General features: G+C 49.8%; 1 protein-coding gene and 1 long non-coding RNA gene across 2 annotated transcripts; both read left to right on the top strand.

Annotated features, from left to right (window-relative positions):
- Positions 1–18,089: 18,089 nt before the first annotated feature.
- Positions 18,090–67,661, top strand: LOC307111974 (uncharacterized protein; the record flags this gene model as incomplete). Its single annotated transcript, XM_079792241.1, has 16 exons — positions 18,090–18,233; positions 18,996–19,090; positions 30,329–30,434; positions 37,181–37,250; positions 41,995–42,053; positions 42,837–42,920; positions 46,160–46,300; positions 46,722–46,840; positions 50,629–50,772; positions 52,911–53,910; positions 56,673–56,812; positions 58,443–58,532; positions 60,184–60,380; positions 65,134–65,322; positions 66,284–66,426; positions 67,360–67,661. The coding sequence occupies 16 exons, from the start codon at positions 18,090–18,092 to the stop codon at positions 67,414–67,416; spliced, it is 2,778 nt and encodes a 925-aa protein (XP_079648367.1). The 3' UTR covers positions 67,417–67,661.
- A 652-nt stretch (positions 67,662–68,313) lies between these two features.
- Positions 68,314–69,702, top strand: LOC307111609. The gene is made up of 3 exons (XR_013814606.1): positions 68,314–68,407; positions 68,536–68,719; positions 69,077–69,702. It is a non-coding gene; the product is annotated as an uncharacterized lncRNA (long non-coding RNA).
- The last annotated feature ends 1,425 nt before the right edge of the window (positions 69,703–71,127 follow it).

The following is a 71,127-nucleotide window of genomic DNA, read 5'->3' as shown; positions in this document are numbered from 1 at the left end:
GGTAGCTAATCAATGATTCTCTCTCATCATTGAGGTTTCTCTCTCTCTCCCTCTCTCTGAAATCAATAAAGACATATTTTTAAAACTTGCATGTGGCTAATATTGACCATATTGCACGGAGTGGTTTAGGATACTAGAAAATTGATTTGAAACAGTCATGCCTGAATCTCGGGACACCTTTCCTCCACAATCCAAGAAGAAATATACGGGGCCATTAGTGTTCACAACAGAAACAGGAAGCTCACCCTCAGACACTTCCCAACTGCCCTTCCCCTCACCACCTTCTCCTCCTTCTCCGGGGCTGAGGCACCTCCTTCAGGAGCAGTTTGACAGTAAACTGCCCCATGTCCCTTGCAGTTGGGACAGTTCTGGCCAACGGCTCATGTAAGAGAGTCTCATAGTTGATTTCTGAGAAGCTGTTTTCCTCCATGATGAAAAGCACAAGAGTGAAGAGAGGACTGTTTTCCTCTCTTTGATGATGGGAGCTGTGGCCACCTTCTAGTCGGGGCAGCCATCATGTGGCCATGAGGGAACAGTGGGAAGAGTGACGATTACCATGACCTCTCTGAGCAGCTGAATTCAATCCTGAATCCACCTGCCTGTGGATTCATTATTTTGTGAGAAAAACAAATTTCTGTTGTTCAAGTCACATTTCATCAGTATTCTGTTGCTTACCATCCTCAGCTTCCACACTGAAGGAGACCTTTACAACTCCTGAGGGTGGACAAGGTTATATCATTTCATGGTATTGCAAAAAATGTGTAAGTGTGGGAGCAGAGAGGAGGACAGAGGAAAGATGGGAGATGCTTGAAAGTTCAAAAGTCTTCCAACTATTCCAGAGGAAATGTTGGGACACGAAGGCATGTGCACCAAGGATCCTATACAATAAAAGGCTAATATGCAATTCGACCAAACAGCAGAATGACTGGTCACTACAATGCGCACTGACCAACAGGGGACAGACGCTCAACAAAGTAGCTGACCCTGGTGGTCAGGGCGCTCCCACAGGGGGAGTGCAGCTCAGCCAGAATCTGGGCTCATGGCTGGCAAGTGCAGTGGCAGTGGCAGGAGCCTCTCCTGCCTCCATGGCAGGCAGACATCCCCCGAGGGGTCCTGGAATGCGAGAGGGTGCATGCTGGGCTGAGGGACCCCCCCAAGTGCACAAATCTCATGGACTGAGCCCCTAGTTAAATGCATAAAACAAAAACTTCAAACATCTGGAAGAGGATATAACATAATCTCATAATAATGTAAGAATTATTTAAACAAAACCAAAAACAACTGGTAAATCTCACCAAATTAAAATGGCAATTTTTTCACCCAGCCAGCATGGCTCAGTGGATGAGCATCAATCTCTGAACCAGGAGGTCACAGTTTTATTCCTGATCAGGGCACGTGCCAGGGTTGCAGGCTCATTCCCCAGTGTGGGGCATGCAGGAGGCAGCCCATCAATGATTCCCTCTCATCATTGATGTTTCTCTCTCTCTCTCTCTCTTCCTTGCTCTCTGAAATTAAAAAATATATATATTTTAAAATGAATGAATCTATATAAATAAAAATGTAAATGTTCGTTTGTTCAAAATCTTAAATCTCCGAAAGTTCTACACCGATTGCTTTAAAATTTTGACATAACGTTGCATTGGAATACGCGCGTTTTTTAATATACCTTATACCTACTATTATATAGATGTCACACCTGTGACAGGTAAAAACATGCTTTTCTTTTTGTAAAACAATGCCATCTGTTGGACATAAAAGCAACACAAGCTATACTAAATATTTTATGATTCCATTTCAATGGTTCCGATTTACGATCTATTTACGATTTCCAAATTACCAATTTTGCAATTCCATTTCAATGTTGATAATTAGAGAAGATTTGTGCTTAGAAATCATGAACAAAGTTATCAATCAATTGGGAATGCCATCACTTAATCGATCTGCTGCTGTTCATTCGATGTAGAATTGTGTCGTGAACAAAATTACAACATTGGTGATCTTTTGTCGTATGTGCAATCAAATATTCCTAAGCTAACGCTTGAGCAAAAAGGCATTTATGATCAAATAATGCACACTGTCATTAACGGGGTTGGAGAAATCTTCTTACATGTGCCAGGAGGAACTGGTAAAACGTTCCTAATTAGATTGATTCTGGCAGCAATTCGATCCCAAAATGACATAGCCTTAGCTCTTGCGTCATCCGGAATAGCTGCGACATTGCTACCAGGTGGAAGGACTGCTCATTCTGCTTTGAAATTGCCATTGAACATGCAATTCATTGAAACTCCCACGTGCAACATTTCCAAAGCATTCGGCATGGCAAAAGTATTGCAGAAATGCAAACTTATTGTTTGGGATGAATGCACAATGGCGCACCAAAAATCGCTCGAGGCTCTTGATCTATCATTGAAAGATTTGCTTGGAAACATCTGACCATTTGGGAACGCATTAATATTGCTTGCAGGAGATTTCAGGCAAACATTACCTGTAATTCCTCGATCGACACCAGCAGACGAAATAAATGCTTGCCTGAAATACTCTACTTTGTGGCGACATGTAAAGACGTTAAAATTAACTACAAATATGCGTGTCCAGCTGCAAGATGATCGATCAGCTGAGATATTCTATAGAAATTGCTGGAAATTGGGAACGGAAAGGTGCCAGTTGATCTGACCTCAGGATGAATCTCATTGCCTCATAACTTCTGCAATTTAGTGACTTCAAAAAAAGAATTTGTTGAAAAAGTATTTCCCAATATTCAAACCAATTATAAGAATCAAGATTGGCAGAGTGAACGAGCTATTCTTTCGGCCAAGAACAAAGGCATCTACGAACTTAACAATATTATTCAGTCTAACATTCAAAGCGAGGCAGTCACATACAAGTCTGTCGACACTGTTGTGGAAGCAGATGAAGCGGTTAATTATCCAACAGAATTTTGGAATTCACTCGATCTGCCAGGGATGCCACCGCATGTACTGCAATTGAAAATCAGCGTGCCAATTATCATTTTGTGAAATATCAACCAGCCAAAGCTTTGCAAGGGCATGCAGCTTGCAGTAAAAAAATTAATGAGCAATGTGGTAGAAGCAACAATCTTGACAGGACCTTTCAAAGGTGAAGATGTCCTCATTCCTGGCATTTCTGTGATTCCAACGGATATGCCATTTCAATTTAAGAGATTGCAATTCCCAATTCGATTGGTGTTTGAAATCACCATCAACAAAGCTCAGGGCCAATCTTTAGAATTGTGCGGTTTAGATCTAGACACGGATTGCTTCTCACATGGACAATTATATGTTGCGTGTTCTAGAGTCGGCAAACCAGAAAATCTCTATATCTGCACAGACAATGGAACAACAAAAAATATTGTATACCCACAATATTGTGAAATTAAACATATTAGAAACATGCTCTATCTCTTTTCTTTCTTTTCCATTTAACCAGACTGAGCCACAGCAACGCGTGGTCAGGAACAGCTAGTGAATAAATAAAATGCTGTTTCTTTGCTGATTTTTTGTCTAGAGGATTTATCCAGTGATGTCAGTGGGGTATTAAAGTCCCCTACTATGATTGTGTTGTTGTCGATCTCTCCCTTGATATCTTCCATGTGTTTTTTTTTAATGTATTTGGGTGCTCCTGCATTGAGTGCATATATGTTTATCAGGGTTATATACCCTTGTTGTATCGATCACTTTAGTATTATGAAGTAGCCTTCCTTATCTCTTGTTATAGCCCTCTCTTTGAGGTCTATTTTGTCAGATATAAGTATTGCTACCCTAGCTTTTTTTTTTTCCGTTTCCATTTGTGTGGACTATATTTTTCTATCCCTTCACTTTCAGTCTGTGTGAGTCCTTTGTTCTGAGGTGAGTCTCTTGTAGACAGCTTATATATATGGGTCATTTTTTTATCCGTTCAGCCACTCGATGTCTTTTGATTGGGCATTTAGTCCATTTACGTTTAAAGTTATTATTGATAGGTACTTGTTTGTAGCCATTTTTATTTTTGTGCTTATGTTCCTTCTTCCCTTTTTACTTCTTCTTTTTAAACCAGTCTCTTTAGCATTTCCTGCATTGCTGGCTTGGTAGTGATAAACTCCCTTAGCCTTTTTTTTTGTCTGTGAAGCTCCTTATTTCCCCTTCAATTTTTGAATGATAGCCTTACTGGATAGAGTATTCTTGGATTTAGTTCCTTGCTTTGCATCACTTTGTGAATTTCCTTCCTTTCTTTTCTGGCCTGATGTGTTTCTGTTGAGAAATAATTTGTTAATCAAATGGGAGATCCCTTGTACATAACTTTCTGTCTGTCTCTTGTAGCCTTTAAGATGCTCTCTTTGTCGTGAACATTTGCCATTGTAATTAGGATGTCTTGCTGTGAGTCTTTGAGATTCAGCTTGTTTGGAATTCTCTTTGCTTGTGTGACTTTTTTCATCCCACATCAGGGAAGTTTTCTGACATTATTTCTTCAAATAGGTTTTCTAACCCTGGTTCCTCTTCCTGTCATTCTGGCACCCCTATTATTCGTATGTTGCTTCATTTTGTGCTGTCCCAAAGCTCCCTTAGGCTCTCCTCCTGTCTTTTAATTTTTTTTCTTCAATTTCGAGTTCAGTTTGGGTGTGTTTTGATACCCTGTCTTCTAATTAACTAATTTGCCCCTCCACTTCTCCTAGTCTACTGTTGAAACTTTGCATGGTGTTTTTTATTTCAGCTATATCACTTTTTATTTCTTCTTGATTCTTACATAATTTGGTGATTTTTTTCTTCCATCCACTTCATGAACTGTATGACCCTTATTCTGAATTATTTTTCTGACATATTGCAAGCCTCTGTTTCACTTAGCTGCCTTTATGGTGATTCCTTTTCTTTCCTTTGGAGGTTTCTTTGTCTACCCAGTTTTGCTCTCACCAAAGGATCTAGGTGTTGTGTTGTGCAGGAGCTGCTCCTTGGGTTGAAGTGGCTTCTTGGGCAGTGGCTGCTCCTTGGGCAGTCATGGTAGTGGCTTCTCCTCAGTTAGCAGCGGCTCCTCTGGTGGGCACTGTTTACAGCCGTGGTGGCTCCTCTGGCTGGTGAAGGCAGGCTGCTCGTGCAGCTGCTGCTCTTCAGATGGTGCTGTGCTGCTCACTGGGCTGCTGCTCCTCAGACAGGGGCTGGCTGCACGTTGCTGCTGCTCCTTAATGGGGGTGAGCTGCTCATGGGGCTGCTGCTCCTAGGATGGGGACAGGTTGTGCACTACTGCTGGTCCTTTGACAAGAGCGGGCTGCTCACAGACTGCTGGTCCTCATACAAGGGTGGGCTGCTCACACAGCTACTGCTCCTCAGATAGGAGCGGGCTGCTCGCACATCTCCTGCTCCTCACATGCGGTGGGCTGCTCATGCGGCTGCTGCTCCTCGGGTAGGGGGCATTGCTCCTTGGACAGCGTCTGGCTGCTCCCACAGCTGCTGCTCCTCAGACAGGGGTGGGCTGCTCACGTGGATTCTGCTCCTCAGAAAGGGGTGGGCTGCTCTCATGGCTGCTGCTCCTCAGATGGGGGCAGGATGCTCATGCAGCTGCTGCCCCTTGGGCATGGGGGGGTTGCTCCTCAGATTGGGGTGGCTGCTCACGCACCGCAGCCACAGGTGAGTGTCTGTATTTTAAAGGTTCTATGAACTAGGTACAGTGAACAAAAGCAAAGACTAAATAAAGAGGGGAAAGAGCTGCACCACTGTGAGCCCCTTTCTTCCCAGCTTGGCATGACCTGGGTAGCCATCCAGAATGCCCCCTCTGGGCTCAGTCTCTCGTGATGGTGGACCCAGATCTAGAATACCTGTGACCAGCAGTCCTACAGACCTCCTTTCCACAGCCAGACATTATGCCTGACTCAAGGAACATGGCCTTGGTGCAGTAAGGTTTCCCTCTGACCCTCTGGGCTCGGAGGTCTTACAGTTCTTTCCAGCCCAGATCCCTGATTTTACCATTCTCCAGGTGTCCTCTACCCTTCCTAGCTGCAAATTGTCTCAACAACTGTGAGTATTTCACCAATTCAGGGTGGATGTTATTTGATTTAGTTGCTTGTTCTATCTGCTCTGAGACAAGGCTTGGGACAGGTCCGTCTATTCTGCTGCCAATTTGTCTCCCCCTATAATTTTTTAAAAGTGTTGTTTACTGGCCTTGGCCAGGTGGCTTAGTTGGTTGGAGTGTCGTCCCATACACCAAAAGGTTGTAGGTTTGATTCCTAATCAGGGCACATATCTAGGTTGCAGGTTTGATAACTGGTCAGGGAGTGTATGGGAAGCAACCAATCAATGCTTCTCTCTCATATCTATGTTTCTCTCTTCCCCTTCCTTTCTGTATAAAAATCAATAAACATATCCTCTTTAAAAATAATTAAATAATAAAAAATAAAGGCATTGTTTACTAGAAGAAACAACAAGCAACCTAGTGGCTACTTAAAGAGTAAAGGTTTTGGTATCATACAATGGAATACCATGCAACATAGAATAAGGAAACAACAGCCACCTGACACAGATCAATCTAAAAATAGCACAGTGTTGAGCAAAAACATCAAGTCAGAGAAGAGCATATGATATGGTGTCATTTATATAAAAATTCAAAATGAGAAAAACTAAGCAATTCAAATTTTAGTGACCCCTACATAATTGCAAAACAACGAGTAATGAAAATAAGGGACTGATTTATTGTAAGAGGCAGGACGGTATCTATCTGAGGGAGGCAGGGAGATGGGGATAGAGTCAGGAAAGACTCCCAGGAGACTAACTATACTGGCAGCCCCTATACTTTAACCTGGGTGGAGCTTATATGAATGTTCATGCATTATTCTTCAAACTATGTATACGTATTTAAACCTCATAATTGAAATTTGTAAAATTTACATGATTATGTGTGTAAATTTTACAACTGATAAAAACCCAGCCAACATAGTATACATTTAATATAATGAGTCCTTACAAAACCTTTGAGATTTAGCAAAGCTACACATATGTCAATTTCTAAACTACCTTTTTGTTGAACTTCAGCTTAACTCTTTTAAAACTATGTACCTATACTTGTGGCAGGTTCACCATCTGTGCCATGTTCCTAGTGCCAATCCATCCAAGGCGGTAAGTCTTACACCTCCAACTGAAGGCCAACCTACATTGGACACTTCATTGTCAACTCTTAGAGTCCCTTCTGCCAAATCCTACAGACAAGTAATGGATATTAAATATCATACTGAAGCAACATTACCAAGTCATAGCTGAGGAGGAAGCCACTGCCTCTGTGTGTGATAAACCACTCCTGTGTACAGCACCAGGTTTCCACTGCTTTCCTGGACCAGCATGGGATCTATCTTCTAAAAAAGGACACATATTTTATTTTAAAGTCTGCAAATTATGACACATAATGATTTTCAACTTCTCAAGAAAAGTGCCTGCGTTTACCTCCACTGGAGCAGTCATCCTTTGCCTGTATGTTGGTGATGGAGACAAAGATGATCTAGGTCTTATCATCACTCTCTTGAAACTTTACGCAGCTGAAGATAAAATTACAAAAACACAAAGTACTGACTCATGCAATAACCCATACTTATCTCAAGGGTATTATGCTGACTGCAAAAAGCCCACCTCAGTGGTTTCATACTATAGCATTCCCTTTATATAACACTAGAGGCTCATTGAAAGGAAATTAATTAGAAGAAATATTTTAGAGGCTGGGGAGGGGCGGTGGGAGATTGGCTGGCATGGAAAGGACCATGGGAGGGATCCAGGGCATGTCCAGCCCATCTCACCCGATCCTAGTGAGCCAGACCCAGCATCAAACTAACCTACGGGTTGAAGCGTCTGCACCCTGGTGGTCAGTGCACATCATAGCAACTGGTCAAACAGTTGACACTTACTAGCATATTAGGCTTTATATATATATATATATATATATATATATATATATATATATAGAGAGAGAGAGAGAGAGAGAGAGAGAGAGAGAGAGAGAGAGAGAAGAGGCCCAGTGCACAGATTCATGCACACTAAAAGGAAATTAATTAGAAGAAATATTTTAGAGCCTGGGGAGGGACCGTGGGAGATTAGCTGGCCAGAGAGGGACTGTGGGAGGGCTCCAGGGTGTGTACAGCCCATCTTGCCCAGTCCCTATCCAGCCGATTGGGACTGGCTGGTTGGGGAGGGACTGTAGGAGATTTGCCAGCTGGGGAGGGACCACAGGAGGGCTCCAGGGTGTGTCTGGCCCATCTCACCCAGTCCCAATTGGCCAGACCCCAGCAGCAAGCTAACCTATCAATAAGAGCATCTGCCCCCTGGCGGTCAGTGCACATCATAGTGACTATTTGAATGGTCAAATGGTCAGACACTTAGTATATTAGACTTTAATATATATATATATATATATATATATATATATATATATATATATATATATACTAGAAGCCCGGTGCACGAAATTCGTGCACGGCGGGGGGTTTTCCCTCAGCCCAGCCTGCACCCTCTCCAATCTGGGACTCCTGGAGGGATGTCCGACTGCCCGTTTAGGCCCGATTCCGGTGGGATCGGGCCTAAACGGGCAGTCGGACATCCCTCTCACAATCCAGGACTGCTGGCTCCCAACTGCTTGCCTGCCTGCCATCCTGATTGCCCCTAACCGCTTCTGCCTGCCAGCCTGATCACCCCCTAACCACTCCGCTGCCAGCCTGATTGATGCCTAACTGCCCCTCTGCCAGCCTGTTTGCCCCCAACTTCCCTCCTCTGCCAGCCTGGTCACCTCTAACTGCCCTCCCTTGCAAGCCTGGTCCCTCTCAACTGCCCTCCCTTGCAGGCCGGGTGCCTCCCAACTTCCCTCTCCTGCTGGCCATCTTGTAGTGGCCATCTTGTGTCCACATGTGGGCAGAATCTTTGACCACATGGGGGCAGCTATATTGTGTGTTGCAGTGATGATCAATCTGTATATTACTCTTTTATTAGATAGGATAGAGGCCTGGTGCACGGGTGGGGGCTAGCTGGTTTGCCCTGAAGGGTGTCCTGGATCAGGGTGGGGTTCCCTTGGGGCGTGGAGCAGCCTGAGCGAGGGGCCTGTGGTGGTTTGCAGGCCGGCCACGCCCCCTGGCAACCCAAGGGGAGGCCCTGGTATCTGGAATTTATTTTCCTTCTACAATTGAAACTTTGTAGCCTGGAGCGGAGCCAAGCCTGTTGCTCCCTCCGGGGTGGCAGCCATCTCTGTGGCAGTTAATTCACCTTCTACAATTGAAACTTTGTAGCCTTAAGCAGGTGAGCCCGGCCAGGGTGTGCGGAAAGCTTTGCTTCCCCTGTTGCCGCCGGCAACCCTGGCCTGCTCTCTCAAGCTCCATTCTGCCGCCCTTTGTTTGAATTTGTTTACCTTCTATAATTGAAACTTTGTAGCTTGAGTGGAGGCTTAGGCCTGCAACGGCTATGGAAAGCTTGGCTTGCTCTGTTACCTGGGAAACCTTGCTCACTGTGGCTGTAGCCATCTTGGATTGGGGTTAATTTGCATACTCGCCCTGATTGGCTGGTGGAGGTGGCTTGGCTGGCGGGCGTGGCTTATGTAGTGGAGTGATGGTTAATTTGCATATTACCATTTTATTAGAGAGGATATATATATATATATATATATATATATATATATATATATATGTGGTCCAGTGCACGACTTCATGCAAATTGAAAGGAAATTGATTAGAAGAAATATTTTAGAGGCCAGGGAGGGACCATGGGAGGTTGGCTTCAGGGCGTGTCTGGCCCATCTCACCCAGCCCTGATCAGCCAGACCCCAGCATCAAGCTAACTTCCTGGTCATAGCGTCTTCTCTGGTGGTCAGTGTGCATCATAGCAACTGGTCAAACAGTTGAATGGTTGGACACTTAGCATATTAGGCTTATATATATATAGATTTTTAAATGACAAAAATATAGAAATGGAGAACAGGTTAGTGATCATCAGATGTAGGGACAGGGGTGGGATGGTATATGTGACTATAAAGGAGAAGCATGAGGGAGAGCTTTAAGGTAATACAGGAGTTCTGTCCCTTGACTGTGTTGTTTGCACAAATTTACACACAGAGAACTTCCTGGAATGTGTGTGCGCGCGCACACACACACACACACACACACACATACACATCCATTTAAATTGATAAAACCTGAATAAGGTCTGAATATGATGTCAATTCCCTAGTTTTGATCATGTACTGAATTATGTACTAAAGTTATATAATATGTTACCTCTGGAGCAAAAAGAGTGCAGGACCCCTCTACTATTTTGCACCTTCCTGTGGTTTATAATTATTTCAAAATAAAGAGGTAAGAAAATAAGCAAAGACATGCATACACATCTCCCCTAAGAAGATAAATAAATGGCTAACAGGCATATGAGAAGATGCTCAACATCATAAGTCATTAATGAAATGCAAATTAAAAGCCCTTCACACTCACTGGCATGGCTACAATGAGAGACCAACAATACCGAATCTTGTCCAGGAGAAGGTAGCTGAACCCCTGAGATGTGGCTGGTGGGAATGGAAACAGTCTGGCAATTCCTTAAAAAGTTAAAAGTGCATTTACCATTTGACCCAATAATTCCACTCCTAACAATCTACCCAAGGAAAAAGAAATCACATATGTCCTCACAAAGACCTTAGCTCCAGTGTTCATAGCGCAGTAACTCACAGTGTCAAAAAGTGGGAACAGACCAAACGTCCATCAACTGCTGAGGGATAAACCACACGCGGTGCATGTGCACCATGGGCACGGGCACAGAGAGGACTACAGCATCACACGTGCTACACATGGGGCCTGGCAAACATTGTGCTGGTGAACGAAGCGGACCACAAAAACGGCCTTTCGTACGATTCTATAATCCGTCCAGGAAGGGCAAACCCACAAAGGCCGGAAGCCTGCAGAGCGGCTGCCCGAGGCTGGGAACAGGAATAAGAATGACGGCAAATCACGGATGAGGGACCGTCTTAAGATGAGAGGAATTGAACAAGCTGGATTGTGGTGATGGGTGCACAACTCTGTTCACTTACTAAAAACCATTTAATTGCACATTTAAATGTCAATTTTATGGCATGCAAATTATTAAAATAAAGCTACTTAAGCAGCAAGAAAGAATGAGAGAGAGAGAGAGAGAGAGAGAGAGAGAGAGAGAGAGAGAGAGAGAGAGAGAAGGAGCAGCTCTACCTTTATTTACACAGAATCTATGGAATATGCACTTACCGTGACTGCAGCTGGGATTCTACTAAAGAGCAGGAGAACTTCTGCCCACACTGGTCAGATGTAATGAACACTTTTGAGGACCTTGAATTTTTCTCTCTGCCATAGATACATTAAAGAAATAGCTGTCAGCTTTGGTTCAGATATCTACTATTAAAAGTCATAGAAAATATTCTGCAAGAAACCTAAAAACTCCATGGGCCAAGCAATACCTTAGAGACCCCCAAACACTTTTAGGATTTGAATTTCATGATCTCTGAGATTACTTCACTTTGACTCTGAGTCCACTCCACAGCTTTTTTGGGGTTGCGTGAAGGAGAATCAAAATAAATTGAATTAACATCAATGGACTTTTTCTTTTACTTCCATATTATGCTAGTCACCTACTGCTAAAGTAATGCAGACTTGAATTCCAACCCTTCAAGGGTCAAGGGGGTCAGGCATTTCATAACATCTCTCTCTCTCTCTCTCTCTCTCTCTCTCTCTCTCTCTCTCTCTCTCAAACTAGGTCCTACTTCATCACTCATTTTAACACCAAGCCACTAATGCCCAAAAATTTCTTCCTGGAGTTGTGGTGCAGAAGACCAGAAACCTGTAACAGGGATCTGCAATATATTCAACTTACCAACTAGGTCTTTAAAGACAGGGGTTTTATTTTATATGTGAGGACCAACACAGAGAAGCGCCATCAGCACTGTAACCCCATCTCTCCTCCCCTCCAACCACCCCTAAGAGCATGCATTTGCCTGCTGTGTCACAGCTCACCCCCTGCCTGTGTGTGTGATAAACACCACCTGTTTTCTCCTCGGGCTAATCTGTCCATTGTCAGTTCCTCTCCCCTGTATTTCCAATGCTTTCCCTGCTTTGGGTGTGCTCCTTAAAACCTCCTCTCTCAATTAAGATAAAGCTCTCAAAATATAAAGGTGGGCTGACTATTACTTTTAAATCTTTATTGTTGGAAGTATTACATATATCCCCTTCTTTCTCCCATTGACCCCTTATAGCCCACCCCTGCCCCCCACCCCAGGCCTTCACCATCCTATTGTCTGTGTCCATGGGTTATGCATATATGCATGCAAGTTCTTTGGCTGATCTGTTCCCACCCACCCATCCACTCCCGCCCCCTCTGACATTCCACAGTCTGTTCCATGTTTCTGTGTCTCTGGATCTATTTGGACGGACTATTAGATGACATGAAGGACTCATTGAAAATTGGCAGGTGTGACAATGATGTTGCGGTTAGGTGAGGAACTGCCCTCACTTTTGAGAGACACACTGAGGTATTCGGCCATTAAAACGCATTTTCTTTAAGTAGGTCAGCATACACAAACTCACCCTTGACCCAGACCTCTGTCCGGCTAGTTGTGTATCCTCACGGCCATTCAAAGGCAGACTCCTTAACACAGCCTCTATGTCCATGTTCACTTCCTCAGCCCCATTTACTTCCTCCACCACCTGCTCCCCATGTGTTCTAGCCAAGGTCCCTGTGCAACCCGTCAGAAGGGAGGGGATCCACTCTCCGTTCTCAGACCTCAAGACTCCAGAAGGAGGATGCCTCCCTGTAAGCTTCATCCACAAGGAAGCAGAGATTTGAAAACGGTTTTAGAAACTTAGACATCCATTCTTAGTTGAGACAGAGGAAAATGGACTCGGTCGCACATTGCTGATGGGGGTGTAAATTCCCTCCTAGAAAAGTCTGGCAGAATCTATTTAAAAATGCCCATGCTTTCCCCACATGTTTTGAGAATCTAGTGAATAAGCACAAATTATATAAGGAGATTTACTGTACAGTTATTTGTAATGGCAACACCTTGGAAACCACTTCCATTTCATCAATAGGAAATTAGATGAAGAACTATGGTATCTATGCTATGAAATATTATGTAGTTCGTAAAAATAAAGAGATGTGTCGGTATTGAACTGGAGGGATGGCCATGATATTTTATTAAGTAGAAAAAAGTAGTAAGTGGAAAAAGCAAGTTACCGAGTATGTGTAAAATAGCCTCCCATTTTTCTCTTACAGAAGAAAAACTGCTTATACAAGTATATAAATCTACACATACACAAACATGTATGAAAGAAGTAACACATATGTATTTATGTAAAATCTGGTTATAATACCTACACACAAAAACTATTAATATTTGTGAGTATGAAGGAGAGGGATTATAAAGAGGACAGTGAAAATTAACTGTATGTATACTAGTATCTTCTTGTTTAGTTTGATTTTTTTGCAGTGATTCTACATTATTTTTATAATGTAAAAATATAATAAAATATTTTAATTGAATGTAAAACATTCTAATCCTGTACTATCAATAACTTAAATGATATTATCAACACCTTCATACTTTTTTCCTTTTTTAACAATTGAGATGTAGTTGACATGAAACATTATATTAGTTTTGGGTATACAACTTAATGATTTGATATTGCATATATTGCAAAATGATCACCACAGTAAATCTAGTTAATATCCATTACCACACAGTTATAATTTTTTTCTTGTGGACACCATAATTCTTAAATCATCAGTTTATTCATTCATTAATTCAGCCCAAGGGCTCTGCATCCAGTTGATCCATATTCAGTGATGCCTGACATATGCTACATTGTAGGGCATAGCAGGGAACAAAACAGTCAGACACTACTTTCAAAGTCTACATGGTAGAACAGATATTAAACTAGTAGAGCATGTGAACAGAGTGTGACAAGGCCACATACACACAAAAATGGGATCCTATGAGGAAATCCTAGGGTGCCTATGAAGCTGCTTGGACCGTGTGACCAGGAAAGTCACTCTGAGAAGAACACGCATAAACTGAGACCCAAAGGTTGAGATGTAACCAAGAGGTCAAGAGCTGAGAGGAGCATCAACCCACTCCACAGGGGGAGGCTGGCTGTAAGAAGCCTCTTTTGATGTGCACAAGGAATCAGAGAAGGTCAGATTGTCTGGAGCCCCCTGAGATGAGGTCAGAGAGAGGGCTGGACACCGCGGAGCTATATGTGCCAGGGGGGAGTGTGGCTTGGTTGTGAAGTACACGGAAAATGGTGTAACTCCCAGAGGACTGCCAAGACGGAAGTTATGTTATGAGGCAGGTACCAGTGACACAGCCCCAATGCTGAGGGCCCCAGTCAAGTGGTGGGGACATCTGAGAAGTCACTCTGGTGTGGTGCTGACAGAGGTCTAGGGCACAACCCTTTGTCTCCTGAGGGACATCTCCATCGCTTTGAGCCACCACTTTGAGCCAGCACCATGGAAAAGATGTCCTTCCATTGCAAATTACTAGAAGATAAACCCTCCCTCAGTCCACTGTCCTGGCGTTTCTCACATGGTGCAATGACTTACAGTTTGAAACTATGAATACAAGGTTTTATTAAAGACTAGATCTTTCTTTCACTTTTATACCACAGTCAAACATTTCTCTAACCTTCTGAAATCCAGTCGTTGTTCTGGCCAAAGACCAAAGAGCCAGACGGTGGGACAAGTTGGTCACCCCACATGTGCACCTACTATGTGCTAAGCACCCTGAAAAAGTACAGGGAGAAAGTGAAATATAACCCTTTTCCTTGAAGACATTACCGGAATGGCAGTAGTATTGTTGATGCTCAGGTGCCTTTATCTTTTCATTTCTGTGTATATGATCGGCTCTCACCCACAGGCAGCCATCTGCATGGCAAGGAAGGGGGTGCTTTTCTTTCACCGGGGCAAGAGGAATGTGTGTGACGAGGACTCTTACAGCAGAAAAGAAGAAACATATTTGGAATTCAGCTTTGGACTACTAAACCAGAGTTTCCATGACAATATTTTGGAAGTCATACTATATTATTAAGATATAAAGTCGATATTTCCTAAGAGACAATTAACGTGTGAAAAGCCAGACCTGCCTGACTTGAAGTGCGAACATGTCTCTGCACTCACCGCCACGTCAGTGGACCAGGCTTTCTGAGAAGAGACACTGAGGCTGCAGGCTTCCGGGGCTGCCGCCCTTTGCCAACAGTGGACGCCAGCCTGTCCCTCACTGCTCCCTGCTCTCCACCAGGAAGTCCCGCCCCTGCCGGAAGTTAGAGTACGGACATCTGGAAGATGGTGGCTTTCCAGTGCTCATGGCCTCAGTAAGCACGAGGCAGGCATGGGCCTGTGGGCGGAGGGCTGCAGGCAGCAGGCAGGGCCCTGAAGCTGCTAAGCCCACGGTGAGGAGTCCGCGCTGGGACCTCTGCGGAGGAGAGCTCATTGCAGGTAGTCCCTTAACTTCCCCAGAAGGTGGCCAAGGCAAGGCAGGGCAGAGGGCAGGCCGGGCTCTGCGGGCACCTGCTGCTTAGGGAGCCGGCCTTCTGAAGTCAGGGTGTTATTTCATCCTCACCACGGCCAGTCCCGCTCCTCCCTGCACAGTATGACAGAGCCCGGGCGTCTTCCTCCTATGTCTCCCACCTCCTCCCCCTCCTGTGTGAGACCGGGATCCTCCACAACCTGATGGTTCTGGCTGGGACAGAATTTCAGGGAGATGTAGTCAGAGCCATAGACCTGACCACCTACAGCAGGCCAGGCATTCACTGGACGTGACCACAGGAAGTTAATGGTCCACTTCTCACTTAACCCTCACTTATGGCATGAAGAACACCAGATATGACTGGTTCCAGGGAAGCCATTGTGGTGCTTCAGCTAATGGCATCCCCTGAATCCTGTGCCCCAGCGATGAGCTCTCCTGATGCTGCGCCCATTGACCTCCAGTTCTGTGGGGGTAGGAAGGCCCTCAGGGAATTGAGAGTGGGGCACGAAGCCCTTGGGGTCAATCACTGAATTGCTCTTGAGTCACTTAAAAATAAAATCAGGTCTCTGCAGATTTGTGTTAAAATCCCATCGAATGAATGTATTGCTTAAATAACTTCAGTAACATGAACGGTATTGCTATTTTTAAATGCTATGTTGTTACATTTTATTTTGAAGACATCAAATAAATTAAAAATTTGATAGAATTAAATAATCCCATTTGTGTGTTCAAAACACCCATACCATGTTCATGGATTGGTAGAATCAACATGATTAAAATGTCCATACTACCCAAAGCAAACTATAGATTCAATGCACTCCCCATTAAAACACCAACGGCATATTTCACAGACCTAGAAAGAACTCTCCAAAAATTCATCTGGAATAAAAAAAGACCCTGAATAGCCTCAGCAATCCTGAGAAAGAAGAAGAAAGTAGGTGGAATTGCAATACCAGATTTCAAGCTGTATTACAAAGCCACTGGCTTGCACGCACTCTTTTGTGGTTTCAGTCTGCCTCCCCTGTTTTCTATGTCACTGTTATGTGTTTTCTTTAAAACAGTTCTAGTCCCATAAATTTTGCTGCATTTCTCTGAAACCTTGGCCCTGAAATTTGGAAGCAGAGAGTTTAAAATTTTAGCATCCAGTTAATATTTCATTGGCATAAGCTCATATAGTCAACCGTTATTCAAATCCTGATTTGCATAATTATAAAAGAAGCAATTTTCAATATATCAAGAATTTCTAAGTTACATGTAATTTGCTGTGTTCTCAGTTCAGGTCACTACATTTATAAATTTGTTTCCCGTTTAGATCACATTTTGTTTTGCATTATTTTAAATCTCATCATGCTTCCCACAAATGAAGGCTATTAGATTTGTGGTAGATTCTATAAGTGAAATTGATTTAGGTGGTTATGAAAAAATAACACCTATAGGTGGGATTTTTTTTTTCGTTTTTGTTCTTGGACTTTAAAGTAATTTGTAATATTTATTGGAGCTAGATAGTTAATAAAAATGCTTATTGGTACTTTGTCCCCCTCTATCATAAGTCCAAAGATTTCATTTACTTAAAACTTTTAAATTTATTTTAAACAAAATAAAATTTTTAGTTAACCAAAATAAAATTATTACTAGTTTAGAAAATAATTAAAACACTTTTAGTTCATTGGTTGACAGCCTAAATGTTTCAATTTTGTTCTGACATACATGCATATCTGTTCTCTAAATGTCTTTCTTGCATGTGCTAGTTTAACCCTTTGCACTCGTTTGCTTTTTTCTCGATTCCTTTATTCTAATGCTAACCGAGTCGAGTCACACTCAACATCCGAGTGCAAAAAGTTAATATTCCTTGCACAGAAAGTGATGTTCAGACCTTTATGTTAAAATTTTCCCAAATATGCAGCTTAATTTTGTTCATTTTTCTTTCCTCTAAATTACTTATTAGTTAATATTCTATCAAATCATTTTGTATGCAGTTGACTGGTGGGTTTAGGTGTTGTAATGTAGGAGGTACTAACTGGAGCATCTCCCTTCACTGTGGATGGGGAGGAGAACTCCCAAGCTGAGCTACTAGGTGGGACTTAACAAAAGAAAATGAATGAATGGTTACTTCAAAGGAACTGATCAAATTTCTGCAATTTGGCTGGTAGAAAAAAATAATTTAAAATGGAGATTGGCAAAATTATGTTTAAGTGCTTAACTTACATGTATAATTACATAGGAGGTAGATATAGACCCTTGATATTTCCTTATATTTTATGTGCCCAGAGGGATTTTAAATTTCATAGGGAGTGTGTCATAATTTTGGTGTATTCTGAAGCACTTAGCATTGGCCAGGAGCTGCCACAGCCCCCAACCCAGCTGTGTTCCCTGCCAGAGCCCTTTGGAATATGGGGCCTAGAGCCGTTAGGAATAGCGACTCAAGAGCTGTTTAGAATGTGGGGTGAGGAGCCTTTTTTGAATTTAAAGCAAATAGCTGTTTAGAATGTGGGGTGAGGAGCCTTTTTTGAATGTGGAGCAAATAGCCGTTTAGAATGTGGGGCAAAGAGCCGTTTAGAATGTGGGGTGAGGAGCCGTTTGGAATGTGGGGCGAATAGCCGTTGGCAATGCGTGGCGCAGAGCTGGTGGGCACAGAGACGGTGGGCCCAGAGCCGGTGTGCGCAGCGATGGACGGTGGACACAGCCTCAGGATGGACGATACTGTCCGGGAGCTCATGGAGCTCTTTCTACAGAGCCCGCTGGTGGCTTGGGTGAGTGCACCTGCCTCCTTGTCTCATTGCTGGTGCCCTGGCTCCTCTCCCGCCCCACTTGGGTCTCCACAGACCCCACCCACCTGGGCCCTGGCAGTCCTGGGACTTGGGGATCTTCGCAGGTCTCCAAGCTGGGGGCAGAGGTCCTGGCCGGGGGCGGCCTAAGGGGTTTTTCCTACTCTGGAGCCCATGTACCAGCTGCAGGACCCTGTGGTGCTCCCAGCTCTGGATCCCGCCAGGGCGCTAGGCTGCTGGTCCCGGAGCAGACAGGGTCTGAGGTGTCACCCGGCCCATGTGGCTGGACCACTGGGGAAAAACACTCACTCCCCCAAATATCCTGGTGTAGTGTTTGAACCCGAGACCAGCTGACTGGATGGTGGTGACAGGTGAGGATTGGGGTGTGTCTGAGTGGGATCGTGTACTGGCTGGGGCGGGCACAGTGACTCCAATAGATCAGAGACGTGAGAAATGCGTTGAAAAGTCCGTTTTATTTTTCATGTTTCCCTGTCCTGTGACGCTGGAGAAAAGTGGTGAGAAAATTTGCCTCCTGCTGTCTCACATCTGTAGCCGGGATTGGGGCAGGGAGACAGGCCCTGGGGAAAGGTGGGCTTGGTGCCAACTGAAGCGAGGGTGGGCGCTGGGTGACCATTCAGCCCACAAGGGTGAGCCCACAGGGGCCCTGCCTGCCATTGCCCCAGAGAGCTTCAGAATGTGCATGTGGGGTGACATTTCCTGCTTTCTGCCCGCACCCCCTCCTCGCAGGTGAAAACTTTGAGCCCAGTCGCCAGCGGCAAGGAACACAACCTGTACATGCACTTGGTGGATGGCATCTTGCTGAACCAAGTCATGCTGGAAATGTAAGTTGTCCTCACAGGCAAAGGACAAAACTGATTTGGTTTGATTTAAGGGTGTAGAAATGGAGGAACCTGAGTTGCTGTGGGAGGCTTTCTCATGGGCCAGTGGTACCTCAGGATACAGGCCCTTTTGCTGCCATTCGTTGGGGATGAAGAACTCCAGGACAGTGTGTTGGCAGTTGGTTTGATGAAGGATATTTGGAACTGAAGGACTGTCAAGCACTTGGTCAAGATGGTTCAGTTAACTTCAAACTCAGGTATTAATGTGGTTTAAGCGATCACATTTTAAAAATAAAACTTGGGGGACGGGGGTCATGGAACAGTAATGGACAGTGTCTGGCTACAGGAAGTGTCGTGTGGGTCGGGAGCAGTGAGAGTGACTGAGGGTTCACTCCTGGTTAGTGTTATGCCCAGATTTCATGATCCCCAGGGACCACCAGGGAGCCAAGTCTGATGCAAAACAAAAAGCCTTTATTCAAGCTCGAGCCCGGTCTCTCAGCACCTACCTACGCAGCGGTGGGATGCAAAAGAGCCCAGAGCTCCAGAAGTACAGCAATTTTATGGGGCTTGGGGTTGGGTGATGGGATGATGCTCGGACCACTGAGATGGCTGATTCCGATTGGTCGGGTGAGGGCTAGGGTCCAGTTACACAAAGACAGGAGGCGGTTAGTATTCTTTTGGCCTTTGGTTATCTCCCTTTGCATTCTTATTGGCTGATTTAAGGGCGGGCTGGGTAACTGATACATTCTGTGCTTTTTCTCAGAGAAAGGAGTCATATCAGGGACATAGTTATACAGGATGGAGGGCACACCAAAAAATGGAGTCAGTCCTGCTCTGCCCTTTCATTCCTCCCTTGTCTTGAAACTTACGGGCCCAATCATGGGACGGACTGCATTTCTACCTCGTCTCCCGCTTCTGGCCAAGGCCTCTAGTACCACAGTCCTCAACAGTACTGTCTACAGTGAAGTCCAGTTCCTCTCCAGCAGGTGTCGAGTCTCCTCCTGGCCTGCGTGGAGCCCAGGCTAGGGATCTCATGGGTGAGGCCGCTGGTTACCAGGATCCAGGCCGTTTCCTGGTGCAGGAGCTGGGAGTGGTGTAGCTAGGTCTGGATGCCATCTATTTTAACAGCCGTGGGCGTGCTCAGGATAACAGTGTAGCGTCCCTTTCAGGTTAGGGTGAGTCCTTGGCAGTGAATTTTACCTACACCGAGTCCCTGGGCTGGAAGGGATGTACAGGGTCCGCGGTGGGCACTGGCAGAGCATCTCAAACAAGCTTATGGGTGGCTCTCTGAGTATACTGCAGAATAAGGACTTGAGTAAGGGAATGGTTATGAATTCCAGCTTTCAGTTTCTCCCTGACCCTGGAAAGGATGTGGGGGAGGTCTACTATACACGATCTCAAAAAGAAGGGAGGAACCCCTCCCGGTAGAGGGTACACACGGCCCATAAGAGGGCGAAGGGCAGGAGGTTAGTCCAGTTTTCACCGGTTTCTAGGACAAATTTAGTTAAAGTACTTTTTAGAGTCCTGCTTATGCCCATCCAGATTCTGGGCCTAAGGCTTGAGCTATACTTTGAGATACCTTGGCTCAAAGGTGGGGCTGTTATCTGATCCTATGAGTACTGGCAGCCCGAATCTAGGTATAATCTCCTGGAGTAATCTCTTGATGACTATAGAGGCAGTTTCTGTCCTAGTGGGGTATGCTTCAACCTAACCTGAGAAGGTGTCTATGAGAACTAGCAGGTACTTGTACTCTGATGCTGGTGGCTTAATCTCTGTGAAATTTACCTCCTAATGCTCTCCTAGGTAATTTCCCTGGGGCCTGAATTCTCAGGGGGACTCTCTTATCTTGCTTAGCATTTACCCATGCACAGACAGTACTTCTAGTGACTATGCTTTTAATTACTTTATCTAAGCTTGGTAGTACTTGCCTTGCAGAAGTTCAGAAGTCTTAGTGACGCTAAGTGGGTAGCCTGGTGTAACTGGGCAACTAACGTCCAACCTAGAGCCTCTGGGACCAACAGTCTGTCATCTGGTAGGGTCCACCAACCATCTGGTCCTTTGATGGCTTGCTTCTGTTCTGCCAATTCCTCCTCTTGTTTGGTGTAGGAGGGGGTCTGCTATAGGTCCAGGTCCGGCAGGGTTATTAAAACTTGTAAAGGCCCCACTGGTTTTTGGGGCGGCTTCCTTGGCAGTTTGGTCTTCAGCTCTATTTCCTCTGGCTTTAATTATCTCCCCTTTCTGATGTCCTTTGCAGTGCACTATTGCAACTGCCCTTGGGAGCCAGATGACCTCTAATAAGGCTACATCTCCTCTTTATTTTTAATGTCCTTTTTGGCTGAAGTTGGTAACCCTCTTTCCTGGGGGATGGCACTGTGTCTCCATTGAAGGACCTGGATTAAGCGCAAAAGTTCGACTTTTTGTGTCGAGGTTTCTTTATTTAGGGACTGTGCCCAAATGGCTACCGCTGCTCCTGCATATCGAATGCCATCCTGAACATAACTGCTTCCATCCGTAAACAGTACGTCATCTGGTGATGATAGCGGGACATCTGTCAGGTTTTGGGCAAGCCGTTTGTACTGCATCTGTTATCTCTGTGCAGTCATGAATGGGGTCCTCTGGATCATCATCTGGGAGCAGGCTGGCATGGTTGATGGCCAGTGTCTTATGGAACTGGACGCAGGGCTGGTCTAGGAGAAGAGCTTGAAACTGGGTGATCCTGGTGTTTGACATCCATCTCTCTGGAGCACCTCGAAGGAGGGCCTCCACACCATGGGGTGTTGTCAGGGCTAGTTCCCGGCCCAGAGTCTGCTTATCTGCCTCCTTCACCAGCAATGCTGTGGTGGCCACTGCCCGGAGGCATGCTGGCCACCCTGCTACCACGGGGACTAGCCTCTTAGACAGATAGGCAACAGGTCTCTTCCAGGGTCCTAGAGTCTGAGTGAAAACCCCTTTGGCAATGCCCTTTACCTCACTCACGTAGAGGTGGAAGGGCTTCGTGACGTCTGGCAAGGCTAGGGCAGATGCTGAGATGAGAGCCTTTTTTAGCTCCTCAAAGGCCCGTTGTTCTACTTTGGTCCAGTTCAGTGGCTGCATTCCTCTAGTACTTGAGTACAGAGGTTTAGAAATCTCCGTGAGCCCCGGTATCCACAGGTTGTAGTACCCAACTGCCCTTAGGAATTCCCGCTCTGTCCCCCTCAAAGGATATGGTGGCACATCCAAAAAGTTTCTGTAGGAGGGCACGTCTACACAGGGGGTACAGAGATTCTGGCATGATCAGAAATGAATGCGTTACCGTGTTCCTTCCGAGTTGTACAGTCCTTTTTGATGTCCAAGGAAAACAGGCAATTTGTCCGGTGGCTTCCTTGATTGCTGTCTTTTTTTAGAGGTTACAGGTCTCATCGGCTCTGTCAAGACTGAATAGGCTGCCCCAGTGTCCACCAGGAAACTAACAGGTTTGCCCCCCACTTGTAAGGTTACCCTGGGGGCTTAATGGAAAGGAACCCCAGTCCTGTCAGTCCTCTTCCTCTAAGTTAAAGACCCTTGGAGTCTGAGTCTCCCCTTTCTGCTTCTCTAGCTAACCTGCCAGGGCATTCTTTCTTCCAGTGCCCTTGCTTCTTACAATAGGCATACTAATTTCTTCTTATTTGCTGCTGGCCTTTTCTTTCTTTCTCTGTTCTCTTTTCTCATTACATGTACAACCTTTATAAAAACCTTTATAATTTCAAATTAATTTTTAAACCTTCTATTATTTTAAAATATTTAGAAAAAGGCAGAGAGAGGAGGGAGCAGGCCCTGCACCCTGTTCTCAGGCCTCCAGACGCTTGAAATTCAAAATGCCACATTCTTCCTACAGATAAGGATCTCAGATTCTGATAAGCCTGAAAAGGGGAATGGGGGAATTACTAGCTGTGCCTTCTTTAAGACCCCTAACAGAACACGGTAAAAAGTGTCCAAGGAGTCGCCGGGGGTTCTTGGGTCTCATTGGGGCGCAGGGGGTCACAAAGGAATTTCCCTCCTTGTCGACTCCTCCAGCAGGAGAAGGCAGGGAGCGTGGCACAGGTCCCAGGTGGCGAAGGAAGGCTCCCACCGAGGCATTTTCATCTGGCAATCCACTCTCTGTTCCCACTGGGAAAAGCGCTTGCCTCTTGCCAATGAAGGTGGCATGGGGGAACCAGTGACCTCTACACTGCAATCAGACTCCTTGACCTTTCTAAAAAGCCACTCTGCTTGAGTGTGTTTCTATTAAAAATTATTGAACTTAAAACTATAACTTAAGAGATGACATATACATACAAGGACCAAGTGGCCTACAAAAAATTTTTTTTCTAAAGGTTTTGTAATGTACTGTAATCATTAATCACATCAAATTTAAATGGCCAATTGAGACAAACACTTCTGAGACCGTTTCTCTACCACTGATTAAGACTAGGTGGCGGCAGGTGTCAGAAATAAGATTTATTTAGTTTTTGAGCTTGCTGGGCAGACTTGGTGACTTTGCCAGCTCCGGCTTCCTTCTTGTAAATAGTTAACTTTAAAATTTGGTCCTTGCTTTAAACTTCTTTGGACTACAATTGTTACAATTTCATATCTTTAAATTAATAAACATAAACAGAAATGTTGTTAGGCAGGCTGATTCCCCCTCTGACAGAGAGCAAGCACCCCTGGGAAAAAGGAATCCCAGTGGCCACTCGGGGGGGGTTGCTATCCGTCAGAGCACTCAGCCTTAAACAAATTAAAGTTTCTTTTTTTTTTCTTCTCACAGACTTTTATATATGAACAAATAATTATAACCAGGCAGACAAACAAAATATCAAATAAACATCTGTACTTATACTATTTTAGTAAACAAGTATTATTATAGTCTTGGGACCTGAGCAGATAACAGGAACACTGCCTCTAAGTCCCCTAATGGGGGCCTCCCTTTCCCATATCTCAGGACAGGATTCTTGACCCATGTTTCAGCAAAACAGAAATGGCACTCATGTTGGACAAAGGAAACAAGATTAATAGGCTTGCAAACTCTGAGGCCCCACCACAGCCACTGCTTTTTCTGGCTCCGTGGCCACCGCTGCTGCAAGCCAGTGGGTGGGACCAGTGTGTTGAAGAAAAAAAAAAGTTAAAACCACTCCTGGAGTCCACCAGAGACTGTGAAGGAAAAGTCATCCTGCAGTCCAGCTCGGGGAGGGACAGGTTACACATAGAGCGTTATTCCAGGAGAGGCAAAACCTTGCAGGGAACCTTGATAAAAAGCTCAGTAATATAATCACACAGTCAAAGGTTAAAGAGGAAGGGAAAGACCAGGTTATGTCCTCTATGAGGATCCTAATAAATAACTGAAAACAAGTCAAACAAAACATATAACCACGAAGACAAAAGACTACACAAGACACGTAACTAGGGTTAATTTGGTCCATAGATAGTTAATAATAACTTCAGCCTTAGTTCCACGTCGGACTATAATGTCACCAGCAGGGATAGGGCCTGTAAATCTCTCCGCCCTGCGGAGCTGTAAGCCCTGCCCCTGGAAGTCTCTGACCACCAAAGAGATAAGAAAGCCATAAATAAAAGTTCTTTGATCTTTGAAATGTTACAAATCAGAGCAAATTGAAACCCTTACTTATGCAAACATACAAACAGAGAGAGGAATTTTTATTAGCTAAATGGGATGATTCCCTCCCACTGTTGTAGAGAGCAAACGTCTCTGAGAAAAAAATAACTCAGCAGTGCTGCTTAAGACGTTTGCAGACCATCACAATAGGTTTTATCTTGAAACAAATTAAACAATAGAAAGAGATAATAAATACTCTCATGTGTACAGCCAAACAGTACAAAGTAGTTTTTATTTCACATAGACTCTTACACTTATATTTATATACCAAACAGTTTGAGTTTTTGACTCCTACCAGATATTTACCAGAGTTTAAACAGTCACCTGATTCCTGACTCCTGATTAATTTGCCTGAGGAAGCTCTATGGCCTCCGGGGGGAGGGGTGATCAAGCTCCCCCTTCCACTCACTTGGAGTGGGCTGAGTCTGTCCCATAATGTCCATCCAGTAAGTCCACAGAATAAAACAGAGAAACACAAACACAGACAAACAAAGGGCCCCAAAGAATAGCCTTCCAAACCCGTGGAAGCAAAACCGAAAGCTAGATGACGGCCTCACGGCGACGGCGGGAGCAACCCGCCTCGTCTCAGATTTGTGAGGGTATTCCACGTCCCTCCTTTGAGGGTATTCCACGTCCCTCCTTTGAGGGGATTCCACGTCCCTCCTGTGAGGGGATTCCACGTCCCTCCTGGGAGGGGATTCCACATCCCTCCTGGGAGGATCAGAACGTCTTCCGAATCCTCCGGCCCGTGGTCCTCCAGTGTGTCCACCTAGACCGCAGCGCCGGGCACTAACAGAATTTCAGAAATAAGCTCACACAAAAGAGACAGATAACAAACAGACACCTACTTTGGCCAGTCAGGCTCTCCGGGTCGGGGTCCCCCGGGGGTCTTGGGGATCCCAGGCGAGCCCCCAAATGTTATGCCCAGATTTCATGATCCCCAGAGACCAACAGGAAGCCGAGTCCGATGCAAAAACAAAGAGCCTTTATTCAACCTCGAGCCCGGTCTCTCCGCACCTACTGACGCAGCAGTGGGATGCAAAAGAGCCCAGAGCTCCAGAAGTACAGCAATTTTATGGAGCTTGGGGTCAGGTGATGGGGTGATGCTCTGACCACTGAGTTGGCTGATTCTGATTGGTCGGGTGAGGGCTAGGGTCCAGTTACACAAAGACAGGAGGTGGGTAGTATTCTTTTGGCCTTTGGTTATCTCGCTTTGCATTCTTATTGGCTGATTTAAGGGTGGGCTGGGTAACTGATACATTCTGTGCTTTTTCTCAGAAAAAGGAGTCATATCAGGGACATAGTTACACAGGATGGAGGGCACACCAAAAAATGGAGTTACTCCTGCTCTGCTCTTTTAGTTAGGATGCCTGTTTCTGAGCTCTTTCACTTCATCTTCCACGTTCAGTTGCCCCATAGAGAGTGCAGTCGGTTAAGTGGCTTCTCAGGTCCTGCATTGAAAGCCACTGTGTTAGGAGAGGCACAGGGCGCCAGAATGCTGAGGGACCGATTTGGAGCATCTCAAACAGGGTCTGGGGGAGGTGGTACTTGTTAGTGTGCATGCAGGACCACATCCTCTCCTGCTGCTGAATTCTGCAGAGCCTGTCTGACTGACAGCCTGCCCCACGGAGGTGGTGGCTCCTACCTCTGACTCTGTTTTTTACTCAGAAACGGCAGGAGAGGTGTTGGAACTAGTGTTGGTGTGGTTCTTAGGCACTTGAAGGAAAAGGGAACATCCTAACGTTCTCTGTGGACCAACCCCTTATGCTCACCTACTCACCTGCAACTAAGCTGTCTGACTTGGGCATAAACCCTTTGGCTATTGAGAATCAGCTTTACTTGTGGCCCATGCAGGAGAAGAAGTTAGCTTTTGCATATTCAGAAAGTGGTTTAGTCCTAACCAGTTTGGCTCAGTGGATAGAGCGTCGGCCTGTAGACTGAGGGGTCCCAGGTTCGATTCCAGTCAAGGGCATGTACCTTGGTTGCAGGCACATCCCCAGTAAGGGGTATGCAGGAGGCAGCTCATTGATATTTCTCTCCCATCGATGTTTCTAACTCTCTATCCCTCTCCCTTGCTCTGTAAAAAAATCAATAAAACATATATTTTTAAAAAAAAATTTAAAAAAGAAAGTGGTTTAAGTAGACTTACCTAAAAAGATCTGTTTTAAGAAATTTCCCAAGAACATAGCTCCATTTGTTTTAATACGTCATGTGCTATCATGCTGTGGGAGAGGTAGAAGTTTCATTTCTAATGGTTTTTTTCAAAAGCCCTACCAATCTTACCAATCTTACCAACCCTGTGTTTGCTTAGATTATAAATGACAAATCTGTTAGCTTTGGCAGCACTTCTCTAAGAACACTGACAAAAATGAGTTTTCCTGGGGTTGTCCCGTGGCATAGACAGGTTCTGGCAAGTGGTGGGGATTGACTGAAAAAGGGGTGCAGGAGAACTGGGAGGGGTAGAGGTTTTCTATCTAATGAGTGGAGTATGTTTCATTTTTTAAAACTCATCAAGCTGTAACTTATGATATATGCACTTCACTCTTTGAAATCCCCTCAAATAAATAAATAAAAAAGAACCCCAGCCCTTGTGTCCACATGTAGGGAACCAGTGGGGACTGAAGTCCAGGTATCTCTCATCCTAGCTGCCTGACGCTGGGCGTGGCACTCATCACCTCAGTTTGCTCATCTATGAAATGGGAAGTGCAGTGCCCCCCTAAGAGATGGTTGTGGGGATTAGATGCGATGATGTGTGAGCATGTAGCACAGAGCCTACCACATAAAAGGTGTTAGTGTCAGTTACTCGCTCATGTGTATACACTCCTGATCCAGGAAGGAGTTGAGGCAGCTGGTAAGAATTGTTTTTGTGTTTCTTCAGTCTTTCTCCCACATTCTTAGTCTCCTAGATTATGATAATTCATAGCCTTAGTCCCTCCCAGTGAGGTCTAGAACAGAACTGGACTCTGGGACCCAAGTCCTATCCCCACATCCGACACTGTACTGAAGCTAAGCCAGTGTTTTCACTCCTGCCAAGTGGAAAAATATAACTCACCAGCAGGTAAGGCAGTTCTGCTCTAACATCCATGCTGGGAGCTCCAACTGTGTGCTGTTCACCTGTTTGGATCAATTCTCCCAGGGTGATAGGACCTGAGGAAAGAGAGCAGCAATATGCTAACCGGCTTGCTGGGGCTCAGATAAGGGGCTTGTTACCTAACACTTCAGAGCCACACAGGAGGTGGGCAGGGGCTGAGGTGCCTGCACCTGGGCAACTGAGGAAGGCTGTGGTGGTCTCTGGGCCTCCCAGTGACATGTGTGCCTGGGAGCAGGAAAGCCCTGTGAGCTCAGCTTTCTGGGGAGGCCCTGGTCTAGGAGAATCGCTGAATGGAAGTGAGGGATTGAGGGGCGTGGATGGAGATGCATGGGAAACTTGCCGAATGGCTCCTCTGTAAATGCAGAATCTCCGGGTACCCACTGGTACCCCAGGGAAAAGAAGGTGTCTGATTCACGTTGCACACATTTTTCACTGTCTTGTGTGAAAATCATCTAAGAGCTTTGACTCTAGCATCAGGCAGGCAAGTTCTAATCCCCCTTTACCACTTACTAGTTTATTACTTTGGGAAAATTCCTTAAACTCTCTTCTCCATTTCCTGATCTGTAATAAGGGATGGAATTTCATAGATCTGGGAGGATTAAAAAAGATCATGTATATAGAAAATGCCCAACAAATGTCCATCATCATTGTCATTAGAGTGAGGCCCAGAACTGGGGTGTGCGTGTATGGGTGTGTCTCTGTGTGTGTGTGTGTATGTATGTTTGCGTGCACATGTGTGCCCGTGTGCCTGCATGCCTGTGCTGGTGTGCATGTACTTGTGGGAGTGGACACCGTTTTGATTTGGCCCAGGTTGGAATCAGCAGCGCTTGCTCTGTTTTTCCCGAAGCAGGAGAGGAGGGGGTTCACATTGTGGGCAGAATGGGATAGACTTCACTTAGCAATAGTTGGCTTGTTTGGATTTGGTTCCTAATAGTCTTTCTCTGCCCTGAGAGCCTTAAAGAAGGGAGTATTGGTTAATGATCATGATAATTAGTCTTAGTGCTCAGGTAGTAAATGCCAGGGCTCTTTTGGAGTGTGATTCCAGTTAGTACTGCCCTTCAGAGCTGGTGGGAGAAGCAGAGGGTCAGAGCCCAGGCCCCCACCCTGGTGCGTGGAGTGTCTTTTAGGTGCAGCGAGCATCCCTGTGTGCTGAGGCCCTTTGGCTGCTGGCACTCCTGGGGAGGTCCGGTCTGACTTTTAATTGGGCCTTCATTTGCCAGGGAAAGAGCTCAATTTGGTCTTGGCAGACACTGTGTCTCATTCGCAGACATTCTGAGGATGACCGTTCACTCCTGTTCCCAAATGGGCAGTCGGGGCTGCCACAGCCCCAGCCCCAGTGTCCTCCTCTCCGAGTCAGCTGCTGGTGTCCTGGTTGAATTTCAAACAGCTTGTGGTGGTGGTGGTTTTTAAATTGTACTTCCAGTGACATTTGAAATGTTCACTTGTAGATTTTTTCCTATTTGTCAATTTTGTATTAATTATTGTCTTCAAATGAGCCTAATGGCATTGAGGACGATTTCTGTATTTCTCCAATCTTTCCTTTCTTACTGAGGGGAGCAGGTTACTGCGGAAAGAAGAAGAGGCCTGCCTCTCTTCCATCAGACCAGCTCCCAGGAGGCTCAGCGCCCTAATGAACCCATGAAGACAGCCCTCATTTGAATTATCACCCTCCCTGTGTCCTGGGACAGTAACTGTGGGGGAGGGCTTTGTTATGAAAAGCAGGAGAGGCAGCAGCTAAGGCCTCCTATTGAGTCTGTTCTCTTCAGATAGGAAACCTGTTTTGAGCCTGAGAATTTTGAGAAATATCCTGAACACATATCGATGAGTGAAGTTATAAGTCACTTGATTGAGAATTCTGGTTTCATCACGACCAGACCTGACTTTTGCTGGAGAGTGGAAAGTCAATGATGCTTTGGGGGTTCCCACATGAATTGCTTGAGACTCTACTGTTAGCCTGTCTCCTAGGTGGCGTTGTACACCATAAAGTGTCACAGACTTATGATGTCGGTTTGTCCAAGTGGAATTGTGTCCTTAGAATGTAAAATCACAGGACCAGCCAGAGACCCAGGCTGTTGACAGAGGAGGGGAACCCATGTGAAGTAGAACATTAATGATTTTTATTGATTTATGTCAGAAAATGTACCATGTTTCCCCTTTTTCTTTCTTGATGGTTCATATATTTTGGCGTGTTCAGTTCCTAACTCTCTTAATCTTTAAATATATTGTGGGGTGGATTATCGATTTTCACACAGTGTAACCTTTTGGGTCTGCATTGCATTTGGTGGTTGTGTGTGGGAGCTGCTGGGAGTGGGAATGGAAATGACGTTGACTAAAGGCCTGAGGAGGGCTTGTCGTGGGGTTGGGAGGGATGTGTATTGTCTAAGGTCCACGGCTCAGCGGGGGCGGAATTCGGGTTTGACTGGAGCCACACTGGTTTCAGCCTCACACTGACCTGGGCTTGGAGAGGGCTGCCCAGCGCTGGGAAGGGACATGAGGCAAATGCTGGGAGAAGCCGTTTCCAGTCTCGTGTTTCCTCCTCTAGAGACCCCAGGCCTAATCAGCGCTTCCACCAGCATGTGAACAACCATGTGAACCTCCGCATTGAGAACTTGACCATCCTGGTCAGACACATTAAGACCTTCTACCAGGTAAGGGCAGCCTCTGTTCCCAGGACGTCTGTGCTCCTGGCAATGTCGTCACTCAAAAGGTTTCCCCGCAGAAAGCCCAGAGATGGTGTTCACGGTGAGGCAGCTGCTTGCTGACACTTGGGGGTTTCTCGCTTCCACCTTTTATTCCCCCCTCTCCCCGCATTGTGAGAAGGGGCAGATGTTGGATAGCTTTACTTTGTCCAGCGAATGTCCTTTGAGCCGTGTGCATGGCATTGGGTCTGGTGCTGTGAGGGCCCCAGAGATGAGTCACCACTGTGGCCCCAAGCACCAGTCGCATGGGGAGTGGCTGGAATGGGCTCTGGGAGGGGCACGCTGACCTGGTTATTGTCCGCAGCTAGGCGAGTCTTTGTACAGCAGCAATTCAAGGGGTTGAAGGAGGTATGGGACCACAGAGCGTTATGTTGGGTCAGGACTGTAATGGACGAGCCCCCAGGGTGCGGACGGCAGCACTGGAGTTCAGCGTGTAGAGTGTCCACTGGTCATGCTCACCGTATCTCATTCGCAGATAGTCCGTGGCAGGAGGACCTGATGGCGAAGGGCTGTTAAAATCCCCACCCCAGCTTTGGGAAGGTGGGGTGAAATCTCTGATCTTTATGGTGTTTATATGACCAGCACGGACGCCATATGGACTGAACCTGCCACCTGGGCCCTGGTTTTCACACTTCTTCTGAACACTGAAACTTGTGTCCCCATATGAGTTTTCTTAAGATCTCAGGTGAAGCCCCATGACTCTGATTGATGGGGGTTGGGGGACCAAGGTGCCCTCTGCTCAGCCCCCACCTTTCCCTCCAGGGCATCTCTGTGAGTTCCTGGGACCTCAGGGAACATGGTTTAAGAACCACTCCCGGGCCCGGCCTGCATGGCTCCAGGTTGTAGGCTCAGTCTCCAGTTGGGGCATACAAAGGCAGCCGATGAATGATTTTCTCTCATCTTTGATGTTTCTATCTCTTCATCTCTGAAATAAATACAATATATATATTTTTTGAAGAAACACTCACTGCCTAACAAGTCCCAGGATTATTCTGTGGTTTCACTGAGATCTTGGGCAGACTCCGCCTCTGGACTTGTTCCCAGCTCACAGCTGTGCTCATTCCATGGCCTGTTGGCAGCACAGCACCCTGACTCTGAGCAGCCTCTGGGCAGGGTCTGGGAGAGTTCAGATGATGGGGCCGAAGTGGCCTCATTTCTTTGTCTGAGGGGAGCCACACTCAGGGCCGGGCATGCTGTAGGCTGGTGGGTTTCAGCTAGTGCTGCCCTTGTGACAGCCAAGGACACGGGGAGGGGGTGGTGCTGCCATTAAACTTGGGTCTGGGTGTGGAGGGACCTTGATTCCTGGCTGCAGGCACCATTCGTGGTAAGCAGGTGCTTTTGATGCTGTGTGCTAAGTGCCAGGGAGGTGGATGGTGCCAACAGTTCAACAGACAAGATTCCTAACTCAGGCTGCGTGGGGGCAGCTGGGAAGGCTTCTTGGAGGAAATGACATCTGAGTGGAGTGGTGGTGCACAGCTGAGTTTCCAGTTTGGAGGGTTATGGGCAGGAGACGGGGGAAAGGGTGTCGAGGTGGAGGCAGTCCTGTCAGCGTCTGTCACAGTCAGCACTTGCCCCAGTTGCTGGGATGAAGGCCTGTTGTCCTGGTTTCACAGGCATCAAAACCAGGGAGATGCCAATGTGGGACCCTTGGCAGGCAGGCCTCCAGCCTCAGGGCATCACCTCTCCCTGTGGCAGCCATGAAGGCCTCAGGGGAGGGAGGTTCCTGAGGCTCTCCGTGAGCAGCAGGGAGCAGGCAGGCTCCGGGGCGAGCTGTGTGGCCATGCGCCTGCCGTCCTCTGGTCTCGCTGGTCGAGGAGGGTACAGGTGATGGTGGTCCGCTGCCCTGACGCTCAGCTCTGGGCTGGCCAAGGGGGCTGGACCATGTGGAATTGCAGGCAGTTTGCTGCTCTTGGGCACTGGGTAGCGCTCCAGAACACAGAACCATCCCAGGAAGGAAAAGACGGCCAGTCCACCCTCAGGGCCCGGAGAGAATCGCAGGGAGAAGGACCTGCCTCCTGGCCCGGCTTCCGCACTGGCAGCTCTTTGAGGGCAAGGCAGGGTGCGTGGCAGCCTCAGCCCCGAGGCCCAGAGTAAATGTTTGCTGCAGCACTTGCTAAGGGCCACAGGGCGCCCCTGCCTTAGTCCTGCTCACTCTGAGAAAGCCACAGGCACTTGCCTCTGGGCTGACACAGGTGGGTGCGGGCAGGGTTGTGCTGTGTATTTCCTTTCGATTTATTGGAAAGTAAAGTTCTGATCATATAAGTAATACGTGCTTTTTACAAACAGCTCGGAAACACACAAGTAGGAAGAATAAGAGCCACCCACAATCCCACCACTGAGAGACAGTCACTATGAGCGGTTTAGTGTTTGCTCCCAGTGTTTGCATGGGGAGTTGTGTTTCACGCCCTGCCTTTTATATTCTGCCTTTCTTCCCTCCCTCCTGACATGATAGGGTACGCATAACTGGTTATTGTTGTGAAGCGACAGGAAAGTTTTCCAAAAGAAGTACCGCCCAGTGCCCCCTTGTTGTGAGGGCTTGGATGAAGCGAGACAGACATTCCTTACCCTGACCAGGGAGGGTGAGAGGTCACCCCACGTAGAATGGGATCCCTGTGCCCGTGGCTTTTCAGCGAGACACGTCAAAGTCACAGAACCCAGCCCTGGTCTTGTTTGCCAGGCAACGCTTCTGCCACCCTGGCTGTCCTCTTCTGAGGCATCAGGGCAGGGCACTTGGGAATACCAGAGGCCCCTCTTGAATAGCACCAGCTATTTAAGAAGCTCAAGTTTTGCCTCTGAAAACCTGGGGAGACTTTGTCCCTCACCTTTTTTAGAGGACGGGACAGGGTGAGAAGCAGCATGGCCAGGCTCAGTCTGAGCGCTGGTGTTCAACCAGGGTCTCCACCCTCCTCCTGGCCCGCTGCTTGGTCGCGTCTGGGGTTGGGGCCAGGATTCTGTGTATTCAGAAGTTCCCCAGATGTTGAGTGTTACGTCCTTCCTGTCGCACTGGGAATCAGTTGGCTGGAGCGGTTGTTCTCAAAGGGGGTGCCCAGCACAGCAGCAGCAGCAGCAGCAGCAGCAGCAGCAGCAGCACCTGGGAACTTGTCAGCAACCATCTGGGTCTGCGTCTCTAAGCAGGACCCTCAAGGCCTACTGTGGGGTCCTGCCTCCATTTTAACAAGCCTGTGGGGATGCTGACGCACCCTCCCACGGGAACCCCGGGCTACAGAGCACACGGAGTGATGTATGGAAGGGGCACCTTCCCCCAGTTCTCCTGGGGCCGAGAGTTCCGTTCTCCCCAGTGACTCCTCTCATCACAGACAGTGGACACATGTCTCACCTGCTCTGGGGCAGGAAGGAGGTCCTGGCAGCCCTGTGAGGAGGGGCCCAGTGATGCCCAGTTGACCAGAGGTCTCACTGAGGGAGTTGCCGGGAAGGGGGCAGGACCTTGGGAGAAGGCCTCATTCAGTCTCTGCTTTTAAAGAAGAAAGGCTGGTGGGGGTCGGAGGGCACCAGCTCTAGAACAGACACCCCAAGGGGTGAGAAGCCTGGAGGAAAGCTGACTCTGGAGCAGAGCCGCAGACCGCCTCCAGCTGCCTGAGGGTCAGCTTTGTGTCAGTGCCACACAGCCCTTGCTGTACTTGCTAACAGCCAAGCTCTTTTTCACCTGAGTCTTTTTAAACTAAATTTTGGGGCGCAGTGGTTCATTTTTTACATCAGAGCCAGGAGTCCTTACATGAAGCACAGGTTCACTCCATAATGGAGCCAGTAGGAAAATAAGGCCAGTGGAGCGGGAATTCCCCCGTGCAACAAATATCAGACGCATGTTTATTCTTTGGGCTGTGCATTGTGTCCCACCACCGTTCCCTGCCCTGGACGCCTGCGATCTGGCCCTTCCTCTGGGCAGTCAGGCCTCGTTGTCATGTGAAGCTGCTGAGGCTTCTCTGGCTGCATGGTGGTGGGGGGCCCTCAGTCAGCGGCTGGATACATCCCGTGTCTGTTGACGGACATGTACATGTTTGTTTCGAGTCCAGGTAGGGACATCGATCCTGACACCTGGACCCTTAGATGGATGTAGGGACCCACCTGCAGGACCGACTCTGAAATGGGAGGTTTGCTGAGGTTCTCCGAGCTCCTCCCCTCAGGTGCGTTCCTTCTCTGGGCCTCTGAGTTCTCATCTGTCAAGCAGAGGATGGGCCTGGGCCCGATATTCCACATCCCATGATGGCCAGCGACCACCAAGATTTCCAGTTAAGGGCACCTCGAGGAAGTGTGGTTTATGATTCCTTGAACTTGGCTTCTTCCTTCTGAACTCTCACCTTGGTTAGAAGGCTCGGCAGACCCCAATATTGTTTTGTGTCTCCGAGGAAACAGCAGAAGAAATAGTCTGGGGTTGCGTGATCTTCTGTAATCCCTTCTTACCACCATTGCTTTGAAAAATGAAAAATCAAACAGTACCAGTGTTTATAATGAACACCTGAATATCCTTTTTTCAAATGAATATGAACATACTAGAGGCCCGATGCACGAAAATTCGTGGAATGGTAGGCCTTCCTTCTGCCTGCTGCCGGCACCTGCCTTCCCTCTGGCATCCGGGACCCGGATGGCTTCCCTCCAGCCCCAGCTTCATCCGGAAGGATGTATGGTCTAATTAGCATATTACCCTTTTATTATTATAGATTATAGATGTGATTTTTTTTAAATTGCTTTCAGATTTTTTTTTAAGAAATAGATGTTTCTATCTCTCTCTTCCTGTGCCTTCCTCTCTGAAAATCAATTAAAATATATTTTTTAATAAAAGGAAAGATTTTTTTTCTGATAGAAGTCTCCAGGATGCCTCTACTGAGTCCAATTATCCTTCACTCCCTCCCTGGAGATAACTGCTATCACCAATTTGCTGGGTATCCAGCTCAAATTTTTATACTCTTGCCGTGTGTGCATGTATGTGTGCATGTGTGTGTAACTGTATATATGCACATGCACACACACTAACATTACTTTGTGTGATGTCTTTAAATAAAACTTTCATACACTGCTTGCACCTTTTCCCCACTCCGCCTTCCTTTTGAGACCTGTCAGCTCTGTGTGGCAGTTGTATTGGATGAGCATGGGGCTGACGACTAAACATTGGAATTATCTTTAGAAATGTGCATGCTCCATTTGAAAAATGGAAACTTTAGTTCCAAGAATAGAAGAAAATGTACATCTGACATTGTTGGAGGAACATAGACATGATTAAGAAAATGTTAGTCACCTCTGATGCAGTGACAATGGACCCCAGATAGGCAGGAAACACTCTCCAACACTGAGTGGAGAGGGGCCTGGTATGTTGGGAGTGGGTACACCTCATGGGGTAGCATCCCTTCCCCCCAAGTTCTGGTGTGGACAGGAGCCACGGAAAGATGACAAGAAGGCAGGATAAAGTCAGTGCATAAATGTTTGACGGCGCTGCAATTCCCAGCCTGTGTGCCTAGGTCACCATTCTAATCTGATGATTCAGAGAGAGAGAGTTCTGGGGTGTTCCGCTGGGCATGGTCTAATGGTCCCCCTTTTCTTTATCAGTGCTAGCTGGCAGGACACTGAATGCAGACATTCAGTGAGTTATGCAATAGAGCGACTCCTGAAAAAAGTTGGCAACATTTTTAAAAGGGATAAGAAGAGCTTTGTTGGTGAGGAATTTCTCTAGCGACCACTGTCTAAGGCCAAGAATACCTGAGAAACCTACCCCCTTACTTGTCTTCTGAAAAATTGGATTTCTATCTTCTGAGTCGTAAACAGCAAGGCCCTTCTGGACAGGGAAGACCACCTGCCCTGGAGGCGCTCTGGGAACGCAGTGGAGGGTCAGGGTGAGCCGCACACTCCGAGGAGGGCTGGTTGAGACCCCCAGACCAGGGGCTGGTGCCTGGGCCTGCTTTCAAAGACCCTTCTGTGAAGGCAGCTTCATTCCCACGCCACCTCTCTGAGGGGTGCAGCGTGGCTGTGGTCTATCCCTCTCCCAGGGAGGGCGCTGCTGTAAAGGAGAGAAGTCTCCACCTTTACAGCCTGCACCAGGGACCTGCTGACACAGCATCCTGAATATCCTATAGAGACCCCGCAGCATCTCTTTAATTTTCATTCTTTACTTTAGTTGCACCAGCAAATCATACCACAAAAATAAAGACATCTTTTTAAAAGACACTCACAGCCGAGCCGCTGTGTCTCAGTGGTTGAGCATCAACCTATGAACCAGGAGGTCACAGTTGGCTTCCCAGTCAGGGCACATGCAGGGGTTGGGGGCTCAATCCCCCAGTAGGGGGCGTGTAGGAGGCAGCCTATGGAGGGTTCTCTCTCATCATTGATATTTCTCTCCACTCCCTCCCTCTCCCTCTGTGAAATCAATAAAAACATATTTTAAAAAATTTAAGAAGACACTCACACCTGATGCTGCTGTCCTGGCATGTAATGTATCCTCTTCTTCCCAAGGTCTCTGCACATATGCAGACAAAATCTTTATTTGGTTATGATGAGGGCAGAAGTACAGGTAGCTCTGACTTTTCACATTTATTTATGTCCTAACTATTCCTTCCTCTTACACAGCATGTTCCCAGTTACCGTGCAGTGGCTGCGCTCCCCCAGTGACTTGATAAGCTGTCATGTTGTTAGTCATTCTTTATTTCCTTTCCTGTTCTCAGTGGTATCTTTCCTCTTTGTTTCTGTAGGAAGTTCTCCAGCAGCTGATTGTAATGAGCTTGCCGGATGTTCTGATGATTGGCAAAGACCCGCTGTCTGGTGAGTGAAAGCCCCCCGCCTCCCCCGGGCGGCTTGGCCAGTGCCAGTGGCTCTGGGCAGCTGTTGGACACAGAGCTCTGGCTGCCAGCTTGGAGCCAGCACAGTGAAAACACGGGATCATCCCGGTGAGGTTTTAAAGATGGGTTTGTTCCTCTGGGCATGCAGCCATGGCCCCTGCTTTGGTGTGCTTAGGAGCTGAGTCATACGTGGCCTCTCTGGGGTCTCTCCTCCTCAGTAAATGTGGAGTCACAGCCACCTTCACAGGGTGGGGACCTTTATGGTAAGAAAGGAAGAATCTGTGGAGGAACTCGCATCTCTCTTCCACGGGGACCCTGTTATGTCCTTTTCAGTCCGTGGTGGGTCTCACCAGGAAGTCCTGCCACGTCTGCCACTGCACCCTGAGGCCCGACAGGGCAAGGGTTCCACGTCCTAACCTTGGACATGCGCTGTGACCTTGAACGACCGAATGAAATGTGCTCCTGGACGTCTTCCAGAAAGTCAGAGTTAGTTCATGCTTGTCAGGTGGCTCCTGGGGAGGAAAACAGGCGGCGGATCTCCTCCGCCACATCCTGTGCCTCTGCCTGCACCATGGCTCCCGGACCAGCACCATGTTCTCTTACCTCTGGGCCTTTGCATGTGCTGTCCTGTGCCTGCAACGCTCTCACTCACTGTGTCTAACGCTCCCCCCTCACCCTGTGGGTCTCAGCTCAGAGGTCACTTCCTTTAAGAAGCCTTGCCTGATCTCACTGCAGACTAGAGGTCCTTCTTCCAGGTTCCCTGGGCGCTTTCCAGCTCTTGTGCATTGTCAATGTTCTTGGTCTGAGGCAGAGGAAGGTGTTGATTACGACAAAGCTCCCAGCAGCCGGAACACATGGGTGCCTGGAAGGGAGCTGTCTGTAGGTTTGTTTCTAATTTGCCTGCTTAACTGTCACTGAGCCAATCTCGCTGGCGGGGACCCACTAGAGAGTCTTCTGTGCATTTGAAACTATTCAAAACCCACAGTCTGATAGATTTATGAAAATACCAGTTTTTCTTACTTCTGAAATCCTGAGAGAAATTGGGTATAACCTCCCATAAAAAGTGAGAGAACTTCTGCTGCTCTCGTGCTCTCTTATAAGTTTCATCGGAATCTGTGTAGGAAAAGTCACAGGATGCCTTTGTTTGCAACACATGTTTTTATCCACTCACCCTGGTGAGAACAAACACAGCACTGCTCCACTTGAATCTCCTAGTGCCCTGTTTATTGCCCCAAAACTTATTTTAAATCATTTTTTCCATGAAGATTTTTCTAAAATTCTCTACCTTTAAACTTTCCTCACACTCTCCCCCCCCCCCTCGTTAACAAAACTTAGCAAACAGGAATTTCATACTTTTCAAACAGTGCTCTGGATCAGATTTTGTGTTTGGTTTATTTTGATGCCTGATGGGTGGGAATGAATGAATGAATGAATGAATGAATAAATAAATCATGATTTTCATGTGTGTAATTGCCAGTGCTGACGGAGTGGAACTCTTTGCTCTTTCATTGAGCCACCTCAGACTGTAGATTGAACTCATATGTATCTGTGTGTGTGTGTGTGTGTGTGTGTGTGTGTGTGTGTGTGTACAGGGTTTCTAGTCTCCGCCTTATGCTCTTGCTACTAGTAGTGGAGCAGTGGGCCTTCCTACACGTGTTTCCACTTTTAATGCTGTTTTCCTCTGCTGTGGCTGGGAACATGGACCTTCAGAGCTGTTGGAGTTATTCCAAAGTATGGTACACTCAGACCCTCTGCCATGAACATCAAGATGTTCTGTATGAACTCTGCCTTCTGTTTCTGCTGCTCCACGCCCTCCAAACACTTTCTCGCTGGGTGTCAGCTCTCTGTTGGCTACAGCACCATATACAAGCCTGGGGGAGGCGAATTGCTGTAGGAAGAGGAGCTGGCGATAGCTGGGAGGGTCTGTGCCTGTAATATCCACCAAAGGGCTTACAAGAGGCACTTGCCTGTCATGTGGGCACTGATTTGGGGACGGGGAATGGTCACATGGGCACATGGGCTGGTGGACGAGAGCACTTTGACCATGGAAAGGTTTTGGTGGGGCTGATTGGAGGCTTTTAACACTCCTATGCTCATTCCCTTTTATTTTTTTATCAAAACTGAAATGTGGCTGATCATCAACTCAGCATGAATAGAGAAGTGAGTCAGGGTGGTGATTATATTTATGAATGACTATGGATTCGAGCCCTTGGCGCTAATGAAATGCCTCAAGTGAAATAACAATCATAAGTCTTTGAAATTATTCCATTTTAAACACGGAGGAAGTTCTACACTCATTAGCAAAGGGACGACTTTGTGGGTAGTGGATGGATCTGCAGCACCCACCCTTACTGAGCATATTGTTAAGAGTGGGATCTGGATGGTCCATGGGGACCCTGTGGTCCAGCCCTCACCCCGCCTGCCCTCCTTCAGGCTGGGAGGTGTCAAGGAGGGTGCTGTTTAGGTCAGTGAATGTCCAGCCCCCAGTTCTGAGACTCAACCATAGTGTCTTCATTGCAGGAAAGGTTGTTTTTAGCTATTTCTCATTTGAGAATTATTAGGACGAGGTCACCTATTACTCCATACACACCTTACAGCCCAGGATCTGAAATAAAGCACAACACTCATTCTTGGGACATGAGTTTGTTTTCTTCATCCCAGGGGTCGTTGGTGGTAGGTTGGGCCACTTAGCACAGTGCAAGGGGGTGTGGGTAAGTCTTCCAAGAAAACAATGCTTTTTCTGGCACATTCCTTCTCCCCAAGTAGAACAGGATATGACGAGAAAGCTGGAAAACTAGATAACTTTTTTTTTTTAGCCCAAAACCACTCTGCCCATCACGCAGGCCAGCTGTCTCCATTTCAGAGATGGGAACTGAGGCTGGGGGACAGGGTACAGCTTGGTGGGATCACACTGCTCCTGGTAACCAGCCAGGTCTAGAGCCCAGTATTCTGACACTGTTGATCTAAGTGGCTGGCACTCATAAGCACATGAAGATCCAGAATCAAGGAGACAGTGCAAAGTGATGAAGTGTGATTTCTTTTTGTCCTGCTTCTTGGCAGAGCTGAGAAAAGCAGTATGATAGTGTTGGTTTGAGTCTGGGGAGTTGGGCTTATCATATGTTGGTTGTGAGAGAGTGAAATGGTAAAAGCCTTCCTGCCTGGCAATTTGGCAGTACAAAGAGCTTAAAGGATGAGTTTTCCCTAAAGAGGTAAATAAGAATCCGATTTACAAACCAGCAGCCGGGGTGGGGAACCTTTTTTCTGCCAAGGGCCATTTGGGTATGTATGATGTCATTTGTGGGCCATACAAAATTATCAACTTAAAAATTAGCTGCTATATTTGGTCAAACATTTGATTAACTCATTCCTAATGCTTTGGGAGGGCCAGGCCAAATGATTTTGGGGCCTTATATGGCCCTTGGGCCAGACATTCCCCACCCCTGCTCTAAGCCCCGGCCTGTGTGGTTCAGTTGGTTGGACATCATCCAAAAAGGTTGTTGGTTTGATTCCTGGTTGGGGCACATGCCTGGGTTTCAGACTCTATCTCAAGATGGGGAAGGAGGGTGTGAGCAGGAGGAGGCATGCAAGAGGCAGCCAGTCTATCTCTCTCAGATCGAGTTTGTCTTTCTCTCCCTTCCCTCTAAAAACATTTTTAAAAAATCACTTGCTCTTCTTTCTTCTAAAAACCAAAGAACCTAACCACTAAGATGTTGTTTAGCATCATTTAGATTAAAACGTTGAAAACTTGAGCCTCTGGAAGGAAGTTGATTGAGTAAATTGGTAGCCGTTGTGCAAAGTAAGCATGAGACCATCAAAAGTGGCCTCTGTATGTTGTCTGGGGTTCTCTTTGGAAGCTTCCAGCCAAACACTGACACTGAGAAACAGGAGGAGGAGGGGCGTGCTGGGGCTGCAGGCAGACCCTGAGGGGATGAATGATTATCACACGCTTCTGTGAAAGAGAGGCTAAGGCACTACTTGGCTATCTCCACCAAGTACCCTGTTGGCCTGCCTCCTCTGGCGTTTATTGTCCTAACAGCTGGAACTAAAACGAACCTCTAGATACAGTCAGCAGGGTAAGCATCCTTGAGAAAGTATGTGCTTCTACAAGGTCGGGTCTTTAAAGACTAAACATGGAGATTCTCGCAAAACACCCGGGAATCAGACTTGTTTGGAAAAATCAAGGCAGGGCTTCCGCCTTCGGCAAGGTCTCCCCAGAGGACCCCAATCTTTCGGAGAATCCTCCTTACAGACTTTCCCACCGAGTCCCGTGCTTCCCCACAGCAGCGGGATGGGCAGAAGCTGGGGGTGCGTCCGGGGCTTGTGAATTTGCAATGCTGCACGATGAACAGGTGGAGTTGTGTGCGCCTCATCTCAGTGCCCACTCAGCTCTTCCTGCGGAGACGCCTCTCTGCCATGGGCTTGCTTCCCGAACACACTAAAGAGATGCTGATGTTGAAGTTCGTGGATTATCATGGGAAGATATTGGTGACATACTTGAGTGGGAAAGGACCACAGATACTTATGTACAGAATTTTCATTTGGCTTAAATAATACACAAGCCCATACGTAGAAAACAGATGGCGGGGTACACCCAAGTCAAAATCACTGGGTAGAGAAATGATTTTTTTTAGCTTATCTGATTTTTCCCCCAACAGCAGAGTGGTGTATCACTGGTGAGATTTTATGAGGAGATGGGTCTACTAAAATATGTTGCTCTTTTGATTTAGCAAAGAGCATGGAGGAGATGAAGAAGATGCTGGTGCTGGTGCTGGGCTGTGCTGTCCAGGTAGGGCTTGGGCAAGGGTGGAGGGGGCCTGCCCTTGGACACCTTATGTGTGGGTTTGGGGGATAGACTCCCCTTTAGTGAGTGAGGTGGGAGGGAAGCTGCCTTCAGTCCAACATGACACATCCCGGCTTCCTGAGAGAAGGGACCACTCATTAGGTGGCAGCCGATTCTAGTCCCAGGGCACCTTTAACAAGAAGCAAGTGGGGAGTCCACAGCCCAGGGTGCCCTTAGCAAATTGTCCCCAGTATAGGGACACGTAGACCAAAGATCAGAAACTCCATGCATCCGGGGGCTCCATCTGACTCACCCCTGATTTTGGAAAAAACTTTCATGGGCACAGGGCCCCACTGGATTCTTCATGTATTATCTCTGGCTGCTGGCACAGCACAATGGCAGAGCTGAGACTAAATGGCCCGCAGACTCTGAGATGTTCCTACCATCCGGCCCTTTGAAGAGGAAGGTTGTCACCCTGGAGCTCTTGACCTTATCTGGTTTAAGAGTCACTGGAGCTTGTTTAACGCGCAGATTTCTGTGCTTCACCCCTAGCGTTTTCAACCTGATGGGCTTTTTGAAAACAAGTACCCCTGGTGATAACTCTGTGGTGGTCAGAGCAACTTCTAGAGAAACCTCTGTCTAAGGGACAGGAGGGAGGACAGATTCTTGGTTATAAAGGAGGAAGCCAGGGGCTGGTGGACAGTTCATTTGGAAACTATTTCTGTGGCTATGGTCGCCCAGGTTGCCTCACTTGCAGAATGCTTCCATTAACATGTGTTACCTCCACAGTGCGACAGGAAAGGGGAGTTTTTTGACAAAATCCAACAGCTGGACATTGAGACCCAGACCAGGATCTTGGCCCATATTCCGGAGGTAGGTTGTGGCTGGCTTTGTGGGGCTTAGCCGTGGACCGGCACTCCGGTGGCAACCAGGAGGCAGGCTCTCACCACCAAGGGAAAGTTTAAAGACTACATCACCCATTAGTGATTGTCCTAATTTTAGGTTTCATACACCAGATGTATTGAACCTGTTTGGAAAGGTAGTCATCAGCAAGCTAAAACAAAATGGGGGTAAAAATGTAAAAAAATTTTAAGACACCTCAATCAAGTCTCCATTTGCCTCCTGTTCTTGCCTATAATGGAGCCAGGCTGGTTTTAAGTACTCTCAAGGGGTTTGGCCTCAGAATTTGATTTGCCCTGAAAATGTGTTCTGGCCCATGTGGCTCTGCTTCCCATGGCTGATCTTCCCAGGGAAAGGGTCTCCGTTTCTGTCAGTGACGTGGCAGAGACACAGGCTGCCGAGTCCTAGAAAGGCAGTCGCTGTTGACTGGGCCCTGGTATGGGGGCGGGAGGGCTCTGCACTGGGGGCGCCCCTCTGCCATTGACCTTGGCAGAGGTGGTCACATCAGAGAAGTGGTTTCCCTGGAAACCGGGCCTGTGGGGCAGCCACCGACCTAAAAGTGTATTTCCCTGATACCACCCCCCCCCCTCCCTGCAGAAGAAGCCTTGTATGATTTAGTTACCTTAGGAGATGTGGTTCAGCCTTCAGTCCCATTGGACAGATGAGGTAAAGGCATGAGAAAGACATGAGCAGGAGCACCTAGGAGCAGGTGTGGGGCTGGCAGAAGCCGTTGAACAAAGTGCTCCAAGCCGGCACCAGGAACAGGCTGGGCTGATGGGCACCCAGCCCCAGGCACCATGGGTGGTGGGTGCTGAGTCCGCACTGGAGCAAGAGAGGGAAGTGACTGGTTGAAGTGGAGGGGAAGTCAGCATTGTCCTATATAGGCTCAGCCATTTGTGATGGTGAGCGACCACCTGTTAGCCTGAGGACCATTCTGCTTTTGTTAAATCCCCACCCAAGGGTATTTTCCCAGTGATTTTTAGAGAGAGAGGAAGAGAGGAAACACTAAGAGAAATATCAAAGTGAGAGAAACAAATGGATTGGTTGTCTCCTGTGTGCTTCCTGACCAGGGCCTGGCCATGGAGGAGCCAGCAACCTAGGTACATGCCCTTGACCGGAATGGAGCCTGGGACCCTTCATTCCCCAGGCTGACGGTCTATCCACTGAGCCAAACTGGCTATGGCCATTCTGCCTTTTAATTTTCCTTGTGTGTCCTTGTGTTTTGAACATGTATGTATCCGGGGACTAGGTCTTTGCCTCTCACTGTCTTCCCTGCTCAGACAGCAGAATATTTAAAATAACAAAGGGGAGGATGCAAGGCAGCCTGAATGATTATCACATTCAGGGCTGGCCCTGGGGATGAGGCTTCAGAATTATTGGGTGCTTCTCATACATTCAGGTGCCGGGCCCCACAAAAGACTCACCGAGTCAGAGGGGCAACACAAGCCTTCAATTGAAGCTGCTCCTGTGGGCCAGCCAGTGTGGCTCAGTGGTTGAGTGTCCACCCATGAATCAAGAGATCATGGTTCGATTCCTGATCAGGGCACATGCTGGGTTGTTGGCTTGATCCCCAGTAGGGAGTGTAGGAGGCAGCCAATCAGTGTTTCTCTCTCATCAAGGTTTCCATTTCTCACCCTCTCCCTTCCTCTCTGGAATCAATAAAAACATATTTTAAAGAAATAAAATATAACATTTTTTAAAAAGCTGCTCATGTGACTGCTGTGCGGCTGGGTTGCATCCTAGGATCCCCTCCAGACATCAGGCGCCTTTCCCAGGCACTGGGTGGGGGGAGCAGGCCTGGAGCCCAGCCTAGGAGCCCCACATCCCTGCCTTTCTGGTACCGCGTACCACAGACTGAGATTTCTCCGAATTCTCTGAGACCCTCTGAATCACAACGTTTCCTTTGTGAGGTGGGAAAGGTGAGGAAGTGGATGTCAATTGAGGGACTGAAAGGCCCCGTTTTCTTATTGTGGGTTTTGTGCTTTTGGGTTTCTTTAATCCTCAGCCAAAAATATTTTTTTATTGCTTTTTAGAAAGAGTGAAAAGGAAGCAGGAAGAGGGGAAAGGGAGAGGGAGAAAGAGAAAGACATTGAGGTCAGGGAGCGACATCGACTGGTTGCCTCCCACATGGGGCCGGGATCAAACCACCAACTAAGGTATGTGCTCTTGACCAGGAATTTAGCACGAGACCCTTCGTTCCCCAGGCTGGTGCTCTAATCACTGAGTGAAACCAGCCGAGCAGGGTAGCAGGGCTTTTGAGGTGCTCTCCCCCTCCACTTGCCCCTCTGGGAAATGGAAGAACTTTGTTGGTGCACCTCACTCAGTGGATTGCCATTTGTTTCCCCTCTTGAGGCCTGAGTGCACCAACACTCACCTTCCCACACTTAGAAGACACGGACTGAAAACAGACCTTCTGCCTCCTCGGGCTGGTCTGGGGGCTCATGTTGAGAAGGTGAGGTCAGGCCCTAGCTGGTTTTGCTCAGTGGTTAGAGTGTTGGACTGCCGACCAAAGGGTCGCAAGTTCGATTCCCCGTCAAGGGCCTGTCCCTGGGTTGAAGAAGGTGATGTGGGCAGTTGGAGGAGAGGCTGCCCAGTGCGGATGAGGCTGGGGCCTGCGCTCACACCCAGCGGAAAGGGGAAACCAGGCGAGCCTGTGTGGCCTGAGGGGAGGAGATACAGGCTCACCTGAAAAGCATTTCAGGCTATGAAATGTTTCCTCAAAAAGTAACAGAAGATTGTCAGGGACCCAACGTTCTGACAGAAGCATTCTAATATTTTGCCCTCTTCGCATTAGATTTTATTTTAAGAAATAAGATGCTATCCCTCCTCACCCTCCACTCCCAAGGCTCACCTTCTTTGTGTGATACATGGATGGTGCGGGACTGAAATCCCTGGGGACAGTTAGGGAGCTCCCACACCGTGAGGAGCGCTGTCTGGTGTGAAGTCAGTGTCCTCCTTGAACTAGTGTGCCAGCAGCAGTGATGTGTGAGTAAAGAGCTCGCTGCAGGGTGTGGCTGGGCTGGCTGAGGGGCCTGCCCGCCCCCCACTGACACGTGGTGGCTGAGGGTTAATAATGTCAGTGAGGTGGGTCAGCTGTGGGAGAGGTGGCCTAGGTCCCAGGAGGGCGTGGCCTTGGGAGGTGGGTGTTCCCAGGGTCCCCACAGCTATTCCCTGCCAGGCCTCCGCAGCACCGACCCCCTGTGTCCCCCCAGGTGACCCAGCACCAGGAGAGCCTGTTTGACCTGCAGAGGCTGGAGGTCCCAGACATGGCCCTGGAGGAGCTGCAGTCCCTCTCGAGGAACATGGCGTTTCAGCTCAGGAGGCTGGTGGATGAGCGAGACAGTTGCAGGGAGGTGTGTTTGCGGGTGGCCCAGCAGCTGGGGGACAGGTGGGGAGGGATTTGGGCCTGGGGCTCTAGTTATGGGCCTGGCTCCTCATCCTGCATTCCTTTCCATCGCGCACACTGTTTGTCCTCCTGGTCCATTTTCCTTGGGGGCAGGGCGAGGGCACTTTCCCTGCAGGGCCCAGTCCCCTCCCAGACACCCACATGAGGACAGAAGTTGAGCTTGGGGGCCCTGCTGTCTCAGTAAATGTATCCTCACGTTTTAAAAACTCCCCCACCTTTCTCCTGCCCCTCTCCTGGCATTGCAGTCTCAGCTGCCATCTTCTCTTTTACTTCTTCGATCTTTTAGTCATCCCTCAGAAAGTTGTAGTGCGGGCACTGTGCCAGGCACAGGAGCACGCCAGTGAGACCCCTCTCTGTGCCCTCTGTAGCTGATCGTGACCCTGACCCTGGAGCGGGACACCAGCAGCCGCCCCAGCGAGGACACCCAGCACCTGGCCATGGAGCTGGCAGACACCAAGGCCAGGCTGCGCAGAATCAGGCAGAAGCTGTGAGTCCCCCAGTGACCCCATTCTTTCCGCCCTTGTGCCCTGTGTCACCACACCTGCTAGCACCTGTGGTTCACTGCCATGCGGGGCAGTAAACGGGGGCGCTCTCCCACGTGCCTGGGAGTGACTAAGCTCTGCTTTGATCCTGGTCCCTGTTGGGCCCTGGGTAGCCCGCTCCCTTCCCCCCACTCCCATCCCCTCCCGCCCCCCCCCCCGGCCTGCACAGCAGGGTTCTGCTGGGCCTTTAGGGCTCCTGCCAGCCCAGACATGGCAGGCTCAGAGCTGCAGCCTGCTGCTCACCCTCAGGCCCAGTGTGGGTGCTCTTGGCTGGAGGGAAGATGTGTCTCCCCTGTCCTGTCTGGTGGGCCTGCTCCCCCTTTCCTGCAGCTGGTGATGGCACCATGCCTGGTATCTCGGGAGCTGCCCGCCTTCACCTCCCCGCCAGTGGGCCTTGCTGCCTGCCCGGCTGTGGGCTCCTTCCCTGTCCCGCACCCTCAGAGGAAAGCTCAGGTCTGTGGTGTGGTAAGAGCAGGCATTGGAAACTTAAAGCTCACCTTGGAGTTGGGTGTGTTTTTGCATCCCCGCATGCAGACGCCTTCCTCACGTCCAGAAGCCAGGTCCCCTCTCCTTCCCCGCTGGGGTCTCCCAGGTGGTAGGCTTTCCGGGTGCTTCTGAGGAAGCCCTCACCACGTCCTCCCATCACCCCCAGGGAGGAGAAATCGGAGTAGCTGGCGGACACCAGCTGCTGCAGGAGGCCCATCGCCATGTGAGCGGGAGGCCTGTCCTGTGGGGGTGGCTGGGGGGCTGGGGCGCCCCAGTCACCATGGCCCCAGGTCCAGGAATGTGATCTGGTACCTCTCCTTCCCGCTCAAAGCAGCGCTGCCTGAGAGTCAGTTGTCCTGGGAGCTGCTGTGGGGTGACATGCTTCAGTGTCAGCATGTGGGGCCCCCCTCGGGGGTCTGCACATGGACCAGCTTGGCCGCCCCTGGCTTCTCCTGGGGCTGCAGGGACTTGGGCCTTCCCCAGCCCCGAGGGTGCCCTGAGCCAGGTCCCCTGTGATGTGGAGTTGGTGCGGCTGGAGGCTGAGGGGGAGGAGGGTCCCCCAGGGGAGAAGGGTGTGCCCAGCTAATCCCAGCTCAGGGAATGCAGGTGTCAGCATTGGGGTCCCAGCTCCCCTGGGGATTCCTACTCCCTCTTCCTTTTCTCTCCAAACCAAGAAGAAGGAGGGGAACGTTTACCACAGCTGCCGATTTTCAGGGCGTGCCTTACCTAGCTCCTCAGGCCTTTCCCTGTCAATGTCTCAAAGTCTGGGCTTCTGATTTTATTTTTTTACTTTTATCTTTAGAAACTGTTGAATATATGGAAGTGTACGGAATAGTATAGTGAAAGCCCCGTGTGCCCATCTCCTGCATCAGTACTTATCCATACTCTGTCATTCTTATGTCACCTTTACCTCTGACTCTTCATACTCCTTTTTAAAGGTACAAGTGATGTACCTTAAATACGCAAATCTTAACTTTGCATTTTTGCCAAATCAGGGCTGTGTGTGCATGTAATCAGCCAACGTGGGCTGAGCGCCTGCCCAGGCAGATCCGTGATTGCAATGGCCCGGCAGGTGCAGCGGGACCCAGAGCCTGGGATAGGTGTGATGTGCACAGGACTCCAAGGCGGGGGAGAGAGAGGGAGAGATGCCTAAAGAGAGGCTCTCCCACACTTGGAGCAGCACAGGAGGGAGCTGCCCACTTCCTGTGCATGTGAGGCGGCCCTGCTGAGTACTTCCCTTGCCTCTGCCTCAGCAAGACGCTAGGCAAACACTGGGGCTTCCCTGGGAGCAGCTGAGGTGCAGGGAGTTGGCATCTCAGGGACCAAGGAGGGCTTTGAGCCTGCGGAGCCTGCTGAGGGCGCCTGCTGATGCTGTGAGCGTGGGGGCGGTGATGTTCATTTACTCGCTCACCCAGTGCTTCCTGTGGACTCTCTCCGGAGCCTTCCACCCCCTTTCTCCACCCAGATCCCAATCCTTCCGGGGTGCCGAGATGTCTGCTCCTATCAGGCCCTCGTTCCTTCCAGCCAGAATGAGCGTCTTCTGCCTCTTGGCATCTCCATCTCTGCCTCCTCCTCACACATCCTGTGTTCAGGAGACGCTTTGTGAGCACCCACTGGGCGCGTGGTGCTGTCTGACGTGGTGGGAATGCACCCAGCTGACTAATGATGAGAGCCTCCTGTGAGGCCCACCCCTCCCCAGGCGCTGCGGGCCTTACCCTCAATGCCCTATGGTAACCATGTGGATATATTCTTATGTCTGTTCACATGGGAAGGTTTGTGCAGGTGGCATTTGACTGGTCTGAAGGAGGAGTTCATTGTTCTGCCTGTAGCTCCTTGCTTGATGGACCTACTGTGTGACTCAGTAGATTTTGCTGGTTTGACAGAGAGCTGCAGGCGCTTGGTCTGTCTGCAGAAGGGCTGCAGGTTGGAGGTGGAGGTGCCTGGAACACAGGCCGGTGGCTCTGTATTCATTTCACCTGACACTTGACTGGGACACTCGCTCCTTCGTTCCCCTGGCACATGTACTGCGTGGCAAGCCTCGTACCCGGATTCAGTGGGGAGTAGGACTCGCAGTTTCTGCCCTGCAGCAGGGTGCTTACTAATGGTTGCCATATGCTTGATCCGTGTGCTTTCCCAAGACACAACAGGGAAGCAGGAGGTGGGACCCTAATGGTCTGTGGCCCTGATTGTCAAACTTTGATAAGAAAGATCGCTGCCCTGAAAGCCAGGCAGAGCCCCCACCCCGACCTTCCATTTCCCACGTCCCGTGGCTAAAGGCCACACAAAGGAACATTTGTCTTCCAACAGCTGCCCCAGCAGGTGTCTGAGTCTGAGTCCCCACAAGTCTTGGCTCCAGTCAGATGGTACAAGTACAGCTGATATGGGGCGGGCGGGCGGGGATGGAGGGCTGCAGACAGAGCTGAAACCCTGGAACCTGGGTGGTCTCTGTCAGCCTGTCTCTGGGTGTGGACAACTCAGGAAGGGGGTCTGGACAGGGATTTGCCTGCACGGGGAAGATTGAGAGGATGGCTCCGTCTCCACCTTGGACCTGGGGAGGCTCCCGAGTCACACTGAACAGGGAAGGTTCCTGCAGGAGGAGGAACAGCCTGGGGCTGGTCAGGGGCTCCCTCTTGTGCTCTGCTGCCCCCCAGAGAGGGCTGTGCGGGACCCTCTACAGACTGAGACAGGAAGGAAATAAAAGCCTGAGCTGAGGGGAGGCTTTGGGAGAGAGAGGGCAAGGGCTGGACTGGGGGTGCCTTGAGGAGCCGGGTGTGTGTATGAGCAACTGCCCCTGGTGGCTGCTTGGGCCCCACAGGCAAACCACTGGCCCCCACGCTGCCTGGCTCAGGGCAGGGAGAGTCGTGTTCTGAGCTGGGGCGGAGGGCTCACCCAGGGCCTGGTGAGCGTGATCAGCTCTTATGGGCGGTGGAATTCTGCTGTATGTGCGGTGGTTTCTTTGAGAAGGGCATGGAGTTCAGAAAGTGGTTTTGTTCCCAGTGGGATAAAGGAGGGAGGCTGCTTTGACAGGGACTGGAAGGGACCATGGAGACACGTCGGTTGGAGGAGGGGAATTGGCTCCTGGGCTGGAGGAGACCCCCGGAGCTGGCCCAGTGTCTGCCCCTTCTCTCTGTCCAGCCCCGCCCCCTACCTATCCCCCTCTCCCTCAGCTCTACAGAGAGAAGCCGCTCACCCAGGCTTGGCAGTCTCCCTGGTGTCCATTGCTAGCGGGTGTGTTTCCCTTCAACAGCTACAAGGACAAGCTCCAACATGAGGCGGCGCTGGAGCAGCTGAGGAGGCTCTTGAACTCTGAGCCAGAGGCTCTGCAGCAGGAGCAGAGGACGAGCGCCATGGCCGCCGAGGAGAACCAGAGGCTGCAGGGAGAGCTGGACAGGTAACCATCAGGCCCCTGCAGTGCCTCTGCCAGGATGTCATTCACAACCACTCACTCAGCACCCGCTGAGCTGAGCTCAAGGGAGACCCCTGGTGATGGTGCATCTTTACCAACCCTGCCCTGGTAACAGCTGGTGGTAAGAAGGTAGAGGGGACTCGAGCTGGTGGCTGGAAGGAAGGACTCGGACAGCTGGGATGGTACATTGTCTAGGTCTGGATTACCTCCCCTCCCACATTTATGATGCCAATGACTGTTAAGCATGGGCACCTGCATCCTCTAACACCAGCGCTCCCTCAGGGAGAGAGGCTCTGTCCTCAGCACTCACCCATTCCCATTTGTGAATTCCCCTCCTTGCTGAAATGTACTGCTTACCCCCAAATCGGTGCTCCTGACCTTTCATGGACGTTCCCAGAGTGGGAGATGCTGGAGTCGCCTGATGTGCACATTTGCAGCTGAGGTTGAACAAGGCCTTTGACCCCGGCCTTCTTACAGCTCTCACAAAGGAGCGTCCTCTCCGTGGTCCATTGAGTACCATGATGTTCTATTTGTGCTTTGCGGGGGCGATTTCCCCGTATGAAATGGCCCCCAAATGGAGTGCTGAAACACTGTCTAGTGTTCCCCCGTGCAAGGCTGCGCTGGGCCTCACGGGGAATATACGAGTGGCACACAAGGGTCATTCGGGCCCAGGTATGGTGCTGTTGGCTGTGAGTGTATTACATGAGGCATCTTTATGTCTTATCAGTAGACAAAATGTGGCCAGAGACTCCCAGGAACCGGTGAGAACACTGTATATACTACCGGTGGCTGGATAGAACAGTATAGTGGGAATCATGAGAATTAGCTGAGCTATTGTTATCCTTTAAGAAAACCACAGCAACAGAGGAGGAAACAGGCTCAGGGAGATGACACAACTTGTTCAAGGTCAATGCTCCTAGTTAGTGGCACAGGCAGGATTCAAATCCAGGTCTTGCCTCAATGCAGAGGCGGGACCATATGAAGCCTTCCTTGGCACAGCCCTGATTTAACATGTGTTGTGGGGCTGTAAACTCAGCTGCCTGCAGTGGCCTGGTAGGTCTAGCAGGCGGGGAAGGAGAGTCAGCGATAGACCAGGCCCTGGTGGAGAGCACACCCAGACTGTCAGCTGGGAGGCAGGCCAGGCTGCAGGTCATCTTTCTTTATGCTTTTTTTATTTTTCCCCTGAGGAAAAGATATCTGAATGTTGATGTGAAACTTAAAATTTTTGAATGCCGATAAACTACTTACTTTGTTTGTTTGTTTAAAAAAGAAAAGCTGCTTGTTTGGGCGGGACAGAGGACCAGGGGGACCTGGAAACATTTTTGAGGCCGGGGACCCTTAAACCTAAACCCGGGAGTATTCACAGGACAACAACGGAGGAATCTTTTCATCTTTTTCTGTTTGCTTTCTTTATGTTATTTTATTTTTTGTAGTTGACTTTATTGGAGAGACATCAGTTAATAGAACCATACACACTTTAAAATGAAATAAAATAAATGTTAAAAATTTTTTTAAAAAGCTGTGTGGGCCAAACTTCACACACCTCTGTTCAAATTGAGTCCATGAGCCTCTGGTCTTAGGAGCTTTTAGGTCTAAATCTTCCCCCAGGAATCCCAGTCGGGTTCTGATGATGATGATGATGGTGATCATTTCAGTGAGTTTACATAACACTGCAGAATCTCCTATTGTGTTTATTTCAGGTGTTGAAAATAGAAAGGAGCTTGGAATTGGGGAGAAGAGCTGAGCATAGACATAGCATCTTAGAGCAAAGATGTTCTGATTCAGTGTTTAAGTGTTTGAATCAAAGAACCCTTTTTCCAAGTAGGCAGCTGTGCCAAAGCCTCCCATAGAAAGGCCTTCTACAGGGATGCTCTGTGGAAGTGGTGTCCGAGCCTGCCTGTCCTGTCTCCCCCAGCCCACAGTGTGGCACCTGGGGTAGCCTCCTAGAACCCTAATGAAAACAGTTTGAAAACTGCTGATTTTGTTCAACCCTTCATTAACGAGTGAAAAACAAAACAAAACACTGAGGCCCAGAGAGGCTGTGGTTTTGATTAAGGTTGCACAACTGGGGCAGAGCCTAGGAGTGCTCCTCAGTCCTCGGCCCTGTGTCTCTCCACCCCCAGGGCCCATTTCCTGCACCAGCAGCTGCAGCGGGAGCAGGAGGAGCTGCAGACCCACACCAAGAAGCTGCAAACCACCCTGAACGACAAGCAGCTGGAGATGAACTGCTGGCAGGACCAGTGCAACTGGCTGAGGGGGGAGCAGGAGGAGCTGCAGATCTACACCCAGGTGCTGCAAACGTCTTTGAATGACAGGCAGCTGGAGATGAACCGCTGGCAGGCCCGGTACAAGGAGCTGAAGGGGGAGCAGGAGCAGCTGCAAACCCTCACCAAGGAGCTGCAAACCAACCTGAAAGACAAGCAGCTGGAGGTGAAGCGCTGGCAGGCCCGGTACAAGGGGCTGAAGGGGGAGCAGGAGCAGTTACAAACTCTCACCAAGGAGCTGCAAGCCAAGGAGCTGTATGCCGACACCAAGGAGCTGCAAACTTCCCTGAAGGATATGCAGCTGGAGGCAAACCGCTGGCAGGCCCTGTATGAGGGACTGAAAGGGGAGCAGGAGCAGCTGCAGACCCACACCAAGAAGCTGCAAACCAACCTGAAAGACAGGCAGCTGGAGGTGAACCGCTGGCAGGCCCGGTACAAGGGGCTGAAGCGGGAGCAGGAGAAGCTGCAAGCCCTCACCATGGAGCAGCAAGCCCTTAGCAAGGAGCTGTACGCCCAGGCCAAGGAGATGCAAACCTCCCTAAAGGACACACAGCTGGAGGTGATTCACTGGCAGGCCCTGTATGAGGGACTGAAAGGGGGGCAGGAGGAGCTGCAGACCCACACCAAGGAGCTGCAAGCCTCCCTGAACGACACACAGCTGGAGGTGAACCGCTGGCAGGCCCAGTGCAAGGGTCTGAAGGGGGAGCAGGAGGAGCTGCAGACCCACACCAAGAAGCTGCAAACCTCCCTGAACGACAGGCAGCTGGAGGTAAACTGCTGGCAGGCGCAGTGCAACTGGCTGAGGGAGGAGCTACAGAGCATGGACATCTCGCTGACGGAGCTGGACAACCACTGCCAGGTGAGGCCTGGGGCTGGAGGGCACAGCACCCTGGATGGGTCTTATCCCTGGGCTGACGCCTTGGGCTCAGCCTGGTCTGAATGAGTCCTCATTGGCATCTCTGCTCAAAGGGTGTGTGTGAATGTCACACAGGGGCGGAGGGGAAGCCAGAGGCTTGTGGCTGGGATGAACACCATGACTGGCAGCGGTGTGCTACAGAACACCTTTCCCCGGATCTTTGCTTTTTGCAGGGTCGGGGCGGTACATGGAAACAGCCGAGTACCGTTTTATTTCCATCCTCTCGGCTAAGCACTCTGCTCTCTGTGTCATCTCATTTAATTCTCACAATGATCTGTGAGCTGGGTTCCCATTCTTGTCCTTCTGAAGTAGCGGTTTGGAACTCCATTTGTATGAAGCCAAAACTGGGGACTTTCCTGCTCACCAACCGCGATGATATTCTAGAGCAGGAGCTGGCCAGCCTCAGCCCCAAATTCAGGTCCAGCCCCACGCCTGCTTGTGTCAGGCTGTGAACCAAGGATAGCTTCCACAGTGTTTAATGGTTGGGGAAAATCAAAAGTAGGATGATATTTGGTGGCAAGTGAAAGTGATATGAAATTTAAAAGCCCGTGTCTTCGAGTAAAGACTTTTGGGTTGATATTTAAACACAGCCACACCCAGGCCTGTACATTGTATCTCCGGCCCTTTCCTGCCGTAGTAACAGAGTTGAACAGTTGCAGCAGAGACCACTGTGGGCCTGGAAAGCCTCACAGATTTAGTGCCTCGCTCTTGACAGGAACAGCGTGCCAACCCTGCCTAGAGCAGAGATGTCCAACAGGAATATAATGCAGGCCAGCGCATTAATGCTCAACTTTATAGTAGCCATATTCAAAAGTAAGAGGAGACAGTGGGATTAATGGAATGGTCTATTTTATTTAACTACTAAAGGCCCAGTACATGAAATTCGTGCATAGGGGAGTGTCCCTCAGCCCAGCCTGCACCCTCTCCATTCTGGGACCGCTTGAGGGATGCCCAACTGCCCGTTTAGGCCCGATCCCACTGGGCAGATGGACATCCCTCTCACAATCCAGGACTGCTGGCTCCCAAAGGCTCGCCTGCCTGCCTGTCTGATTGCCCCTAACTGCTTCTGCCTGCCAGCCTGATCTATGCCTAACTGCTTCCCTGACAGCCCAATTGTCCCTAATTGCCCTTCCCTGTCAGCCTGGTCACCCTAACTGCCCTCCCCTGCTGGACTGGTTGCCCCTAATGGCCCTCCCCTGCCAGCCTGGTCGCCCCCAATTTCCTTCACCTGCAGGCCTGGTTACCCCTCACTGCCCTCCCCTGCTGACCTGGTCACACCTAACTGCCCTTTCTTGCCAGCCTGATCCCCCCCTAACCATTCCCCTGACAGCCTGATCTATGCCTAACTGCTTTCCTGACACCCCAATTGCCCCTAACTCCCCTCCCCTGAAGGCCTGGTTGCCCCCAACTGCCCTCCCCTACTGACCTGGTCACCCCTAATTGCCCTCCCTTGCCAGTCTGGTCACCCTTATCTGCCCTCCTTGCCGGTCTGGTCACCCGCCCCCCCCCAACTGCCCTACCCTGCAGGCCTGGTCACCTCTAACTGCCCTCTCCTGCTAGCCTTGTTCCTCCCAACTGCCCTCCCCTGGAGGCCTGGTCACCCCAAACTGCCCTCCTCTGCAGGCCTGGTCCCCCCCAACTGCCCTCACCTGCAGGCCTGGGTTCCCCCCAACTGTCCTTCTCTGCAGGCCTAGTACCCCCAACTGCCCTCATCTGCTGGCCCGATCACTCTTAACTGCCCTCCCCTGCAGGCCTGATCTCCCCCAAAACTGCCCTCCCCTGCAGGTCTGGTCCCTCCCAACTGCCCTCCCCTGCTGGCCATCTTGTGTCCACATGGGGGCTGCCATCTTGTGTGTGGAATGATGGTCAATTTGCATATTACTCTTTTATTAGATAGGATTATATCTAAAATGTCACATGTAACTCCAAAAGTTTATTAGTGGGATTTTTAAATGGTGTTTTTACTGATTTTTTGAGAGAAACATCAATCAGCTGCCCCTGCATGCCCTCTACTGGGGAATGAAGCCTGCAACCCAGCCATGTACCTTGATCAGGAATTAAACTGCTGATTTCTTGGTGCATGGGTTGACAACCAACCAACTGAGCCATAGCGTCGGGCAGCTTATTAATGAGATACTTTACATTAGTGTTTAATTGTTAATAAGACCTCAGAACCTATTATGTATTTTGCACTTATGGCCCGTCTCAGCTCAGACTGGCTGCGTTTTCTTTTTTTTTTTTTTTTTTTAATATATATTTTATTGATTTTTTTTTACAGAGAAGAAGAGAGAGAGATAGAAAGTTAGAAACATCGATGAGAGAGAAACATCAATCAGCTGCCTCCTGCACACCCCCTACTGGGGATGTGCCCGCAACCAAGGTACATGCCCTTGACCGGAATCGAACCTGGGACCTTTCAGTCTGCAGGCTGACGCTCTATCCACTGAGCCAAACCGGTTTCGGCCTGGCTGCGTTTTCAGTGCTCAGCGGCCACACGTGGCCAACGGCTGCCTGATTGGAAGGTGCAGTGGCAGAAGGCTTGTCTGTCTCCATGGCATTGGCCACATTGGTCATTCCAGCTGACACAGACAATACCAAAGAGGCCATCTTTGTGCATGTGGTCTGTTTCTTCTTTTGGAAGTAGATTCCCAGCAGTGGAATCACGGAGCGTGTGGTGTTTGAGACATTGTCCATCTGTGTTTTAGCGGCTCTCCAGTCTCAAGGGGAAGTTGGAGAGAGAAAACCGTCACCTCCAGTGCCAAGTCCACAGGTTGAATGAGCAGAACCAGAGGCTTCTCCAGGAGGACATGGAGGACAAGGACCAGCACCACCAGGAGCAGCAGCAGTACGTGGGAGGGGTGTGGGCTGATGGATGCCCTTCAACAGAGGGGGCGTGGCTTCCAGCTCCAGGACTAGACCGTGCCCTCTGGGCAGCAGAGAACCCCCTGGGTGCAGTGGTGTACCCAGGGCAAGGGGACAGACCATGTTACCAGCGCAACCTTCTCTCGCTTTCCCTGGAATGGTTCTAGATTTCTGCAAGTAGGGGTGGTTGGCTTTGTTGGCTTTTCAGAGACGCTGCCCCCTGCCTGACGTGTCTTAATCTGTTCTTGGGATGATCTGATGATGGTTTTGCATGGAAAGTATCTGCAGGGGGCCAGGGAGTGGGCAGGCTTCCTGAGCCTGCTCTAAGCTGAGACTTCCCCAGCCCTAGGATAGCTGGGCCATGAGTTTGTGGGGCTGGGGGTCGGCCGTGGAACAGAATAACACAGACTAGAAGAACAGAGGCTGAGCCAAGGGCGCTGGGAGCAGAGCAGGTCAGGGGCCAAGGGCCCAGTGGTTAGCAAGCGATCACTTTTCACGGGGGCTCACTTCGTGGTGAACTCGCAGGAAAGCCCTCGGATTAGGTGGGGCCTGGGCACCTTATGACCTAAGGAGCCTGAGCAGCTGCCTCGATGCCGAGGACTCACTTTCAAGCAAGGAAAGCAGGGGTCTGAGCTCTCATGGCCACATGGGTGAGGAGAGGCAGGAAGAGGACCAAAGCCGGCTGCCCAGTGGGGGACGCTGTACAGAGAGCACTGCGTGCACGGCTCCTAGACACACAGAATGAAAGCATGCCATGCCGTCTGCTTCAGGAAGGCCAGGCTCCCTCTCCCAGGAGCAGGGGTGTCCTCTGGCAGCCCAAGGTTTAAGAGGTGTCTCTCTGGTCCTTTCTGTGTTTTTGAAAATGTGAACTGACTTCCACACTTAGAAATTAAGAGATTTTGCTTCAGAGCCGGGGCTTCTGGAGCCTTCGGGAAAGGCAATCAGAAGCTCCGCCACATGGAGAGCGAGGCTCAGATTGCAGGCCCTGCGTTAGGTCCCACGTGGCACTGTGCACTCAGCCTCGCCGCAGGCCACACCCCCCTCCGGTCCTCCCAGGAAGCTCTGCTCCTTATCTTCTCTGTCTGGCCCCCGAAAGGCTTTGAGTTTCCTTCCCTGGAAGTGTGAGCAGAAGCCCAACATTGCAGTGGGTCCAGGTCGGAGGTCTGACTTTGCTAAACTGACCTTTTTCACCTGATGCCCGTCTAACTCACAGAGGGAAGACCCCCCCTCCCCACTCCACACCACTAAAGGCATCGTTGGTCTGCACCCACAGGAGCTAGCCTAGCCCTGTGTCCGACCCGAGTGCCCAACACCCTGAGCTGACCTGGCCGGAATCCTCGGGGTTCCCCAGCTTGAGTTTCAGATGGTTGGGGGTCTGCTCTCCTGACAGACAGCCTGATCCTAGGTGTTCAGCTGGTCCCCTCGATGTGCTAGGCATCCTGGACCCACGTCACCTGCTTCCACCCCCAAAGTCCCAACTCGGTGGTCATGGTGGCCATGAGCACTGTGATGTCTGAGTCCCAGAAACACACCAGTTCCTTCTGGGCCAGGTCCCAGGCGGGGCTGATGAGTCAATTTTAAAAACCAGATTGTTTCTCTCTCTCCTCTATTAGAGACAAAGTAAATGACTTACAGAGACAAAATGAAAGACTGGGAGAAAAAAGCATGGCTCAGCACAAGTTCCACGATCCAGCGCCAAAGAAGTGAGTTGATCTAAGCGTCAGTAACTTACACACAGAACAGAAGCTTGCTCTTTCACGAGTAGGGAAGCTGTAGCATCTAGAGCAGTGACCAGTTTGTTGGGCCCGTACCTTCCGCTGTATGGCAGCTGCCCTGTGTGCAGGTCCCTCCCAGCACGGAACAAATTTAGTCTCTTTCGGTCCCACCCTCCTTACTCAGGGTTATCCTATGAGGGACGGTGAAGGCCAGCTGGCCAGGAGCCAATGTAAGGGGCAGAGAGTCTGGGCTTTTAGAGCCACTAAAGCAGGCGTATCAGGTTTGGTCTCAAGATTGCAGGACCTAGAAAACCATGTTTCTGTTTTGGGAAGGAAGCTTGGGTCAGACACCTGGACCCGCATCCCCGTCTTCAAGCACAGGAACCTTTTGTTCGGACCTCCATTCCTTTGGGTTCACTGGACCCCCCAGGGCAGGTTCACAAACAAGTTCCCTTCTGCAGAGAGCAGCAGCCCCGGTGGAGGGCCGACTCAGTCCCTGGGACTGCCGGCCTCCGTCCAGCAGGGCTTCCCCTGGGCCCGGGCCTGAGCCCAGGAGCTGGACTTCCCATTGTCCTGTCCCAGCCCAGCCTTGAGGTCAAATCCCCATGAATCCGGCAGGGCCTCTCTGTAGAAATCACAGAACCACAGAATTTCAGAACCTCCGCCTGACCCTGCTGTTGACAGGGAAATTGAGGCACCGATGAGGAAATGGAGTGGCTTGTGTAAGCACAGTGCTGTTTCGTGGCAGAGCCAGGATCAGAACCCAGCTGTGGTCCTTGTGACATTAGAATGCCTCATACCCTGTGAGCTGCAATGTATTACCTTTACATTCACTGTTTTTATTTATTATTTTTTTAATCCTCACCCGAGGATATTTTTCCCATTGATTTTTAGAAGAGAGTAGAAGGGAGGGAGGGAGGTGAGGGAGGTAGGAGAAGGGGAGAGAGAGAGAGAGAAAGAGAGAGACATCAATGTGAGAGAGAGACATCAATTGGTTTCCATCTGCACATACCTCGACCGGGACCAGGGATCGAACCTGCAACCCAGGTATGTGCCCTTGACGGGGGAATCAAACCCACCACCCTTCAGTGCTCAGGCCGACACTCCAACCACTGGGCTCCCGCCCAGGTTCACTGTTTCTACTTGAAGCAGCCCACTCTCCTGCCCTCTTCCCCTCACCCAGACTCCTCAATGCCGGGAACAGCCAGAGTATACCAGCCTATTCCACGTATTATTAACTCTAACAGAAAATGAGGAGGTCCCTGACCCTTTCTGAAAATGGCATTTTGGTGGAATTTTGCCAACCAGCATGATTAGGTCAGCACAGCACCGCTTCCTGCACTTGGCACAGTAATGGAGAGCTGAGAGCTGGGTTGGAGGTTCTGTTTTCCCGAGGGGCTAGTGTGGGTTCCTGCCCCGAGGAAGGCTTCACCATCCCTGGGTCAGTGCGAATTAACTGCACAGTGTGTGCCCCCTCCTGAGCCCCAGGTGGGATGATCGTGGTGATGGCGAAGAGTACCCTCATTCTGAACCAGATTAACCGCAGCCTTCCCAGGCTGGTGAAGGAAATCCCAGCTCACGTAGGGCACCCGGGGAGGCAGTGAGGGTTGGCTGTGTCCTAAAATCCTTCCTCTTACAGGAAGAAGCGCTGGATTGGAGCCAAAGCAATTATGAAATTCATCAAAGGAAAGAAAGGGGGTTCCAGAGAACAACCAGACCAGGCCTTGCCCAGTAGTTCTCAGCCTCTTCAATCGCAGCTGGAGCCCCTGGAGGCCAACCCATGCTGCTCAAAGTGGACAGAAGAGCAAGACGCCCGCAGGGGGCACAAGGGAAAAGGTAGGGGGGCGGACCTGGCTGCAGGCAGGAAGTGAAGGGGAGCATCTCAGGTCGCCCTCAGGGACAGGGGAGAACCAAGGACACTGCCAGTGCATGCTGGGTGCGCACGTGTGTGTGTGTGTTTGTGTGTGTGAGTGTGTGTGAGTGTGTGTGTGTGTGTATGAGCCTGAAGGGGGCGTGCTCCACACATGCACATCTGCCTCCTGAGGTATGTGAACACCCAAGTAGAAAATGTAAACCCCGTCAGTGTGGCTGCACTTTCGTCCCAGAACAATTCAGGTCCTTTAGCATGAGGAGCCTCACGCATCATGGACACTGTGGGAGGGCCTCGCATATCCACACAGTTGCCGCAGAGACAAGCTCCACTGCGGATGTGTTTGGGTTCCCGGTTTCCTCCGGCCTACAATAGGCCGTTTCTGTAGGGGGCTCCGCGGTGCATTCAGCACGTCATGGACAGCGGCAAGGTCTCCAGCAAGGCCTCCTGTGGCTCTGATCGTTCTGTCACTTTGAAAAGCGGGTCCGGTTTCTTCTCCAGCCTGATGTGGCCTTGAGTCCTGCCACCACGGGGTGCACTGTACTCGTCATTCAGGGTTGTCGTGTGGAGTCGCCTTAAGTTCTGAAGTGGATTTCTAGTTGCATGTGCTGTATGTATTTCATGGACTCTAAGAGGCTGTCAGGACAAGGGTGCTCACATAAAAGGAAGATAAATGGGTTGTGGCCATGACGATTTTGTCAGAATTGCCACCTGGCCAACAGTGACTGTGAGACAGGCTCGAAGCTGCATCCTGATTTCAGGGATGTTAAGGTTTGGGAGAGGGGGAAAGTGCATCTTACTTGCCTTAAACATGGTTTAGTTTTCAAGTTTACTTTTAAATATCATGTCCTACATGACTTACCTATAAGCCTGCCAAACGTGCACCCTGAGAATTTACATTTATGAAGGACACCAGGACTTCCTGAGACCAGCCCATACCTGGGACTCGGGCCCTCTCAGGGGCGGCTGTGAAAGCACCGAGGGCCCGTGACCAGCGCCTTCTGAGTGTGACCTGTGCACACGCCTTTCTGGGTGACAGTCACCACGGCAGGTCCTGGTGTGTCCCTCGAAACGCAAAAAACAAAGTGTGCACACGCATCCATACCAGTGTTTGGGACTCATGCTTGCATTCCCAGTCTTTACAGGAGTTGATTAGGTAAAACGCTCACATGCAGGTAAATGATATTGAAGCTTACTAACATGGATCTAGAGGCGTCTTGGCCTCGGGTTTTCATTCAGGCTACATACCTTTTTTTACATTCACCACCCCCACTTGTGTGATTCTCTAAGTTGACTTAATTAACGATAATCAGCCTAACTGAGCTAGCAAAACTTTCAGAGAAAAGATGTTTGACTGCCCTGGCCAGTTTGTCTCAGTGGTTAGAGGGTTGGCCCTCAGACTAGAGTCCAGGGTTTGATTCTAGTCAAGGGCACGTACCTCAGTTGCAGGGTGAATGCCCGGCCCGGTCGAGGTGTGTGGGTGGCACCCAATCCATGTGTCTCTCTCACATAGATGTTTCTCTCTCTGACTGCCCCTCCCTTCCACTCTCTCTGGAAAAAATATACTCGGGTGAGGATTAACAAAACAAACAACTGTTTGGATCCCTGAATGAGCAGGTCAGTGGTAGACATTAGTAACGGCAGCCATGTAATAGGTGCTCTTTCTGGGCTCAGCACCTTTAGCTAGTTTCCCACTTTATGTCTCTCCTTTAGTTCCAACTGCCATGTGAGGCAGCCACGATTCCTATCCCCTTTGCAGGGCTGGGCAAGTGAGGCTTGACAAGGTTAAGCACTTGCCCAGAGGATACGGGATGGAGCTGGGATCCAAACTCGGGGCTGACAGATTACGGAGCCTGAACTCATAACCACTGTGAGCACTGCCTGCAGTTAAAGCTGCTTTGGTCCCTGAAGGTGCTGACCAAGCCTGGAACATTGCATAGTGGGTCTTTTCTCCTGTGGTGTGAGCTGTGGCCACCAGGTGACGCTGTGGAAAGAAAAATAACAGGGGTCCTGCTATGGACTTGAATCCTAAATCAGAAATCGGATAAACCAGTTATTCCCATTTACATGACATGTTCAGGAAGTTAGGCCAATTGTCTGCTCTGAGAAGACTCCATAATTCAAAGGTCACGAAGTGTAGGTTTGCAGGAGAAGATGCGGAGGGATCCAAATGGGAATAATTCTTGATGTGTTCACAGTGTTTTGGTATGAAACAGAGGTATTTCAAACACATCCTTCCATAAGAGGCTGTGTTAGATGTACAAGGATTATCAGTGAGCAGCTCAGACTATCCTGTCGCAGCAGCCAGAAGCATCCCAGGAAGTGTCCCAAGATCTTTGAACAGGAGCAGGAGTTAGTTGTGTGTGAGCCAAGTTGTCAGGGAGCTTGTCGTTAGGGTGGAGGAGTAAGAAAACCAGGTTCTAAACTAATAAAAATTTTTATTTAATTAACACATTGACATTGAAAAATAGTCTAAGGCATCAGCTCCTAGAGCAATATAGAATCCTTCTCACATGCTCAGTAAAGCTTTGGCAGAAGGATGCCACTAAATGAATTAAGTGGAGTCAGGGCATAACGGTTCACCGAGTCCTGATTCTGGTTGTGCCGTGGGTATAGTTTCCAACTCTCCTGGGCAGGACAGGACTCTGATCTCCCAAGAACATTTAGCTAATGTAGTCATTTGTTATGACTCATTTTATTTATTTGCTGTTTTGTTCTGTTTTTCCTTCCTCTCTTGTGTTATCCGGGGGTTTAACAATTTAGCAACTCAGCGCAAAAAGAATCGCTTTTGGAGAAGTGGAAGTGAGGACAAGGCCAAGTCTCTATCTGCCCGCCCGGCTTTCTCTACACGCCTGAGGTTCTGGTCCTCCTCTGACATCGCACCCGCTTCTGACTAGCCCCTCCCTTTCTCAGACACGGGGGATTCCTAATCCTTTCCCTTCAGCAGTGTCTTCCTGATGTACCCCCCTTCATGCCTGAATTTCAAACAAACAGGAAAACAGTAACTAAAGGTCAGATGACCCATAGTGGACCCCTCCTCCTGACCCAAATTCCAAGCCAAGCTTAAAGTACCAACGTGGATTCTGACTTCAAAAGAGACCAGTTGTCCAAGCCTCTAGACAGTACTCCAGCGCAGCCAGTGTGAGGGGAGCCTCGGGCATCCACGCCCAGGTCCCTGGGCCAGGGTGTCCATGCTAAGTGAGTCTGGGGCCCGTTGCCCCCCATCTCTCGCACCTGCAAGCTTAGAGACCATGACCCTGTGCAGCGCAGAACTGATCAGCAGTCACTAGGCTTCCGAAACTCTGTGGTCCCTGTCAAGTGAGATATTTTTAAGACTCATTTGTGGGCAGCTAACTTTAAACCTGCTGCCCTTTTCTCCACTTCCTGTGTCAGAGCTCAGAATCTTGGCTTTTGCGGAGCAGTCCCTTTTTAGATGTGTTCTGTGTTTTGAAGAATTTACCGCTCCACTCAGCATCTCAAGTAACTGGATCGATGTTGCTGAGCCAGGGTTCAGCTCAGAGTGACGTTGTAGGACCGTGCTGAGGTCCTCTGACGTCCTGGGTGCTGCTGTGAGGCCAGCAGTGGACAGACAGGACATCAGCTCACAGTCACCATCAGCCGGGAGCGCTGGTCCACAGAGGCCTTTAGTTACTGCATTGTTTTCTGTCTTCAGCCATCCTCATACCATCTCCATGATTTTGCAAAGTCTGTATCACCTGTATGTTTATTGCATGCTTTCCCTTGAATCGACTTGCCATTTCCACTTTAAAAGGGAAGATGTTTATCAGTACTGTGAGTGGAAAACCACTGTCACTATAAACACAAGGTCACCATAAAAGTAAATGGGTGACTGTTGAACTGTTGCTGTCAGTTAATGTGGCACTGACTTCATGGCATGCACCGCTCTGACTCCTGGTCTGCCACGTGCTGGTCCCCCGCCTGCCTGCCCAGCATGCTGTTGGAAACGCGGTCTCTCTGCCCTGGCTGCTGTATGGCACCTCCGCCTCTCCGCCGCTCCTCACGCTGACCTCACACTGTGGACGCCTGTCAGATTCATCCCACCAGACTTGAATCTTGCTTCTCATCAAGGTTATCCTTCAGAATCTAATATTTCCCTTGATTTCAAGTTGCAAGGCTTAGGTGCTTACAACTTCCCTGTGAGTCCAGACACTGGGTGGCTGAGGAGCAGGGGGGCAGGTCCTAGGAGAGTGTGGAGGGGCCCGAATCCCCACAGTGGGCGTGGCTCCGGGTCCATACCCCTCCAGCTGCCTGGGGCAGGACACTGTACAATACATAAGGGAAGCCTATTGGGAGGGTGCACATCCTGGTCCTTGAGGGCCTGGACCACAGGTCGGGAGTGGTCCTGAGCAGCCACAGGCCTGGTCTTCTTACATCAGGGATTGAGTGACACGGCAGGTGGGCCCAGTAGTTAATGTGTTGGACTTTTACCAACATTCTGTTGAGCCTCCTGAGCTCATCCTTTATTCTCTCCCAGCTGCTGGGGTCTCACACTGTGAGCCATGGGTAGAGCCAGGGCCAGCCGCCCGGGGCCTCCATCTCAGGGGCCTCCCCTTAGACCCCAGCCCATGGGGCACACAGCCCAGCTTTGTCCCTGGGCTCCCTGGGCCCTGCTGCCTCTGCTTCTAGGCCTCATTGTGATCGCCCCATTTTGGCATGGGATTTTGCAGCCCCATTTCTCACTGTCCTTCTCTGCTCCAGGCCCTGGGGACCTCATACCAAAGGGAGTGGCCCCACCAAGAGGCAGTCTTGAGCACACGGATGCCTCCACTGTCCCAGCCACCAAGCCCTGGCCATCAGAACTGGGCTCTGGGGCCAGTTCATCCGCAGCCATAACTGCAGCTCCTTCCAGCTCCACCTCCACATCCCGGCACCCAGTCCGCACCCACGGTGAGTCACGGGTCCCTCTAGCACCAAGAGGGATGAGCATCTCGGCCCGAGGTCCTTCACAAAGATCCCGGTTCACAGGGGCAAGAGGCACCTCTCAGACTGAGAGGTGGTCAGCAGGTGGGTGAAGCTGTGGGCAGGTGTGGTGTTCCACAGACACAGGTTCAGAGCTCAGCTTTGCCTACAGCTGTGCGACTTTGGGAGGGTAACTCCGCCATCTGGAGACTAGGGCCTGAGCCCTGGAACCCACACCACTGCTCAGGAATTGGTGGCACCAAGAGGCTCCCGAACGGAGGTGAAGCAGAGTTTGAGCTAAAATCAGGCAACTTTGGAGTTTTATTCTACAGGGAGGAGACTTGACAGGGTCCCTGCACTGGAGGCCAGTCCATGGAGTGGAGAGCAGGTGTCCTAGACTGAAAAACAAGGGGATTCAGAAGGAGTGGACAGGTTGGATGTCTCCCAGATGCCAGTAGCCATGCGTGCTCGCACCATAGATGGGACGTTACATCCTCTTCAAGGCAACTGACTAGCAGGAGATATTCCCAGCAGAGCAGTCGGGTCACATCTTGCCAGGGGAGCCCATGAGAGGTCAGGGTCCCCGGACACCTGAGGAGCGCCTGCAACACCAGAGACAAACCAATGTGAGAGCAACAGAGCCAGCAGGCATTAGGCACAGAGACAGAAGCTTTAAAATGCCCATACTGACCTCAGAGTAAGCCACTCTGCACAGTGAAACCAGAGCAGGATGCTATGAAAAGGAGCATTTGGGGAAGAGCAATCGGAAATTTAAAATACGCAACAGAAAGGGAGAAATAAAGCTGAAAACTTAAAAAGACATTCTGCTTCTAAGCTAGAGAGGAAATATCTGAGGACAGCAGAAAGAGCTGAAAATGACTGTGCCAGGGTGTTCGAACCTGACGAGAAGACATGGGGTTATGATTTTTCATAATCTTACCTCCCACAGGACCTGGAAGCTATGACATGCATAACCGTGGTTTGACAAGCCCAGCAAAGACAGACAGGGTCCCTGCCCTCAAGGCTGCCTGGGGCAGCTTCAGGACCTTGCCTCTTGTTTACAAATCAGAAGCTCCCCTGGGAGAAGATGAGGTGAGTCCCTCTGTGCTCCTGGGCAGACACTGAAATGACAGTCACTGACTGTTGGGTGTCAGGGTCATGGTGACGGGTGCGACTAGGGCGGGCTTGCTCTGTGTCCCTTGTGGGCACTCAGCAGTCGGTCAGGACCCCCAGGCTCGGCAGAGCAGAAGCCCTGCCTGGGCTCCAGTAGGAGCCAGGAGCACCACCTCCCCTGGGCCTGCCAGCGGCCTATGTGGCTCCAGACCCACCCCTCCAGGCTAACCCTCGGGCTGTCTCAGCCTGGATCCCATGCTGAGCCACAGCCCAGGCCTGTCCAGACGCCTGCGGAGCCTGCCCAAGGGCCCCTCACACTGCACACCGAGCACTGCCCACGGCGATTCCCTGGCAGCCCAGTGCTCACGCTCAGGTGGACCTAGAACTGTCTGCAAAATGGAGACCCTGGTGTCAGTTTGGAGAGGGTCCAGGGCTGCTGTCAGAGAGCAGCTGGCAGGCCTGAGGCACAGGGCATCTTAGGGAAGAGCAGTGACTGGTGGCCCATGGATTCTGGACATTGCTGGGGGGAGCTGCTGGTGCAGGCTCAGTTTCTAGGGGGCCCGCATCCTCCCTCAGGTGGTGGTTCTTTTCTTTTCCTTCCTCCAGGCCCTGGAGAGCCCAGGCCCCTGGGAGAGAGTTGCTCTCAGGGCCCTGCTTTTGGTGCAGCTGGCCCTGGAGGGGGGAGGGGCTCCCGGGATACTAAGTATCAGCTGTCTGTGCTGCATGGCCCTTAGGCCTGGACACTGCTGTCCTTTGGAGTCCCAGTCATTGCGCAGGCGGAAGTGTGACTTAAAGTTAAGTCAGATAGAGTCCCGAGTGTGAGGCTGTCCCGGCAGGAGAAACAGGGGGGAGATAGGACAGGCAGGCACAGGCTCCCTAAGGGCACGGTCCACCTGTCCCTCCCTCCTCCAGGACCTGGACATGACCACGACTCCAGGGGCTGGGCCAGAGTCAGAGGTGGCTGTCTAAGAAAAGGCCCAGGATCCCCGTGGATGTTCCAGATCTGCTAACTCTCCAGCCTTATGTTCTCCGCCGGCTAGACTTCAGAGGACAGCCCCTGTGAGCGGTTCCGGGCGCTCGAGTTCCCAACCGCAGGCAGCACGGGGAGTGGGCTGTGTGTGGTGCCCTTCAGCCCGGGTTCTCACAGCTGTTTGCATCAACAGTGCTTTTCCTTCAAGTAAGGCCTGTGTGCAAGTCCCGCACGCACAGGAGGTGAAAGTGGAGGTGTTATGCTGAAGCGGGATGGGGACCCACAGTTCCTCAACACCCCTTCCCTGTGTCCCCTAGGGGCCTAAGCATGCGGCTCCTGCTTACATCCCTCCAGTGAAGGGGAGTCTTTCCTCCTGAGGCCCCAGCACCCGCCCCCTCAGACCACCGAGGTGAAGCCGCCCCTAGAGCGGGCACCAGCTCTATTGTGCACACGTGGGCGCTCACACTCTGCCCTGTCCTGGCTCCCGCCCTCACCAGGTGCCACTGTCCTGGTCTAGGCAGCGTGTTTCCACATGTTCTAGAAGCTCCATGTGTCCTAAGGGTGGGCTCCCCAACCCTCCAACCCTTTGCTTTCCCGAGCCGCCCTGTTTGGTCTATACCCGAATTCTGTGTGAAATTTCCTCTGTTAACAACACTGTTTGAGCCCCAGCCCCAGACCTCACAGACACAGAAGCACAGGTTGTCATCCAGCACAGCCCATGCCCACTGTGCCCGGGGCCTGGCGCTCAGGGGAGGCGGGACCCCTCCTGGGGCATCTCCAGAACCCGGGTCCGTCCTTCTGAGGGCGCTCCCTGAGCTGTGGCAGAATCGCTCTGTTCTGTCCTCTTTGCAGACTAGAAGGCGTAGTCTGGGCTAGACTGGGTCAGCGGCCCTTTGGTTCAGGGTGGTCCTTTCCTCCCAGGGTCCCGGCCAGGCAGCTCAGAGAGCCGCAGGGATGCTTCCAGTGACCGCTCACCTCGCGGCCTGAAGGGTAAGTCGGCCTTCCTTCTGGGCACTTTCCATTGCCCTTGGATCTCCGTTCCGGTCTTGGGGTTATCTGTATGATTTAAAGAAGACAATTAGCAAGCTTTTCAAAGCTTGATGGGTTTGCCTCCATAGGGCACATCATGCAGTTTCAGGCTCAGGCCTGGGAGTTTTCACGGATTTGGGTTCAGATCCAATCTCCTCACTGACCAGCTCTGAGCACAAGGGTGAGCTACCCTTCCTCCGAGTCTAAATTCCTGCAGCTTCCAGATGGGGACAGGGCTGGGAGTTCCGGTCCATCGTGCTCCGAGGACATGGGGTGAGTGAGATTCCTTTACTGTGTCTAAGCTTGTTAAAGGTGCAGAAGATGGTCTGTCTGCGCTGTCCCAAGGGCTAAGCAGTGTGGTGCCTCACAGCTGTTGCTAATTTCAGCTTTAGCAGGAGTTCTGCATTTCCTCCTCCCTTATTTTGATTTTACACCCCACTGTGAACTTCTAGTGAATTACAGCATGTCCTTGACATCCCCAATGCCAGCCTGGCAGAAGTGTGCTCTGGGTTCCCCAGCAGGGCTTCCTCTGCTCTGTGAGCAGGAGGCAGCGCAGAGCCCACTGGAGGCAGGTGAGTGAGAGTGAGAGTCTGACGTGTGTCCCTCTGTGTCCCCTCACCCTGACACCAGGTTCCTCCGACGCGGCCTGCTCCACCGCAGGCCCGAGAGCTTCCACAGTGAGGACCTGATGCCCAGCAAGGACACAGCACTCTGCCGCGCTCCGCGATGCCAGCACCCCAGAATGCAGTACCCTCAGCCGCCAGGAGTACCGCCACCCAGAATGGGCCTCTCCACCAGGAGGCATCCAGAAGAGGGGTGTGGCCCAGCCCCAGGCCTGGGGGTCCCTGTGTCTCTGGAGCAGAGGATGGTCACCCTGGAGTAGTTCCTGGAGGAGCGTGACCAGGCTCCCCGTACTCTGTGTGTGGCCTGGGAGAGCTCTTTCCTCACTCTCCCCTCAGATGGACATGGAACAGAGGGGAGACCTGGACAGCAAAGTCACAGAGAGGGATGGGGTGGGGCCGGCAACCTGGCTGCAGAGCTGGCTGGATGGGGACATAACCACTAGCCAGAAAGTGACTGTGATGGGGGCCCGCCCAGACCTGGGAGGCTTTCTCTCTATCTGTGCAGGGAGCGGCAGAAATGCCAACATGGATGGTTAAGCCATGCAGTCTCTGTTGCAGTGACTCTATGCTGCCGCTGGGCAGGAGGTGGTCCTAGCCATCTGTCAATAAACAGGCAAGGCTGTGCTCCAATGACCCTTTACTCATGGACACTGTCCTTTGAATTCTATAGAGTTGTTTTAATGTCATGCTTTTAAAAAATTGTTTTAATCATTTAAAATGTAAAGACTTAACAGCTCCCAGGCCATACAAAAGCGAGTAGCACATCCTAGCTGGCTTGGCTCAGTGGTTAGAGCATCAGCCCCTGGACTGAAGGGTCTCAAGTTGGAATCCAGTCTAGGGCATGTCCCTCAGTTGCAGGATCGATCCACCAGTCTTGGTCAGGGCTTGTGCATGAGGCATCCAATCATTGTGTCTCTCTCACATTGATGTTTCTCTCCCCAGCTCCCCCTCCCCTTAACTCCTTCCATTCTCTCTAAAAATCAGTGAAAAAAATATCCTTGGATCAGGATTAACAACAACAAAAAAAGGGTGGCGAGCTGGAGTGGGCCTGCAGCGCGAGTTTGCTGAGCGCTGCTCTGCAGCTCTGAGCCCAGGACTTCAGCTGCCTTAGGAAACCCTCATGTCTCCGTGGAGCTTTCCTGAAGCTGCACGTGTGCCTGTTACTGAGCCGGTGCCTCCGTGCACCGGTGATGGTCCCCTCCTCACAGAGAGACACTTGGAGGGTTTTAGTGCTCCCGTGATTGTCTTGTTCCCCTTAGCATACATGGTTGAGCTTTCTCTGGCCACATAGCAAATTCTCTGGCAGGCAATAGTAGAGCCTGGTGACACAGAATACAAACTATTTGCTCAGTAGAGACGTATTGAGCATGTCCTACATGTTAGGCAGCACGCATGATGCCTGCTCCCCACCCCCCAAGAACAAAGGAAACCCGTTCCACAGCAAGTTTTGTCACATACTTGCTAAGTGCCTAGTCTTGTGGTTGGTCCTGGAGGCAATGCAGTAGGTCCTTGGGTTACGTTGGAGATCTGCTCCTACAGCGCCAGTTAACGCGATTTTCGCCGTGAATCAGAACCCACCTACATAAGCACCGACGTCACTCACAGGGAGCACATACACAGCAGTGATGTAAAAAGAATTTAAAAGAGAGATAACAATTCCTGAGTTTTACTAGGGGTAAATAGAGTAAATAATAATAAACATCAAGCATATACGTATGTACATAAATCGAAATGATGGAACTTTTATATATATATATATATATATATATATATATATATATATATATATATATATACTAGAGGCTCGGTGCACGAAATTCATCCATGGGGGACCCCTCTGGCCAGCCTGCACCCTCTCCAATCCGGGACCCCTCAGGGGATGTCCAAATGCTGGTTTAGGCCTGATCCCCTGGCAGGCAGTTGGACATCCCTCTCACAATCTGGGACCACTGGTTCCTAACTGCTCACCTGCCTGCCTGCCAGATCGCCCTAACTGCCACCTCTGCTGGCCTAGTCACCTCTTGCCAACCTGATTGCCCCTAATTGCCCCCTGCCAGC

The sequence above is a fragment of the Cnephaeus nilssonii genome (genome assembly GCF_951640355.1).
Source record: "Cnephaeus nilssonii genome assembly, chromosome: 15".
NCBI classification, from domain to species: Eukaryota; Metazoa; Chordata; class Mammalia; order Chiroptera; family Vespertilionidae; genus Cnephaeus; species Cnephaeus nilssonii.
This window is presented reverse-complemented; position numbering and strand designations above follow the sequence as displayed.